Source organism: Pinus tabuliformis, chromosome 1_1 (genome assembly GCF_031772625.1).
Source record: "Pinus tabuliformis cultivar Carrire ecotype Pingquan chromosome 1_1, CPIR1, whole genome shotgun sequence".
NCBI lineage: Eukaryota > Viridiplantae > Streptophyta > Pinopsida > Pinales > Pinaceae > Pinus > Pinus tabuliformis.
Window position 1 is genome coordinate 620,869,102 of NC_142297.1, and position 61,520 is coordinate 620,930,621.

The window sequence follows — 61,520 nt, forward strand, 5'->3', positions numbered from 1 at the left end:
TTTTTCCGTTTTGACTGTGATTGGTGTGTTCCTTTTCGCTTTAATTGTAATTCCTTGTTCTTTCTTTTGCCCTGGGTGTTTACCTCGATTGTCAGGGTGATTTTATTTTGTTGTTGTTATGTAAAGCGGGAGAATCGCTAGAGATGAAAGCCGTGTTAGCAAATGGAGTGGACGGGCAGGTATGCTCTTGTTTTTCAATATATATTCATTCAGGTAGTTTTTACTAATAAATTTGCACAGTGAGAAGCCTTCTCAGAATTTGCACTTGTTTTCTGGTTTTAGCTGCATAGAACCCTAGTCATTAACCATTTTGCGTGATTATTTCTACTTCACGACGAAGCTATGGGAATTGCAAGGGTTTCACGAGGAAGCTATGGGAATTGCAAAGGTTTTAACGATAGAGATAATACTTTTATTTTAATTGGCAGCTTTTGCTTATCGATTTTCATCTGGTTTGTAATTTTGTAACAGGTGAAAGGGAGGGTTATGAGATAAGAAGCTTCGGTTTCTATGCCTGCCTTATGTTTATCCGGCTCAATCCACCTCGGTCCGCCTCCGACCCCGTGTTCAAAATTTTCTAAAACGGTGTTTTATATGGTTTTCGGTGAATTTGGCAAGCCGAGATTGACAGGCGGAACAGGACAGGAACGTGACAAAGGATGCTGGTACACCTTTTGGTTTCTGTAAGATAAAGCGACGATCCTTTAATTCTCTGTTTCCAAGACAGATAAAACATTCACGTTTAATAATATTGTAACAGGTGGAGAGGAGAATCCAATAGCGAAATTTTCTTTTCTCCTTTTCCCTTCGTTCATTGCAATTTCAATTACTCCTGCAATGCTGCCTTCTTACGCAGCAGTTCCTCGTCGTGTTACCTTGCAGACGGCCCGCTATCGACTCTGAAATTGACTACGAACCAGACATACAAGGCCTAGGCCTATATCAAGGTTCTCGGTAAGTTGCCTCCTAATGTGACCTCCGACTCTAGTAATTAGCCAGGATCACGTTGAGCTCGGCGGCCGTGGCTCTGTTACTCTGCCTGGTAACGATCCTATTCGTGCGCAGGAGCCGAGCGAAGGTCGTAGTCATGGATGAAGGGATCGATCCGGAAGAAATGAAGGAGGAGGCCTTCTTGAAGAGGCTTCCTGGGCTGCCGCCGAGTCCCGCCAGAGGCTCCTGTTTTACGGTTCTTTGGATAAATGGGCTATTCTCGTGTCCGGACGGCAACAGAGGGTGTTTGACGTGGGAACAGCGTTGCAACGTGGCAGTGAAAGCCTCAGAACATCTTGCGGTCAGGTAAAAAAACCAACCTCTTTAGTAGGACAGAATATAAACGTGCTAAATCATGTCCGAATACCTTTTCCTTTGTTTCATTATAACGAGTAAGGTACTGACTCTTCCAATCTTGTTTTCACAAAATCATTCACTGCTCTCTGTATCTCATGGTCCCTGCAGGTACATGTAATGTTAATCTATGTAGCCAGGCCTTCGGTCGGGTAAACAAGATTAGTGTTAACATTAATTCCTTCAGTATTTCTCTTTATATTCGCATTCTTTTTTCAGGTAATTTTATTTTGTTGAGGGGTTTTCCCCGTTAAAGAATGGCCTGCATTAATATATGTGGAGCGATAAACGTACTATTATCTGTTCGAGCTTTTGGAAGGAGTCACGGATACAAGTCTGTTGAAGAATATCGCTAGCCCTCCGTCATGTAGGTACCATCCTCTTAGATGATGAGTGTTCACATTAATTTCTTCAATGTTTCCCTCTGTGTTCGCATTCTTTTTCCAGGTAGTTTTATTTTGTTATAGGGTGTACAACAGAGGATATATCGCTGAAAAGTACTATTATCTGTTCGAGATTTTGGAATGAGTCATGGATAAAAGTCTGTTGAAGAATATGGCTAGCCTCCATCACGTAGGCACACATTGTTTTGGTTGGGTGCTTTTTGTTGGCTATTTCTTTTTCATTTTATCAATTGGCTACGCGATTGACTTTGTATGTACATAATGGATAATGGGATTTTGCCTTTGGTATACAATGGCATAGAGCCCTAAGAATTATTAATTCATAGGAGAGGTTAAACACTTTTCATTATTAAATCGATTTTAGACTGAAATTGTGGGAATTTTCAAGAGTTTGGCATGTTGTGGGAAACTCGTTTACGTTTAATTTCTTTGTTTGCTTATTGGTTTTGGCTGGAAAGGAACTTTGATTTGCAATAGGCGAAAAGGAGAGTTCCATTGAGAATGAAGATGAGATGATAATATACCATTTTTGTTTCCAGGTAAGAGCTTTATAAGTTTGTTTGGCTTGATTAGATTATTTCTGTCTGTGTGTCTTGCCTAGCTGTTAAAGGGAAATTTGCTTTTTAAGGAGGTGTTTAAATAAATTGCAGATGAGATGACATGTTGGAGAAGGAGAAAGGATGAAGAATATGATCTAGTGTTTTTTTTTTTAAATAAATTGCAGATGAGATGACATGTTGGAGAAGGAGAAAGGATGAAGAATATGATCTAGTGTTTTTTTTTTGGGCTTATTTTGTGTGAAGCATGTTGTGAATGGTGATTGGTACAAACCTTCCACTCTTGCTTGGATACACAGGTACATGTTTTGTTTGTCATAATCTCGATTCTCTATTAATAGATAGAAATGTAATCATTTTTTTTCCCTCCAAAAAAAATAAGACATTCACTAATTTAAAATTGTGAACTAATCTAGAATCATATAACTTCAAGTTTTGCTTCTAATTAAGTTCACATGTTCATTAATTTTATATGCACGAATTTTAATATGTTAATAAACATAAACTAGGTTGAAACACTTTAATATTTTAATAAAGTTTATAAATTTTATTTATCTCTAGAAGATCAAAATGGTATGAAAACCAAAAAAAATCAAAGACGGTTTGTTAGAAGATCAAAATAGTACGAAAACCAAAAAAAATTCCAAATAGTACGAAAACCAAAAAAAAAATCAAAGACGGAGATTATTAGAAGATTAAAATAGTACGAAAACTAAAAAAAATTCAAAAACTGATTATTTTTTTTTTTTCTCGGTAAAACTATTCTATTATATTATATTATGTACATGAAAGCATTACAAACAAAAGAGTCAAGTTGTCCAAGGCCCACTGTGGCTCGTTGGGTTAGCAATTCACATCTCAGTATTGGCCCTCGCAAGGGCATCGTTTCCAGACAGAGCCTCTTCCATATCATGACATGACGAAACATTGTTCTCAATCCAAACAAAAATCGCTCGCGCAGGGGCTTCGGAACAAAAATCCAACCCTCGCAGGGGCGTTAGAAGACTGACAGCACCCTTACAGAACCTACTGACATAACCGGAGCGAACATAGACATGAATATAAACTAGAGAGACACAAACAGAGACATATGACCTATACCCGACACAGACAGGAACGAAAGACCCATACCAGACCTGAACAAAAGTGGAGAGCGCCAGAGTGTGCCTTTGGACGCTAGTCCTCCGGCTTTTCCTCGATAATTCGGCACCATCCATAGTGTTCGGGGAAGCCGTCCCATTCTTCCCCTGCGTCCCTCTTTGAAGTCGACGCCTCCTGCTCCTGAGGTCGTTTGGGAGTCTGCTCAGGTACCCCCACTGGGTCTTTCTCGACTTTTCCCGGCTGTTCGCCTGGGAGCTCCTCCTTGCTGCCCGAACCGCCTTCATCTTCCTGAAAATCCTCAGTGAATAGAACTGAGATGTGTGCATTGATGCGGGAATTGTCCCTCGAGCTGCCAAGCGTGAAGATGGTAGACCCGAACGCTGGAAGAGAGTGCGGTCCAGCACTGGTATTACCCATCTCCATGTGTTGACTAGCCTGGATAGGAGTGGCCCCTGCGCTTCTGTGGCAATAACAACAACAACAGTGGTGGTGGGATTCCTCACCAGGGTGGCGAGAAGAACCTCCTCGAGCGGACCCTCTTCTACTGAGCAACCGTTGCCTGGGTCTGACCATGTTTGCAGGGAAGCCGGTGGTTTGAAGCTGAGCGGCGAATGGACTCTTTCCCGAATTGAGTCGCCCCCCAACAAAAATAAGTCCTCTCGCCACAATTATGAGACGAAGCTCACCAGAACAGAAACAACAGACAACAGAATATACCAGCTCGCGACTTCCCTCGGCCTCTTGAAAGCTGGCTGGATCCACAAGAACTGCCGCGTGAATGATAAGATTGCCCACGGGAGCCTGAGCTGCGTGATCCTTGCTCTGAGCAGGGACCTGCAGCATACCCTCCTCCTCAAACCTCTTGACATTCTCTCGAAACCCGAACTCCTTAACTGCTCTCTGCATCCTCCCCATTTCACCTTACGCAGCATTGAATGCTCTGCGCTCGCGTCTCCTCCCTTAACTGTTAAATTGTAATTTCAACAGCGCAGGACAGCGGTTTTGGAAAACCGGCCCGGTCTCCCCGCACCACCATTCGCAGAAGGCGGTATCCGTGAAGGGGGACCCGACACAATCAAATGGCGCCACGCGTCCCCTGTACAGCAGCCGAAACAGCTTTCCCCGGACGCTAAAGTCCGTTTGTTTTGCCCGAGGTTGGTGTGCGAACCTCGTTGGATCAGCCAAGTGATCAGGGCGCCCGATCTCAGCCGTTGATTTCCGAAGTTGCCCTCCGCCCGCATCAAATCAGATTTTGCGTGGAAGTCTTTTGCGTTGACTGCCGTAGGTGATGAAGTTAATGGTTTTTAATGTGCCTACGTAGAATTGGGTGGCGACCTTTATTATGGTTATGGGCATATGTTTAATATGGTGATGGGCACACGTCCCATTTTTATATGCTTTTATATATCACCATGTAAGCCTGCGTATGATAATAGTTATGCAGTTTTTTATATGTGCAGTAGTTTAGAGTGTAGTCCCGGTGTGCGGTAGTTTTAGTGCGTGAGTGTGGTGGCTGCGCTCGGTGCGCATGTAATTTTTTTTGTATTGTGATGTATGGTGTGCATTGAGGCTGCGCACGGTATTACATACAGAACAGAGGCATAGTAATGGTGTTGAGCCCGTGCACATTTTTTTGTTGTTCATGGAGTTGTATTTGAACGCACAGCAGTGCGAGATATTAGAGAGAGGGCTGTAATGTTTTGACTTGGCCATTGAAAAACAGAGAGCATTAAAACAGGGGATGTAATGTTGTTTTTGCCCCCATTGTAAAACAGATGACTGTGTAAATTTCCACAGCAGTGGAGTAACCAGTGAGAGAGACATAGGTTTCCCAGTGAATCCCTCTCTGCGCAGAGGATGAAAGTTGTAACAGTTTTTATTTTTAATCAATGAAAATGTTTTTATGGCTGTGTAATGGACTCTTGTGAGTCATTTTGGTTTCAAGAGAATTTCTGCAAAAGATCCTGGACAGAGGAAACAGAGCATTGACTCTGTGGTGGTATTTGCTTGATTGGTTTTGGTATTTCTCCATTAAAAATACCCAACAGTGGTATCAGAGCTAGTCCAGGCTCTTTGAAGACTCAAAGAAGCTGAAGGAAGGTGTGGTTGCAGCAGTCAAACTTGTCCAGCAGTGAAGGCTCTCCAGCAGTGTGAAGCCTCAGCCAAAGGGATTCAGGTATTCCTCAAAGTTTTTGAGTTACTGTTATAGAGACAGTCAGTTGTTTTAAAAAAAACACAGTCAAGTATTTTGGAGTATAGTTAAGAATGGCAAGGTCAAAGAAGAAAGCCTCCAAGCCTGCTAAAAATGTGTCTCCCTCCTCTACTAAACTAGAAGGAAATCTATTTGAATACATTCTATTTGAAACCCCAAAGTTTGATGGAAACTTTGATGTATGGGAAATAATGATGAGGGCTTTCCTAATGTCTGAGGGCATTGAAGTCTGGGAGTCAGTGATTGATGACAGCCAGATGGATAAAGAATCCATGGAGTATGATGCACAAGCAGCAAAACTAATCTTGGATGGACTCCCTGATTCAGTGAAGAAGAATCTTGGAAAATACACATCAGCAAAGGATATTTGGGACAGACTGCATGACCTTCATGCAAAGGGAGCACTGACCATGACAATGGGTCAAGATGAACCCATAATAGAAGCTGAGAATGAGAAGCTTGACCTCATCAAGCTTCAAGTAAAAGAAAGGGATGAAGAGCTTGCCAAGCTTAAGAAGGAACTTGAAGAAAGCAAGAGGAAACATTATGAAGAAGTCATATCCATGACAAATCAGCTGAATGAAGCAAGGAAGCAAGCAGATGCCTTGTCAAGTCAACTTGAACAAAGGCACATGAGGGTGAACAAACTTGTGGAAGAGATTGGACAGTATGAGGTAGAGGTCTCCTCCCTTAAGTCCGAACTACAAGAAGCCAGGAAGCAGGTACAAGGAGCTGAAAAGAAAATGAAGAGCAGTCAAGCAAAAGATGAAGAAATCTCCAAAATGAAGACTGATATTATCTCCTTCAAAGTAGTAGCAGCTGAAGCTACTCGTAGCAAGGAAGAAACTGAGGGACAACTGGCAAAGAAAAATAATGTATGTGAAAAGTTGGAAGAAGAGATTGTCCTCCTCAGGAAGAAGGTTGAAGGGATGAACAAAATCATGAAGAGCTCTCAAGCTTTGGATGACATGCTCAGCTATCACAGATCTCCATTTGATAAATCAGGACTTGGGTATGTAGGTGAACCCTCAAACAAGGATGAGGATGCTTTAAGCAAAGGAGATGTGAAGAAGCCAGAAAGAAGTTGTGATGCTCCTAGTTCCAGCAAAGGCAAGGAGAAAAATGAAGGCAGCAATAGAAGGAATCCTGCTCCAAGAAGAAAACCAGCTCCAAGAAGAAATGTAGCTGATGGCAAGAAGGCAAGAGGCAACGGTGATCATCAAAGGATCTCAAGGCAGCAAGAATTCAGAAGTACATCAATGAAACCTCCGTCTCCCAGGTACCAAAGTTCATTTTATGGTTATTGTTATGCTTGCTCAAACTTTGGTCATATGGCAAAACACTGTAGAGCATTTCATAAAGATAAATGTTGTGGTCTTCGACAACCTCCAAGAAACAGTTTTAGAAGAAATCATGAAATGTCATTCATGAAAAATGTAGAATGTTTTAAGTGCCATAACATTGGGCATATGGCACGAGAATGTAACTTAACATGGGCTCCTATGCAAGCTAGACCCATGCAAAAGAAGAAAGTCACACAAGTATGGAGAAGGAAGGAAAGGCAACCTGAAAACCCCTTGAACTCCCCAGTGGATCTAAATTTGTTTTGAGAAGAGTCTGCCAAAAGAAGACAAGCATACACTAAAGGGGAGCTTGTAAATTTGTTTGCTGAACTGTATTAACAATCACCTTTTGATGAAGACCTTTTTATAAAGGAAAAATATGAAGTTAAATCTGCCATAAGAGCAGAGAAGAAAAGGAGGCAGCGCTCAAATGTGAAGAGCAGCAGCGCAATAAGAAGTATGCAAAGCAAGAAGAACCTCACAGCAGTGGGAAGATAAAACACAAAACAGCAGTTTGGAAATTTGTTGTGAAGCACATGCATTGAAATGCATAGCAATGGAAGGTAGTTTCCTTCTATGTAATATGAGAGAACATACTCACAGCAGAGTGAGTATAATACACAGCAGATGGAAAATGTTTTGTATTGGGAATGAAAATGCAAAGCAGTGATAAGAAAATGAGAAGAAGGCAAAACGCAGCAGAGCGTAAATGGCCAGTGGCTGAGAATGCAATGAAATTTTTCACACAGCAGTGAAAAATGTAATCTTTTTGTATACAATGCAACATGCACAGAAATGTCTAAAGAAAAACATGGACAGCAGATTTTTAATGCACATGGATGAATGAGAATGTGTGAGGCAGCAGAAAATTGAAAGGGATTGCACAGCAGTGCATTGTGTAAAAAAAAATGAATGAAGACTAAGATTGTGTGAAGCAAGGGTGCATAAGAAAGGGGAGCAGCCCGTGTTAATTTTTTTTCGTGGAGAATGAAGTGCCAAGTGTATGTGCACACAGCAGTATGATGAAACAAAAGGCAGCCATAGTGCAAATTGCAGCAGCAACACAACAGCAAGTGTATGGACAGCAGCAGCTTGAAGAAAAGTTTTCCCATCGTGAAGAAGAAGAAGTATACAGCAAGGCAAATAAGAAAATGCAGCAGCATGAAGCTTTGTTGAAGAAATGTGTTTTTACACAGCAATGCAAATGTGAAAAATGCAGCAGCAAGAAGTTATGGACAGCAGCACAGGTAAAAGAATTTTTTTTACAGCAGTAAATGTAAGTGCAGTGAGTGTGTTGTTTGCATATGAAATGCAAGTAAGACACAGCAAAAGTATGATTGTAATTAATGAAGGGGAGCACGCAGCAGCGCGAAGAAAAGCTTTCCCATGGTGAAGAAGGGAAGCACGCATTAGTGCACAAGTAAAGAATTCTCACACAACAGTGTGAATGTGAGAGAGGAAAGGCATAGCAACACACATGTGATTTTTTTTATTGACGCACAACAATGCAGAGTTTGTAAAGAAATGTAAGAGCAGTGCAGGTGTAGACGCAGTAGCGTGGAGCAGACACAACAGTGTGGGGTAGATGCAGCAAAGAAGATGGCACAACAGTGTAGCAGAGAATATGCAGCAGCATAAAAGAACATTGTAATGAACTTGCACACACAGCAGTGCAATGATTGTTTGTTTTGGAACTGCATTTGAAGCAGTCATTTGGTGAAACCCTCTGTTAAAGAGGAAGGTGCTTTTCAGCACATTGTCAAGGTAAATCCCTCTATCAAGAGGATGATGCTTTTAAGCATAGTCATTAGTGAATCCCTCTGTTGAGAGGAAGATGCTTTTTAGCATTGTTTGGTAAATCCCTCTGTTAAGAGGAAGATGTTTTTATAACAGGTGAATCCCTCTATCATGAGGAAGGTGCTCTTCAGCACATTGTGATGGTGAACCCCTCTGTCATGAGGAAGGTGCTCTTAAGCACAGTCACATGGTGAATCCCTCTGTCATGAGGAAGGTGCTCTTAAGCACAGTTTCAGGTTAATCCCTCTATTAAGAGGAAGACAACTTTGATTGTTTGTGAACTGCATCAGAAGCAGTTGGTGAATCCCTCTATGTGAGGATGATATTTTGTAACAGCAGTGTTGAGGAATCCCTCTATGAGAGGAAGTGTTTGGGTATGTCCTAATGCCCAGAAGTTGAAATTAAAGGGGAGTGTTAAATTGTAATTTCAACAGCGCAGGACAGCGGTTTTGGAAAACCGGCCCGGTCTCCCCGCACCACCATTCGCAGAAGGCGGTATCCGTGAAGGGGGACCCGACACAATCAAATGGCGCCACGCGTCCCCTGTACAGCAGCCGAAACAGCTTTCCCCGGACGCTAAAGTCCGTTTGTTTTGCCCGAGGTTGGTGTGCGAACCTCGTTGGATCAGCCAAGTGATCAGGGCGCCCGATCTCAGCCGTTGATTTCCGAAGTTGCCCTCCGCCCGCATCAAATCAGATTTTGCGTGGAAGTCTTTTGCGTTGACTGCCGTAGGTGATGAAGTTAATGGTTTTTAATGTGCCTACGTAGAATTGGGTGGCGACCTTTATTATGGTTATGGGCATATGTTTAATATGGTGATGGGCACACGTCCCATTTTTATATGCTTTTATATATCACCATGTAAGCCTGCGTATGATAATAGTTATGCAGTTTTTTATATGTGCAGTAGTTTAGAGTGTAGTCCCGGTGTGCGGTAGTTTTAGTGCGTGAGTGTGGTGGCTGCGCTCGGTGCGCATGTAATTTTTTTTGTATTGTGATGTATGGTGTGCATTGAGGCTGCGCACGGTATTACATACAGAACAGAGGCATAGTAATGGTGTTGAGCCCGTGCACATTTTTTTTGTTGTTCATGGAGTTGTATTTGAACGCACAGCAGTGCGAGATATTAGAGAGAGGGCTGTAATGTTTTGACTTGGCCATTGAAAAACAGAGAGCATTAAAACAGGGGATGTAATGTTGTTTTTGCCCCCATTGTAAAACAGATGACTGTGTAAATTTCCACAGCAGTGGAGTAACCAGTGAGAGAGACATAGGTTTCCCAGTGAATCCCTCTCTGCGCAGAGGATGAAAGTTGTAACAGTTTTTATTTTTAATCAATGAAAATGTTTTTATGGCTGTGTAATGGACTCTTGTGAGTCATTTTGGTTTCAAGAGAATTTCTGCAAAAGATCCTGGACAGAGGAAACAGAGCATTGACTCTGTGGTGGTATTTGCTTGATTGGTTTTGGTATTTCTCCATTAAAAATACCCAACATTAACTCCTCGGCGATGAGAGATATTGGAATTCTGGATGAACACGAGGCAGCACATGTCATACATGTGGCTCCTCGCTGCCACTCGTACAAACACCCGCATCCGGGATCAAAGACTGATTATTACCAACTTGTTAAAATCACATTATAATTTTAGAAAGAACAATCACCATGTTTTTGAAAAAAGAAACGCTACCTTACTATGCATAGACATGGGTAACGCTACCTTTGGCATGGGTAACGCTACCTTCACCTGTGGCTTTTATTTTATTTGGCAGTTCTTGCTTATGTATTTTGATCTGGTTAATAATTTTGCAAATTCACAGCAAATCATATCCGTCTCAATCTACATAGACGCTATCTGTTCAAATCTTTTGATTGTATGATTTGCTGTGAATTTGGGGAAATGGGATTGACACGCGGGACAGTATTCGAATGTGCCAAATGATAGTACATTTTGCCTCATCATTAGTTAAGATAAGCGACGATCTTTTAATTCTCAGTTTCCAAGAGAGATAAAAATGGACGTAACATATTTACTGGGCAGATTTCTTGCTTAAATTTGGTAAAACAAGTTTCAAAAAATCCAAAAGTCATGGGTACTCAAAATTATGAATTCTTAAGTTTGATAGTTGTTTGAAGATTTTAATTTTTTTTTGAAATTTATATTATTTTTAAACTTAATTTGTGTTTCTGCTGGATTTTCTCATAATTTTATTTAGAATTTGAATTTCCATTATTTTCAAGTTAATTTGTGAGCCCCTCATAAAACATTCACTAATGTAGTTAAAGTAAAGCGACCATCCTTTAATTCTCAGTTTCTGCTGGATTTTTTCATAATTTTATTTGGAATTCATTTACTAGCTAATTTGTGGGCTTTTTAAACTACTCATAAAACATTTACTATTGTAGTTAAGGCAAGTGACCTTTAATTCTCAGTTTCCAAAAGAGATAAAACATTCACTAATCTCGTTTAATAATATTGTTACAGGTGGAGACTCTAGTCTCCACCTGTTATAGTACGAGACATTTCCGCTTCTCCTCTGGCCGTTTGCTTTCCCAATCCATTTCGATAAAGTTGTTTACAATTAATTTTAGACACGCGAAAAGAGATAGGACAGATTATAAACGTGCGAGAGGATGTTCGTACACCCTTCCTTTTCGTAATGAATAGTTGTTTCTATAACAGCCCATGAACTTAGGACGCGCGGAAGGCACTGAGTCCCGACTTTTCTACTCTCGCTATCCTGAAGCAACAAAAACATTCACTGATCTCTGTATCTCATGGTCTCTGCACTTACAGGTAGACATCGTTTAGCTTCGGCAAGGTAAACGACCAACCTATTTAGTAGGACAGAATATAAACATGCTAAAGGTTCCGTACACCTTTTACTTTGTTCATTATAAGAAGTAAGAAAGTCACGGACTCTTCCAATTTGCTTTCCCAAAGACACAAAAACATTCACTCATCTCTGTATTTCATGGTCTCTGCAGGTACATATAATATCAATCTATGTAGCTAGACGTTCTGTTAGTTAAACAACCAACCTCTTAGATGACGAGTGTTGGCATTAATTTCTTCAGTATTTCCCTAGTTCGGATTCTTTTTCTAGGTAGTTTTACTTTCTTGTTGGATGTACATCAAAAGATAGATCGCTTGATAATGGCCTGCATTAAAATGTATGGAGCGCTAAAAGTACTATTATGCGTTCCCGCTGTTGAAAGGAGTCATGGATACTGCTGAAGAAAATCACGACCCTGGTCATGTAGGTACACATTATTTTGGTTGGGTGCCTTTCGTTCGCTGTTATTTTCCTTTTCATTTTTATCCACTGGCTACGCTATTTACTCTGTATGTTGTTATTTTTAATTTTTTTATTTATTATATATTTCAGTTGAGTTTGAAACTTTTAGCTAAGCATGTCTACAGAATGGATAATGCGATTCAGCCTTGGTAGAGAATGACATATAGCCGTAAGAGTTGTTCTTCATAAGAGAAGTTAAACACTTTTAATTATTGAATTGATTTTAGACTGAAATTGTGGGAATTCACACGAGTTGGCATATTGTGGGAAAGCTCGTTTACATTTTATTTTTTTGTTTGCTGGTTTTGGCTTAGTGTTGAAAGGAACTCTGATTTGCAATAGGTGAAAAGGAGGGTTCCATTGAGGATGAAGCTGAGATGATAATTTACCATTTTTGTTTCAGGGTAAGAGCCTAATGTCTTCCAAGCTTGTTTGCTTAGATCATTTCTATATGCCATATCATACCTGGTTTTAAACGTATGTGAGGTTATTTATTCTCTTTTAATAAAATTTGGGCTGTAATTCTCATTCTCATTAGTTTCTATATTTGTCTCTGAGGTGTCTTGCTTCACTATAAGAGGGAGATTTCTTTCTTAAACTTTCTAAGGAGGTGTTTAAATGATATGCAGATGAGTTGACGCATTGGAGGAGAAAGGATAAAGAATATGATCAAGATTTTCTTGCTTATTTTTGTGTGAAGTATGTTGTGAATGGTGATTGGTAGAGACCTTCCACTCTTTCATTCCTTGCTTGGATAAACAAGTACATAGTTTGTTTGTCATACTCTCTATAGGTAGGTACAAATTTAATCATTTTCTTATTCTCAAAAAAAGAAGACATTCACTAAATTGGAATTGTGAACTAATCTAGAATCATATAACTTTGTTGGACACCTAATCCTCTATGGGTTGGTGTAGAATGTGAACAACCATGAGAGTCCAAGAGACCTTGGGATGTGGAACCCAACGGTCACACGAATGTATTATAAATGTATATCATTGTAATTAATACATGTAATCTCATGTCTATCCTTCCTATTTTGTCTCTGCCATGTGTGTGTTTAACATGGTATCAGAGTGGGCGATCTCCTGCCCTGCTCACATTTGAGCCACTGTTTTCGTGGCCATTCTTTGTGTGCTTGTTTCCAGACCTTGGCGTTATCGAGACTCTCAGAAATATACACCTATCAGAACGCAGGACCTAAATTTGGGTCTTTGCGCTGCTAAATCCTGGTATATACGTTGGCTATTGTTAGATCTCATCATTGGTTGAGTTGGGTGACGCAAAGGAGATGTTTTCAGAGCAGAGGATGAGCTTGATGATGATGAAGATGAAGGAGTAGGTTTACCACGCTTTCGGATTTGCTTGGTGCCGCTGAATTTGCCATCTCTGGCAGCGTGAAACGAGGCGACTGCACATGGCTGCGGGATACTTCCACTCAAACGCTTCAAGTACAGTAGGTATTTCTGCAAATGGCTTGCAGCTTTCTCTCGTGGAAGTCCTGGAACGTTCATGATTTCTAGAATCCTCTTCGGAGCTGCGTAGGATTTGATCAAACAGCCATGGAATTCATAAATTTGAATAAAATACATTTAACGTTTATTGCATCTTGTTTCGTCCTTTGATTCTTGGTCAGAAATGGGAGATTCCACCCACAAGTTCTTGTTTAGAATTTTTCTTGCTTCAGCAAAATAATAACTGTCAATTAAAGATTCTAGTGAAGAAATTGCAGATGCAACTCCGCTCTCCACTATACCGTAATACCTCCTCGGGCTAGTTTTACAGTCTATCAACAACGGTATCATTGCAGTTACAGTATCATAACACTAGTCGTAACTCCATAAGTTGCTGATACCACCAGTCATTAAACCACTATCCAGTACACTTCCACACCATTGCAGCGTTACATATTCCACCATGGAGTTGGTGCCATTTGCTCCTCTGCTCGACTCTGAATGAGGCAAAATTGAGGCAAAGGAATAACTGCTTGGGACAGAAAACAGGATAGAGAAATTTGTGTGTTAGTTTTAGATGAGAGTTTCCCTATATTCACAAGTGTTTATCTATATTTCCCAATGCATGTTAGCTGCTCCAAGTGTGTCAGACTGAATTGCTTGGTAAAATGAAAGATGGAACTTGCTGATGTATAGGTCTAAAGATAAAATCTTCTGGCTTTGAGGATGACAATGTGCTTCCTTGAAGCACACTTTCAGGTGGTGGAGGCAAAGGGATCTTCTTTAGCTCTTTGCGCTCTTCAATGAAGGGATCTCCTACATCGAGGTTATCCACTGTCATAGACGTGTGATATGGTAGTTCATTTGAATTGAAAAGGAGCATCTTCGTCACTGAATCTATATTTGATGGCATATTTCCAAGACCAACCTTTCTAAATTTATCATTAGAGAGATACTCATGGCTTGTTTCTGAAGAAAAAAACGAAAAAGTTCCAGAGTTCCATCTTCACTAGATTCCCGACTAAGTCCTCCATTCAACGACAAGGTTACCAAAGGAAAGTCAGTGTGAACTCCTCCAAATTTATCACCAAAAAATGCATGAAAATATTCTACATCAGAGGACATTGAAGGATATCTTGAATTGGATTCACACGCTTTGTGCCTAAAATAGCATCAACTTGGACCTTGGCAGTATCGATTCTGCTGGAAAAAACCCTTGAGGCACTGGTACTCAGCTATAACCTTGTGTGAAATAGTGTTGAAAATTTTATCTGCAGTGTCTTGCAGGACGAATAAGGCCTTGCACAGTTGACCATATTTAGGAGGAGGAGCTGATGCCACCGCTGAGTAGTAGGACCCATGAGGATTCCTCCTCCCAACTTCAAATACGCGAAGCATTTTAACAACTAGCTCTGTCAACTTATGCCTGTTGGATGATCTGTTTGTGGGTGTCCACTCCAAACAAATCGAGTGCATAAGTTAGATTTTCATCATAACTAGACATGAAAGCATACAAAATTGGTACATTGGTATGCAAATCAAGTGGATAGAGATACAGTCTGATACACGCCCATTGCAGAATTATGGTTTGGGTTTAAGCATACAAGAAAGGTTGACCTGCTACCTCCGTCGATGATAAAGAAAATGAATATTGAAGCATACACTAAAGGCTGACGAGTTGAAGCTTGAAGTCGTCCCATTTGATTCAGAAGAAATAGGTTGTGATTTGCTTATTTGAACAACACCCAACTATCTGCTTGGGCCCCACGACATTTTTGCACCATTGAAGTTGTTGGATCTTTAGCTTTAACAGTGAGATTGTGATTGTTAGACATAAAATGCTCGTTGAAATTTGAAGAAATTGAAGAGAAAACAGAACCCGGGTAGATGACAGTGATGTGGATGGTGTAGTTTATTCACATGAGAGCTTGGATGTACTTTTAAAATTTGTTGAATATTACCAGCAACCAGAAAGCAGTATAGCTTCAAGGATTTCCCTATTATAATTAGGCACATTTAATTTTGAAAAATATTGCATTTCTAGCTATCTTCCTTTACAATTACATTTGTGGTCATTTATTGACTTGAATTGTTTGAATAATGACAAAAATTCATGGATTATTGGAGTTATTAGGAACTCTAATCATGTCCACCAATGACAACACAATCGAAATCAACAAAACCACTCTTGTTGATATTCAAACTTGTCTGCAACATACACAGGAAAAGGTAGAATTTTTGGAACTTGAATCTCAGCTTCAGCAAGAAGAATTACAGCAGTGGAGTCAACATTCTGAACCTGTTTTTGTTCAGAACATTGAAACAGACTCCCATAAGAAACAAATTGATTCAGATCCAGTACCCAATGAAGCATCACAATTACATGCAGATGCAGAAATTCAATCTGCACTTCTCAAGCCTATCATCAAACCTTGGGAAGAGCTTGTCCATAACAAACACAGAACAGGGCTTGAATATGATAAGGAGGTTTCCTTTCATATTCCAAATTACTCAAAGCCCATTCAGTTTAAGAGTGTCGGATTTCTTCATGAATGTTCACCTTCAGTTGTTCCAAATTCTACTCCTCTTCCACAACAACAACAAAAGATTATGAAATGCCAACACTGCGACCGAGTTGGCCATATGAAAGATCAGTGTTTTGATCTTCATCCATGTGAACACTGTCATAAAACCACCCATTCTTCACACAGATGCTTCAAAAACAAGCCTATTGCAAGAACAAAGATTCATCTTGGATGGATCGCTTCTTGGCAATGGGCATCAATAGCCAAGAAGATATTTTAGTCATACGTCCGAACTTGTTCTAGAGTATTGAACAGTGTTGCAGTTGAGTTTTCTCCATCATCTCACCTTGTATTTGACAAGGGAGAAAATGATGGTCATCTACAAGCTTCAAAGCCACATCAAGCGAGCCTGAGCCACAACCTGCCATACCAGATTTTGAGTTGTAGCCAGAGACAAAGATGCCCCTGAGCATGCCTTCAGTCTATGATATCTCTTCAAAGAATTGGGGACACTTCCTCTAGCAGAAGACTTCAGCTTCTTGCCAGTTTCAGAAGAGTTCCAGGAATTGCATTAAGCATTCGAGAGTTGTTGGACATCCTTAAACCATCACAGGTTGAGACCTCCCTTTTCAGGTTGAGGTTCTCCCTTTTATGCGGGGTGAGACCTCCCTTTAATGGTTGAAAATTTCCCTCTTCAAAACATCAGGAGCACTTCCTCTAGCAGAAGACTTGAGTTTCATGCCAGGCTTGGAAGAGTTCTCGGAACTGCACTAAGCATTCCAGTGTTGGTGGTCATCCTTAAACCACCACCATTTATACCAACATTTCAGAGAGCACATTCAGCCTAGTGCTTCCATGCATTTTTGCACATTTTGTATTACAACTCTCTTCTTGGACTCATACATAACCCTTCGGATTAAGGGGGGGAATGTTGGACACCTAATCCTCTATGGGTTGGTGTAGAATGTGAATAGCCATGAGAGTCCAAGAGACCTTGGGATGTGGAACCCAACGGTCACACGAATGTACTATAAATGTATATCATTGTCAATAATAAATGTAATCTCATGTTTATCCTTCCTATTTTGTCTCTGCCATGTGTGTGTTTGACAAACTTCAACTTTTTCTTCTAATTAAGTCCATATGTTCATTAATTTTATGTAAAGATATATTAATACATGGTTAAAATTCAAACATAAACTAGGTTGAAACATTTTAATATATTAATACATCTTATGAATTTTATTTATCTCTAGAAGATCAAAATAAAAGGAAAACCAAGAAAAAATCAAAGACTCCGGTTACTACCAACTTTTTAAAATCACATTATAATTTTAGAAGGAACAATGACCATGGGTTTGAAGAAGGAAACACTACCTTACTATGCATAGGCATGGTAAGGGCTTCTTGTAGGTCATAAGTGGGGTGGTGCCTAATCTTGGTATGGCTAGTTGTTACTAGGTTGATCTGCTTGGTCATAAATAGCTTCTTGTCCTCCACCTCTCTATACTCTACCGAGATAAATCTTGAGAGCCTATAGTCTCTATGTCATATTGAGGATTTTTATATTAAAATTTTCTTGTTTTGTCAAAATTTCACTAAAAGAACTGATGGTTCTAGAGGAAAGGTTATACTGAAATCAAATAATAGTTGGTATTTATGTCAATGATTGTAGTTGTGAGATACAGATAAATTTAGTTTCTTCATTTTTAGCCCTCACCAAATTTTGGATGAATTATGGTTACTTACATAAACTTTTCTTTTTTCTTTTAATGTGAGGGAGATTACTTAATCTAACCTTCAATGACTGGGTGAACGTAATACATAGTCTTTAGTGAACTACCCAGCTAGCATCATGAGTCCAACGAATGTCCTTCTCAGTCACAAAGGATCCCCTAGAAAACTGTGTAAGCTATGCATCATGTCTTCTTTCTTGTGATTTTTTAAGAGAAAGTGTGAGATAGAATTGGGGTTAAAGCATGGCATGTAGAGGTTTCTGCCCTTAATGGGGAAGCATTTTGTTTGGTGGAGAATATGAATGCTACCCAAAATAGAGAGGCATTGTTACATAGTGTCCATTGGACACCGTATGTAGAAATGCTACCTGAAACATTTTGATCTCTTGCTTTGTTTTCATATTATTATAGTAAAGGCTATGTGAATGTCAAAACCATACAGATCCTAGATAGTATATTCTGGGCATACTCAAACTCATCTTAAAAATGGAGACAAATAGAAGTGCCTATCACTTCATTGTACTAGAAGAAAAATTCAAAAGTTTGCAAATGGAGTCCATAAATCAGATTTGAGCCTGCATATTCTAGTGATCAATCCAATTCCATTGGATTTGGAGGAAAGGTTTCTTCCAATCATAAAAGAGTTCAAATTTTACAACTTCCATTAGGTGATTTCAAATCTTGGCATAGCTGTTGCTTGAAATCTTATGAATAATTGAAACACATCGTATTCTCTCCCATATTAACAACATCAATCATAACCTCCTCCAATCCATACAAAGGATATTGTATGACAATATGAGTATGACACCCTCCATCCACCTCTTAGTAGATTGTCTATGAAGGAGGATGAGTTTATAATGTTGAATTTTCTATGAGGATGCACAGCGGAAACCAATTTTCTGAACTGATAATTACTTCCTGATGATCTTTAATAATTTTTTCTTAAAGCCGCTAATATCATTGAGCAATTATACACAGAAAATCTCAACAATAATGTGGTGAAAATAGTAAGATCATAAAGAGACAACCATCCACAATAGAGACAACAAATTTTCTCCGGGAAACCCAACTTTGGCAAATTTGGGAAAAAACCCAACAACTTTTTCCTCCCAAGTAAAGAAGGCACCGACTCTTCCAATCTTGCTTTCCCAAAGACACAACCATTCACTGATCTCTGTATCTCATGGTCTCTACAGGTACATGCAATGTTAACCTATGTAGCCAGGCCTTTGGTCAGGTAAACAACCAACCTCTTAGATGATGAGTGTTAACATTAATTTCATCAGTATTTCCCCTTGTGTTGGCATTCTTTTTCCAGTTAATTTTATTTTGTTGTAGGGTGTACAGCAGAGGATAGATCGCTGGATATGGTTTTTCCCATTAGAGAATGGCCTGCATAAAAAGTACTATTATGTGTTCGAGCTTTTTGAAGGAGCCATGGATAAAAATCTGTTGAAGAATATCGCTAGCCTCCATCACGTAGGTACACATTGTTTTGGTTGGGTGCTTTTTGTTGGCTATTTATTTTTCATTTTTATCAACTGGCTACGCGATTAACTTTGTATGTGGTTATTTTTCTTTTCTAATTTATATGTTTCAGTTGAGTTTTATGCTTTTATCTAAGCATATGTACATAACGGATAATGGGATTCCGCGTTGGTATAGAATGACATAGAGCCCTACGAGTTGTTATTCATAGGAGAGGTTAAACACTTTTCATTATTAAATTGATTTTAGACTGAAATTGTGGGAATTCTCAAGAGTTGGCATGTTGTAGGAAAGCTCGTTTACGTTTAATTTCTTTGTTTGCTTATTCGTTTTGGCTTAGTGTTGAAAGGAACTTTGATTTGCAATAGGTGAAAAGGAGAGTTCCATTGAGGATGAAGATGAGATGATAATATACCATTTTTGTTTCAAGGTAAGAGCCTAATGTCTTCCACAGGTTTGTTTGGTTTGCTTAGATCATTTCTGTATGCCAGAACAAAGTATTTGCAGTTCTTTATTCTATTGATAGAGTTTGAGCTGTATTCTCATTCTCATTCGCTTCTATATTTGTTTGTGTGTGTCTTGCCTCACTGCTAGAGGAAGATTTCTTTTTCAGGCTTGCTAATGAGGTGTTTAAATTTTTTGCAGATGAGATGACATGTTGGAGAAGGAGAAAGGATGAAGAATATGATCAAGCTTTTCTTGCTTATTTTGTGTGAAGTATGTTGTGAATGGTGATTCGTGCAGACCTTCCACTCTCTCACTGTTTGCTTGGATACACAGGTACATATTTTGTTTGTCATAGTCTTTATAGCTAGGTACAAATGTAATCATTTTCAGTTTCCCAAAGAAAGAGAAGACATTTACTAATTTAGAATTGTGAACTAATCTGGAATCATATAACTTCAAGTTTTGCTTCTAATTAAGTCCACATTATTCATTAATTTTATGTACACAGATATTAAACATAAACTAGGTTGAAACATTTTAATATTAATACATTTTATGAATTTTATTTATCTCTAGAAGATCAAAATAGAATGAAAACCAAGAAAAATTCAAAGACTCTGATTATTACCAACTTGTTAAAATCACATTATAATTTTAGAAGGAACAATGACCATGGGTTTGAAGAAGGAAACGCTACCTTACTATGCATAGACATGGGTAGGGGCATCTTGTAGGTCATAAGTGGTGTGGTTATATGCCTAATCTTGGTATGGCTAGTTTTTATTAGGTTGATCTGTTGGGTCATCAACAGCTTCTTGTCCTCCACCTCTCTATACTCTACCGAGATACAATGTTGAGGGCCTATAGTCTCTATGTCATGTTGAGGATTTCTGTATTAAAATTTTCTTGTTCTCTCAAAATTTCACTAAATGAACTAGAAGGTTCTAGAGGAAAGGTTATCCTGAAGTCAAATGATGATGATTATGTCAATGATTGTAGCTGTGGGTTGTATTAACATCATACGCTTTAAAGTTCATATGTTACATTTCATTTAGTTCTTTCAGTTATGATGGATAAATTTAGTTTCTTCATTTTTAACCCTCACCAAATTTCGGATGAATTATAGTTACTTACATAACCCTTTTCTTTTTAAAGTGAGGGAGATTACTTAATCTAACCCTCAATGACTAGGTGAACCTATTACATAGTCCTTAGTGCAAATGTCCTTCTTAGCCACAAAGGATCCCCTTGGAAACTCTGTAAGGTATACATCATTTCTTCTTTCTTTTGATTTTTTAAGAGAAAATGTGAGATAGAATTGGGGTTAAAGCATGGCATGTAGAGGTTGCTGCCCTTAATAGGGAATCATTTTGTTTGGTGGAGAAGATGAATGCTACCCAAAACAGAGAGACATTGTCACATAATGTCCATTGGACACCAAATGTAGAAATGCTACCTGAAACTTCTTCTTTCTTGTGATTTTTAAGAGAAAGGGTGAGATAGAATTGGGGTTAAGCATGGCATGTAGAGGTTGCTGCGCTTAATAGGGAATCATTTTGTTTGGTGGAGAAGATGAATGCTACCCAAAACAGAGAGACATTGTCACATAATGTCCATTGGACACCAAATGTAGAAATGCTACCTGAAACATTTTGATTTGTTGGTTTGTTTTCATATTATTATAGTAAAGGCTATGTGAATTTTGAAACCATACAGATTCTTTTCATGGTAACATGAGCATAGATACTATATTCCAAGCATACTCAAACCCATCTTAAGAGTGGAGACAAATAGAAGTAGTGCCTATCACTTCATAGTACTAGAAGAAAAATTCAAAATTTTGCCAATGGAGTCCATAAATCAGATTTCAGTCCGCATATCCTAGTGATCAATCCAATACTGTTAAGTTTTGTAGATGTTCTATGCTAAGAGCAATTTCACTTTTCTCACAACAATCATACAAGTAGATAAGCAAAATGCAGATAGAACATATAAGCAGATCTTACAGAAGACAAATCAGAAACAAGAAAAATGTATGTGATCGTTTCGGCGGTCAACAGGATGCTTCAACCAGCAAAGTCTCCTTTGGTCAGTCAGCCCAGCATGTGTCACAACAACCCTAAGATGTGAGTTTTTGTTGTGTTGAAATTCTCTCCAACTTTTCCTGTATATATATCCATCAATGAGGGTGTGTGACACATCTGTTGGGCATGTGAGCCTACATTACAAAACTGGCTGACCTTGCACATATAATTTATTAAGAATAATAAATTCAAAATATAAGTTCTGCTCATCGGATTAAGACTATTTTTATATGGATTTTACACCTCTCAGAAAGAGGAATCCAACAAAAATATTAGCCTCTTAATCTGAGCATCAGAACATGGAGTTTGGACCTAGTTGTCCAAATTTAACACTCCCTCTCAACTAGGGAGAACTCCATCTATTAGTGCAATTAACATCGTGAGTCATCCCGCCGAAACTTGCTTTGCTGGCTTCTTTATTTCAGAACAGAAGTGGGTCAGTCACAAAGACATCATTCCCCGACTGACATAATCAGTCCAGAGGTCCCAGACCTCACAAATCTTGATCCCAGATCAAGTGGTTGGACCATGCCATCCTAGATAGAGAGTACGGCAATCTCTGATGCGTCCATCAGTCTTTGCTAATAGTCTCTAGCTTTTCCACACCTCATTGGCCAAATGAGAGGTACTTCCCATGAGCCCTGAACTCAATGGGTAGGATGCATACGGGGCACAGATTAAATGAGTGGCGAACCAGCTCAATAATCACAAGGGTGGGGCAGAAGCATTATGAGTGCTTATAGCTCTGAGAAGCTATCCCCAAAGCCCCCCAGAGCTCCCAGAGCTCATCGTCCAACAGGACCCACATCATAGGGTCTTTCCACGACACCAAGACTCTCACGGAAGGTTAGGAACTTGACCTTCCCCAGGGGCTTAGTGAGAATATCCGCGACCTGCTCATCAGTTCCTATATGATCGAGCCTTACGGCGCCTCGCTGTACCATATCCCGGATAAAGTGGTACCTGATATCAATATGCTTGGATCGGTCGTGGAACACAGGATTCTCAGTCATACGAATCCCACTCTGATTATCACAGAGTATTACAGTGGTATCTAGCACATGTTGGAACAGCTCACTAAAGAGCTTCCTCAACCAAACTGCTTCACAACAGGCCATACTAGCAGCAATGTATTCGGCCTCCGCGGTGCTCAAAGCCACCGACTTCTGCTTCCTGCTCATCCATGAGATCGAAGCAGAACCAAGATTGAAACAGCATCCAGATGTGCTCTTACGATCCACCACACTGCCAGCCCAATCGGCATCAGTATATCCCCGGAGTATCACACTCCCGGCAGTGTATCTCAGCCCATGGTTTATCGTGCCCCGAAGATATCTCAAAAGATTCTTGGCACCAACCCAGTGAAAATGATGAGGCTCAACCATCTGTTGACTCAAAGTATTCACTGCAAAACATATGTCCGGACGGGTGTTTACTAAGAACATCAAAGCTCCTATGAGTTGACGATACTCAGTAGGATTGGCCAAGATAGGCCCTGCAGCGCTGCCACTCAACTTCTTAAAGTTGAGTTCCATTGGTGTCGACACGGACTTACAGTCCACCATCCCAAATCTTTCCAGAAGCTTCACAATATACTTTCCTTGAGAAAGGAAAATCTCTCCAGGTCTCTGCCAGACCTCCAGGCCTAGGAAATAGTGCATCAGTCCTAGGTCTTTCATCTCGAACTCAGCAGCAAGCTCCCTCTTACATTGATGAATGAGAGGGTCATCACCTGTCAGGAAGAGGTCGTCCACATACAGCACTAGAATGAGAGGCTTTCCTTCCACAACCTTAAAGTAAAGGTTTGGATCAGCATTGCTTCGAGTGAAGCCCAGCTTCATCAAGTAACTATCCATCCTCTCATACCAAGCTCTGGGTGCTTGCTTTAACCCATAGAGGGCTTTCTTCAACCTGCAGACATAAGTGTCTCGATCTTGAACTTCAAATCCCAGAGGTTGTTCTACATATACCTCTTCCTTTATTGCATCATGCAGAAAAGCGGTCTTGACATCCATCTGATGAAGACTCCATCCTTGCGTAGCAGCAAGGGCTATGATGGATCGGATGGTGGTATATCGAGCCACAGGTGCAAATATATCGTCATAGTCAATTTCTTCCTTTTGAGGGAAGCCACGGGCAACAAATCTTGCCTTAAACTTTTCAGCACTCCCATCAGATCCATGTTTAATCTTGTAGAGCCATTTAGCGGTGACAACAGATTTGTCCTTCGGTCTCGGGACCACATCCCAGACATCATTCTTCATAATAGCCTCATATTCTTCATGCATAGCATCCTTCCAGACTTGATGCTTGATGGCTTCCTCAAAAGATCCAGGTTCAGATTGTATAATAGTACTCATGGCAGCTAGATACCCTTGGTATCTACACGGCTTCTTGCTTTCTCGGAATGTTCCCCTTGGGGCAGCATGACCCTCAGCATCTTCGAGGGTGACCCTGAGCCATGATGGCCTCTTTCCTAGAGAAGGGGAAGGATCAATAGGATCCATTGGCCCTTCAACATCAGGCATAGTCTCATCCTGGGGTTCTTCCAGATTTCCAGGTCTTTCTTCATGGTTTTCTTCAGATCTAGGAAGATCTACTACTTTCTTCAGGGAAGCATCTTCGTCAAAAGTGACATCATGGCTTATCTCTACTTCCCTTTGACCAGGTACATAGACTCTATATGCCTTAGAAGTCTCACTGTAGCCCACAAACATTCCTTTCTTCCCAGTAGCATCCAGCTTACTTCTCTTTTCTTTCAGCACATGAAAATAGATAGGACATCCAAAAATTCTAAAATGTGAGACATCAGGTTTCTTACCAGAGAAAACCTCTTCGGGAGTTTTTGGAGTCCGAAGCGGAATGAGGGCATCGGTTTTGAATGTACACAGCAGTATTTGCAGCTTCTCCCCACAGAAACTTTGGAAGACCCTGGTCACATAGCATGGCACGGGCAGCTTCCACAATAGTCCTATTCTTGCGTTCAGCAACACCATTCTGCTCAGGAGTATATGCAGTGGTAGTCTCCCTCTTAATGCCAGCTTCTCTGCAAAAGTCTTTGAACTTATTTCTTTTATCAACAACATTAGACTCCTCATACCTGGTATTTCTGGTCCTGGTATTAATAACCATGACAAGTGTATATATATAATCATGACTGCCTGGTGTATATACATGTCCAGCATATATATATAACTTATGTACTATAGCGTATATTGTCCAGCGATTACTGCCCATCGTCAGTACAGTCTACCGTATATATAAAGACCATACACATCAAGACCAGATACATATTAAGACCCTATATACTGCTGGAGCAAGATCATATATATCGAGACCCTGTCATATAACGCTGATGCCATACATCTTGTATCAATTTTCACACCAGAGCAATATCACATATCATCACAGTATCGCGATCATATCATTTGCCATTATAACCAGGGATATTATGCGAATGTCATACCACATCAAAGAGACGAATGTGAGACCATATACCAATGCAATTGTATGAAACCTCCGCAGCCTCGGCGAATATACATAAGGGACATTTGCATACTCTGTTTGTATATATAAGTCTTTGGCATCTTCTGCATGTATATATAACCTCAGCGATGTGTACAGGAACATTGTATAAAACCTCCGCAGCTAATATCACTCCCCTGCGATGCATACAAGACTTCTGCGACGTGTACAGGACCTCTGTGACCTATATAATATTGTATAAAACTTCTGCGGCTGATATAACTCCTCTGCAATGCGTACAAGACTTCTGCGACGTGTACAGGATCTCTGCGTGCATATATATATCCTCATGTGATGTGTACAGGACTGTCCAGCGAATGTATATAACCATAACTGCAATGTATGACATGACTGCCCAGCGTATAATTGCACAGCGTATACATAACTCCAGCTACACCTCAGGACTGTGGAATTTAGATTGCGGTTGACTGTGTCCTTTTATTACTGCGTCCACTATATCATGTCACTAGGGAGACTACCCTGTCATGGATACTATGTTTGCCATGTCATATATATATATATATATATATATATTGTTAGCCATACCAAAATCCTGTCAGCCATACCGTGTATATATATGTTGTTCACTGTCTGCCATGTCAAAGCACTGTTTGCCATATCATGTTTCAACATGATGTTTGCCATACCATGAAAGAACTGTCTGCCATATCATGTTTCAGCATGATGTTTGCCATACCATGAAAGAACTGTCTGCCATATCATGTTTCAGCATGATGTTTTCCATACCATGACATTGTCTGCCATGTCAAAGAACTGTTTGCCATATCATGTTTCAACATGATGTTTGCCATACCATGAAAGAACTGTCTGCCATATCATGTTTCAACATGATGTTTTCCATACCATGACATTGTCTGCCATGTCAAAGAACTGTCTGCCATATCATGTTTCAACATGATGTTTTCCATACCATGACATTGTCTGCCATGTCAAAGAACTGTTTGCCATATCATGTTTCAACATGATGTTTTCCATACCATGACATTGTCTGCCATGTCAAAGAAACATTGTCTGCCATACGTTGTTTGCCATACCCTGCCATACACAATGTGGTGATAATATATAATGCAATTTGATAACGTGACTGTGTTTTTCAGCGAGTCATCGGTTATTCCATATGCGGGCCAGAGATTGTGACATACACGGGTATACCTTATGCGAAAAGGGATTGCGGTCATATCATATGTGAGACAGTCTTGCGAACTTATATATTCCACGAACAAGTAGATATGCAAACCAATCAACGGAACATTAGACCTGTGTTTAGGTCACTCCCTTGCTGCGCTATGAAACCTTCCTCCCTGACCACGTATTAGTTAGGGCATCCTTTAGGATAGCGTATCCCTTTTGATCTCTCACACCACCAAAACCCAAAGACAAGTGGAGAGAGATCACAAGAGATGATTGTTATAGATAGAGTTTGTCTTCAACTTGGCTCTGATACCATGTTAAGTTTTGTAGATGTTCTATGCTAAGAGCAATTTCACTTTTCTCACAACAATCATACAAGTAGATAAGCAAAATGCAGATAGAACATATAAGCAGATCTTACAGAAGACAAATCAGAAACAAGAAAAATGTATGTGATCGTTTCGGCGGTCAACAGGATGCTTCAACCAGCAAAGTCTCCTTTGGTCAGTCAGCCCAGCATGTGTCACAACAACCCTAAGATGTGAGTTTTTGTTGTGTTGAAATTCTCTCCAACTTTTCCTGTATATATATCCATCAATGAGGGTGTGTGACACATCTGTTGGGCATGTGAGCCTACATTACAAAACTGGCTGACCTTGCACATATAATTTATTAAGAATAATAAATTCAAAATATAAGTTCTGCTCATCGGATTAAGACTATTTTTATATGGATTTTACACCTCTCAGAAAGAGGAATCCAACAAAAATATTAGCCTCTTAATCTGAGCATCAGAACATGGAGTTTGGACCTAGTTGTCCAAATTTAACAAATACCATTGGATTTGGAGGTAAAGGTTTCTTCCAATCATAAAAGAGTTGAAATTTAACAACTTCTATAAGGTGATTTCAAATCTTGGCATAGTTGTTGCTTGAAATCTTATGAATTGTTGAAACACATGGTATTCTCTCCCATATTAACATCAATCATAACCTCCTCCAATCCATAGGAAGGATATTGCATGACAATACGAGTGTGACACCATCCAGATTCTTTTCATGGTAACATGAGCATAGATACTATATTACAGGAATACTCAAACCCGTCTTAAGAGTGGAGACAAATAGAAGTAGTGCCTATCACTTCATAGTACTAGAAGAAAAATTCAAAATTTTGCCTGTGGAGTCCATAAATCAGATTTCAGCCTGCATATTTTAGTGATCAGTCCAATTCCATTGGATTTGGAGGTAAAGGTTTCTTCCAATCATAAAAGAGTTGAAATTTTACGACTTCTATAAGGTGATTTCAAATCTTGGCATAGTTGTTGCTTGAAATCTTATGAATTGTTGAAACACATAGTATTCTCTCCCATATTAACATCAATCATAACCTCCTCCAATCCATAGAAAGGATATTGCATGATAATATGAGTATGACACCATCCATCCACCTCTTTGTAGATTGTCAATGAAGGAGGATTAGTTGTTTATAAATTTTCAAGGAGGGGTTGTGCCAGATTCTATATTCATACTAAAGTTCCTTTACAATAATTAGAGTAAGCTTGTCAGCTTGGATGCTTCATGACGTGCAATAATCATAGTTTTGATAGTCTTTTAAATATCAAAATATCTACGAGAGGGAGAGTAATTTCATCGTTAAGAAAAAAACCCAAAAAATCTTGTGGATGGGTGTTAACTAAAGGGATTTACAAAGTGCTATACTTAAATACTTGATGCTATATACTATTTCTGTTAGAATTCTACACCCCAAGTCTGGTCTATGTTTTGGCAGTTTCACAAAACAGAAAACATAAACACATTGAATTGCCTTTAATAAGAATCCTAGGGCTTTTGTACCAAGGAAAATGGCCTTTTACAATCCCTGGAATATATGCCCAAATACAAGACAAGACCCTTGTCAATTTCCTTGGGCTGAGGGTTAGTCCTTCAAGCCCTCATTGCCCTGCAAACAATGCTTCTATGGCTGTCATTTACCACAAAACCCCTACAATAGTTCACCACCTTGTTGCTACCACTTAAGGATATTGCTGTAGCACCAAGGGGGTTACCCATCCTTCTCAAATCCTTGGACCACCTGCAAACTTTCTTCTATGTTGATTTGTCCTATTGAGGCTACCTCCTATAGCTCATGACCTCACATAGGGCTCCTACAGGCCTCAACAACCCTCCCTGTAGCTGTGGATAGTATTCCACATGCTTGCAACCTTTCTTTTGTTGGAAATATGTTGTCATCGATGGCAAAGGCAAAGTTAAAGGCAATGGCAAAGATTGGCAAAGGCAAGCAATGGAAACTGCAATGCATTTATAATGGTGTTGTCATTGTTGGCAAAGGAAATGCATGACAATTGCAAAGCACTGGTGATGGTGTTTGTCAATGGATGGCAACAGTTGGCAGAGAATGACATAAGGTGACTGCAAGAGGAGTAGAAGATTGGTGAGGCAATAAGTTGGTGCAGAGTCTTTGGAGCCAGTTTTGGTGCAGCAAATCCCTTCAAACATAGGTCAAACCCACATAGATGGAAAGAGCTTTTGAGTGATGTGTGGAAGCTCGAAAATGGCCTCCCGGATCATAAAATAGAGCCTGTCAAAACTAGAGACCCCAAAAATCAAACCAGCGGAGTTAGAAGGTGGTTAAATGAGCTTTGACGCATAGCCAAAGTTGGAAGAAGTGCCAAAACTGACAACATGGTGGCAGAGCGGTCAAACTATAGGACTAGGCTGACATAGATGGACAACGCAACAACGAGGAGCGTTCTTATTGGCTTTGGTGGAGCCCACCCGGTGGAAATATCCCGACGGTTTGCAACAAATGCACAAGTTTAAGCGCCAGGATGTATGGAGTGGGATGATGCCATCGCGGTGGAGGTGAGCCCAACAATATAACCCTGACTCAATCTTTTGGCGCACAAAGGGTCAAGCGCTAGCAAAAGCATTCAATGAGAAGCGAGCGGAGTTCCCCCACTCTGACAACTCAACCTACTGAGGGCGGGCCCGGAGAGGAAAGCCCAGAGGATTTTGTGGGAAAAACAAAGGGAAATGGCTAGAACCCGGTGGTTTTGTCAAATTTGTTATAATGGAAATCGCTTGCAAAAGAGGCCTCGAAACCCTTTCTTTCTTCTCCAACAGGATAGGTGGCAGCGTACTAGTGGTCCGGACAACGCAAGTGATGCCTTCAACACTTCCAATCAGAGGAGGACACATCACATGAAGTTTTCGTGTTTTCAGGTACCCAAAAGGACCATATTTGAGTGACATGTGTCACCTATTACAAGCCAACATGTAGCACAGGTGAAGTTATCCCAATGGACATAGCCCGAAAGACTTAAGGAACTCCACAGGGGATGCGCCAAGCAAGAAGTGTCAGGCAAACGTGGAAGCTGACGCAAATCGACTGTGTTTTTTATTGGCTCTTGGATGTAGTGGGTAGACCCTACCGGACAGTTCATCCTGGAGGCATGGAGCCCGGTGGTTTTGTTAATGGTGTGCAATGGAAGCGTCGGGCAGCAAGTGCCAGGACACAGAGGATTGACTTGTGGAAGAGCGATGACAAATAAGAGTGAGGTTGGGCAGTCCCCACGGGACACGTCGACCCAACGGATAGACCCCGATGGTTTATAAAGAGGGTGCAAAGAGAATGCGCTGGGAGGCAATGCATCGGGATAGAAAGGGCTATAGGCTAAGCCCTGACCCTTGGTCATTTTGCGTAGAAATAGACCAAGGGTGCGGCAGAATGACAAAGGCGACACAAATAAATAGTGTCAGGCTTGGGAGCTCTGGGCTTAGTGCCTGGACACTGCCCTTGTGTTGTTTCGTGTAGAAATAAGACCAATGGTGTGGAGCCATTAACAAAGGAAATTGGCCTGCGAAGTTCTTAAATAGGCTTAACACCCAAGGGCTTGGCTAGTGGTTGCAGAGACTTGGTCTTATGGCAAAAAACAAGTAAAGGGCCAGAACAAAAGGTGTTAAAATCCAAATTCGGCAGAATTGGCAACAACCGTTTATAGAAAAAAGGGGGTCGTGGAGTTTTATTTGGCAGCGCACTTATATTTGGCAACAGTTTAGATAGAAAGCCCGTGGGTTGTGACATGAAAAAGTCGACAACTATTTTTGGAATAATCAGTGATGCAATATATTTGCATGGACAAGTTGGCAGCTTGATTTGGCATAAAAGGAAGACTTGGAGTTATAATAGCAGAACTGATAGTTAAGAGAGCCAGATTTAGCAATGTTGACAAATCTGGAAGTTAACCAAAATTGGAAAGTCCCAGCTAAAAATTGTAACTCACCAAAATTGAGGAAAACAACAATTTAAATCAAAAGTTCCTAAAGTTACAGGTGAGGAGCAAAAGAAGACTTGAAGAGTAGAATTAGGAAAATCAATTGAATAAGACAAAGGCAAAAATAAGGAATTCATGTAGCAAATCTAAAGGCAAGTTAACCAAAGTTCAAATCCAAAAATATCAGTCTAGAATTCTTTAAAAGTAGAATTCGAGTAGCAAAGTTCATGGATTGTGGGAGTTGGTGTGTGGATGAGAGAGTTGTTGGTGCAACACGATGCATAATAGTATGGGTATGCATCAAGGGTGAATCAGAGACCAATCTTGGTATCTAAAAGGTGTTTTAGAGATGCAAAGAAGTGCATTGGTGATTGATGTTGATGTTGCCAGTGCATGAAGTTTGGTGATTTGTTCAGTAATGATAAATTGTTGAAGGCGATGGTATTTTTATTAGTAATCAAAGATTGTTGAAGGTGTTTGTATGGTGGCTTTGGTGAGAAGCTGTAATGGGCAGAGTTATTTTTTTATGACATAAGTGGGCTATTGGTTCTAGTTTGAAAATGGATGAAAGATGGATCGACAGGGCCAGTAAGTGGTAGCTTGCATATCAAGGGTTGTAGCTCCTTCCAGTGGGTACTGGTAAATGTTTGGGGGTAAGAGTTCCTTTCAGCAGAGACTGATAAACGAGCAGGGGCAAGAGTACCTTCTAGTGAGTGCTGGTAAACGAGCATGGGAAACAATACTTTTTAGTTGTAGTTGAAAAACGAACAGGGATAGAAGTTCTTTTTAGTAGCAGTTGGTAAGCCTACAAGCGGTAGCTTTTGGGGCATTTATGTAATCAAGTTGAAGCGTGTAATAAAAAGAAGATTGGTGTCTTGTGTATATGTTGCTCATGTGCTTATGATGTTATGTTTTACATCATTGAGTTGTGTTGTTGATCCATGAAAATTGTATAATTTGGCCACACTACTGACTCACCCCCCTCTCAGTAGTGTCCTGGTTTCCATTGTTTCTAACAATTGGTATCAGAGCTAGTGTCCTTCAAAATTAGTTTAACAACTGGAAGGAAGATCAGGGATCATGGAGATAAAGAATGATAAAGATGTGGGACCACAAAGGAGCCTTGGAAGGTCCAAGTTTAACCTAGGGTTTATAATTTTTATCTTGCTTTCAATGGTCAGGCAAGGTCAAACAAGGAGGATGAGCAGGGCCTCAAGAATGATGAACTTCCTTTGAGTATTTCTAATAATGAGGCCCTTTAACCTAGGAGGAACCTAGACAAGTATGGACTTATGGGTAGGGCTTGGTGTATCTCCCAATCTGACTGTGGGAATAACCTCACACTTGGAGGGCCCCTAGAGGACACACCAGCGCAAATGGCTGCCAACTCACACCAAAATTGGATGGCTACAAAGAAATTTGCTTGATGCCCTAGAAGACCCACCAAGGCTAAGGTAGAATTCACAAAAAAGGTAAGAGAAGAAAGTTTTGGGGTGATCAAGAATGGCTTATGGACCAATGCCTAGCCTTTTGGGGAGAAATGGAGTCAAATGATCTTGACTAAACCAACTTCGATGCTTCAAGGAGACCTTGAGTGACTTTGCTATCCAAAAAGAAGGTGGCAAACAAAAACCCTTATTAATTTTATACTTCCAACACAATGTCAAAATGGAGTTTCAAGGACTTAATCATACAATTATTCCCCTAGGAACATTCACTCTATCTTTGTTGAATGAGTAACACATGAAAAAATCCCAACAATTTTCAATGCTCCAAGCACTTTGCATTAATTAGGGCACATCCAATTACAACAAGAGAAAATTCCATGCGTTAGACATTTGTTATGGAAGAAATCAGCATCATAAAGCACTTACAAAACAAAGAGAGAGTATATCCATCCATCCAACATGCAAAAATAAGCTCCAAGAAGAAGTGCGAAGTTAATCCATACATCAAAATTCATTTACAAGCTCCAAATTCGTCCAAATTGCAAGTTTGAGTTCTCTTTTAGAGACAAGTTCCAAACCCAAGTGATGATGAGTTACAAATGAGGCCTCACTTGTATTTATATGAGCCTATAACAATTCAAATTGGTCTAATTTGCCTAACAAACCCCTAAAAATGACTCTAATGTGCAAAATAACACCCTAATTGGTGACAAGCCCACCAAATAGCTCCAAAAGATGAAGAATAAGTCTCTCAAGAGGGCTGAAATGATAGAAAAGTAGCTAGAAGGGTCGTTGGAAGGCCAAATGAAGTCCTTCATGCGCCATAATGAATAGGAGGGCTCCAATAACAATAATAAAGGGGGTGGCCCCTTGATCTCCAAGAAAATGACCTATGGTGCTCCCAAGTGGCTGTGGGGGCACAAAGAACATCCTAATGGGTCTTCGACTGAATCGAACAAGTATGTGCTCCATCTATAAGGGATGGGACAATGATGCGGTGTCTCCCTTGTCTCCCTATGTGAGACAAAACCCCATATGGGCCCTGGATCAACTTCTTAGTGTGTGGTGCACGTGTGTAGCTGACTGCGCAATGTGGTCCAGGTGCATCATCATCATCATCAAATAGATGGGACATGATCAAGCAATGAATGGTGTTGAAGGATCCCATGGCGCGACTATCTACTCTCTGTTATAGTGGAGGGCCATGGCTCTCAACACTCACCCTACAAGTGCCATTGAGGCCCTCTGGAGGGCTTGGATGTCGTATAGGGAGACCAAACCCCAAGATGAAGACCCACCTGCAATCTTGTGTAAGATCCAATTCGTCTCCTCACCTTCCATCACAACAGTTCATTAATGCAATTGAGTAAATGAGCTTACAAAGCATGGAATCAAGTGTACACTTGATCCAAGTGGATATTGGTGGCCACCCACCTATTCCACTTGGACCCCCAACATTGTCTCTTTCAATTTTTCAGTTTCCTTAATTGTAGCACAATTTACTATTTTTGGCATTTTTTTCGGGCCTTGAACTTTCGGAGCCGTTTTGAGGCCCTAAGCGACATTTTTAGGGAAAGTGAAGAGACCAGAAAAGTCCAAATTTGGGTAACTTGTTTGTTTCCAGCCTACTCTTCGAAATCTTCGAAACGAGGTATTATGATAGCCAAATGAAGATCGTATGCCAAAGTTACGACCCAGGGATATTGATGTGCCAATTTACTCAAATGGAGCCCATAGTTTTGGCGCTTCATCTCTTAGGGTTAGGCATCTGGATGTTTAGGGTTTTCCATTGTTTCTCAATAATAAATAGGCCTTGGAGCCTCATTGTAACACAATTCAAAGGCATGTAGCCACCACATCTCTTCTTAGAGATAAGCTACCATCGCCCGAGCTAGTCTTATTTCCATTCTGTTTGTAAGTATATTTCAGTATTTTATATTAATGAAATGAAGTGTTATTTCTGCCGCATCTTTGTATTTATGGTTATATCTGTAATTTGTTGCGTTCTTGTTTAAATTCAGACCAGTGGTATCAGAGCGGTTTGCTCTTTCTCTGTTTTTCTTTGCATGTTCCCAACGAGTTCGTGATATAAGGAGTTAGGGATTGAACTGGTCGAACCTTTGCAAGACCAGCCTCGCAAATCCCGACGACCTCCCATGGGGGAAGAAAAGAAAGACGAGGGGGTAGGAGATCCTTTCAAAATCTTGCTTGAAGAAGCCCTCGAGCAACAGAGGAACGCGATGATGGACAACTTTGCCCAGATCCTTTAGCGGCTACCCAAGGGCGACACATCTACTTCTAGCAGCTACTCTGGAAGCGCCACACCCTTTAAGGTACAAGTTAACTTTGACATTCCCATATTTGAGGGTCAGATAGATGCAGACGTCGTAGATAAATTGTTAAATCTGCTAGAAGGATAATTTTCTGTTCATGATTTTTCCAGCCGAGAAAAAATTACTTTTTCTCTTCTTAAAGCTGCCCCCCACTTCAAGGACTAGTGGGAAACCTATTGTGAGTAGAAGTATTAAAGTACGCCCTCACTATTTTCGGTCGCACCGACTTGGGATTTGTTCCGGGACGCCATCAAGGAACAATCCTACCCTGTCGGGAGCTATGAGGACAAATACATAAAGTGGATCACATTGCGACAAGGAATGGACCAAGACATGCCAAAGTTTACCAATGTTTTTCATACTCAAGTATCGTGGCTGCCTACACAGGTACATCCAGGATGAGATGGAGTTCTTGGACATCTCGCTCAGCACGACATACCAATACACTGTCAAGATCGAGCAAAAGCTTAAACAGAAAAAGCGAGACTTTGAATCTGCGAATTCGAAGCAAGGGAAAGGTGCCCCCAAACCGTAGAGCAAAGGGCAAGGCCAAGGTAGGGCGACCTAGGAGAACTCGCTGAAGCCACAAGCAAAGAACAACACCACGAAGACAAAGAAGGACACAGGAAAGTGAGTGGGTTCCATAAGAGCTCCACTCACAACACAAGTGAGTGTTGGGTCAAGCAGTCATTGGTGGCCGAGTTGAAGGCTTTTGAGTCCGACGCATGTTTCGACTCTGAGTCAAAACCCGATAAAGGGAATGAAAAAGGGAAGCAGATCATTGATGCAGAGCCCAGTGCCACTATGGCCACCACCAAGATCCAGAATATTGAGCCTGAAGATCCAGAAGAGGGGGAGCGCCTATTCCACTCACAGATGTGGGTGAAGGGTTCTCCACTGCAGTTCATTATCGACAACGAGAACCAAAAAAACCTCATTTCAGTAGAGGTCATGAAGCAGCTGGACCTATCGACTACAACACATCCGCAACCGTATACCATCGGGTGGCTTCACCAAGGACAAGATCTCCGCGTCAGCGAGTAGTGTTGCCTTCCCTACAACATCAAGCCCTTCATGGATGAGGTACTGTGTGATGTTGCTCCTCTTGAAGTTTGTGATGTATTATGGAAGTGGTATGCTCTATATGAGCCTAGACCTTGCTCTATTATTATTTCTTTGGGTACTAAGTTACACAGGATACCGAAGGTAGCCCCACCTACCGCCATCTCTTTGATCTCTGCTAAGCAATGCAGTAAGGTCATCTCTCAGACTGGGAAATTTGTTTTCTTTCTTATTCACTCTCAAAGTAAGGGGATGGTCATAGCCACATCCATGGCCCCCAAGAAGGGTTCCTTTAAGCAGCAAAAGCAGGTGGATACGGTCGTGGAAGAATACAGGGACATCTTCTCCTCACCCATTGGGGTACCCTTGCATTGTCAGGTCAAGCATTCAACCGATCTAACTCTCGGAGCACCTCTACCCAATGGGCCGATATATCGTCTTTCCATTCTAGAAAATGAAGAGATCAAGTGGCAAATCTAGGAGTTGTTGTAGAAAGGGCACATCCGACCAAGTTCCTCACCTTGTGGGAGCACGATTGTACTTGTACAGAAGAAGGATGGGACCTAGAGGCTCTACATTGATTATCAGGCACTAAACAAAATCAATGTCAGGAACAGGTATGCAATCCCATGTATTGATGACCTGCTGGACCAGCTCAAGGGAGCCAAGTATTTCAACAAGATCTATATGAAATATGGTTATCACCAGGTTCTAATAGAGCCCACAGATGTATGGAAGACTACCTTTAAATCTAAGGAAGGCCTTTTTGAATGGTTGGTTATGTCCTTAGGGTTGACAAATGCCCTTGCTACTTTTATGAGGCTAAAGGATGACATCTTGCGGCCCTTCACCGACTTGTTCGTGGTGGTTTATCTAGGTGACATCCTCATCTTCAGCAAGAGTTGGGAAGAACATTTGCAACACATTCGACAGGTCCGTTAAAACCTTCGGCAGCACAAACTGTCTGCCAACTTGGAGAAATGCACCTTTGGCATGAGCCAAGTCCAATACTTGGGTTACATCATAGATGAGTATGGCGTGCATGTGGACCTGACCAAGATCCAAGTCATTCGGGATTAGCCAGCCCCGACCACCGTAACTAAGCTTCGTAGCTTTTTGGGCCTTACAAATTTCTATTGGAGGTTCGTGTTGGGATTCTCCCATATCACTTGGCCTTTGAGTCAGATTACTAAGGGCGGGGCGAAAACAAAGTTTTCCTGGTCTGAGTCCCAACAGAAGGTGTTTGTTGAGTTGAAGCACCGCCTCTGCTCTGCATCGATACTCACACTGCCAGACCTGCAACAACCATTTGAAATCGAGACAAATGCCTCGAGACAAACACCTCACCCAACACAGGCATCCAGTGGCCTATCATAGTGAGACACTTGCCGATACAATTTGGAAGTACCCCACTTATGATAAAGAAATGCATTCCATCGTGCAGGCTTGTCGACAATGGAAGCACTACATTCTGGGGAAGGAGACGATCATCCACACCGATCACCGACCTCTTCAGTTTATATAAACACAAGGGAAGTTGCAGAATGATCGCCATTAGAAGTGGTCTACATATCTACAGCAATTCCACTTGAACATTAAATATAAAAAGGGTAGCACCAATCATGTTGCAGACTGCTTTAGCCGGCTGCTAGTTGCAGCAATGAATGCTGTTCTCAACTCTTGTGGTCACGAGACCTTTGGGTGCCCACAATTATACAAAAATGATCTAGAGTTCGCGTTGACATACCAGATGCTAGTAGTTGGCAAGCAAGTTCTTGATTTCCACCTCCAAGACGCATTATTATGCTACCTATGCCACCTTTGTGTTCCTTCAAGCGAGTGTGCCAAGATGATTTGGGAGGCGCACTACAGTCAGGTCGCAAGACACTTTGGTGTGGAGAAAACTGTGGCTATACTACAAAAGTACTTTTATTGGCCCAAACTCCGACTAGATGTTGGGAAATATATTAGATCCTGCACTTCTTGCGCCATCGCCAAGCCAACCATCAAGAAGCAAGGCCTGTACACTCCTCTGCCTACTCCCAGCTAGCTGTGGGAATCCATCTCCATGGACTATATGTCTGGCCTCCCTTCTACCAAGCATGGTAATGACTGTGTATTTGTGGTCATGGACAGATTTTCTAAGATGGCTATATTGGCGGCCTGCAAGAAGAGTATCACAGTAGAGGACATTGCCAAACTCTTCTTTGAACGAGTATGGTTACATTTTGGAATCTCGCAGAGCATTATATTAGATCGGGATAGCAAGTTCCTGAGCGCATTTTGGTCAAGCCTCTAGACACTATTGGACACCAAGCTCACCAAATCAACTGCCTTCCATCCCCAGACTGTTGGCCATACGGAGGTCTTCAATAGGATGATAGTGCACATACTCTTCATGTACAATTCCAAGCATCCTCGAACTTGGGATGAGAGTCTTCCATATGTGCAACACAGTTATACTAGAGCTCTCCATAGCTCGACTGGTCGTAGTCCCTTTCAAGTGGTTCTAGGATTTCAAGGATTTCAACCATTGTGTCCAATTGATGTTGCCATGCCTCATGCGACTACGAGGACAAAATCCACACGTACTGTCTGAGGCTGATAAAGCGACCAGATTTATTGAATGCATCTAACACATCTGCCAGCAGGTTTACGACATCCTGGAGAAGTCAAATGCCAACTACAAGCAACGACATGATCAACAGCGGGTGCAACACAAGTTTCAGGTGGGCGACAAAGTCTGGTTACATTTGTAGAAAGAATGCCTTACCAGAGCCCATCGGAAGCTCATACCACTCTGATATGGTCCTTACACCATTACCAAGGCTGTGGGAGACAATGCTTTTGAGCTCAACATTTCCCCATTCCTTTGCCTGCACCTAGTGTTCAATGTGAACTGCATTTGACCATACTTACCACCATAGCTGGACACATCAGACATTGTAGAACAGCTCACACCAACAGAGTTAAACCCAGACTGCATGGAACAAACCACAACTGATCGGATTATGGACACATAGTTCAAGAACACTGACCAACAAAATATCCAACTGTATCGGGTTGTCAAAGCTAGCCAACTCCTGCACCAAGGCAAATGGCTCACCAGGGACCAAGTTCAGCAGAAGTTTTCCCATCTCATGGAGGCACTCAACGCAATGGGGACCATTGCTTCTTAAGGGGGAGGTACTAATCCAGGTGGATATTGGTGGCCACCCTCCCATTCCACTTAGACCCCCAACACTATCTCTTTCAATTTTTTATTTTCCTTAGTTGTAGCACAGTTTACTATTTTTGGCAGTTTTTTGGGTCCTGAACTTCCAGAGCTGTTTTGAGGCCCTAAACGACGTTTTTGGGGAATACAGAGAGACAAGAAAAGTCCCAAATGAAGTGATTGATTTTTTTTCCGACCTACTCTTCGAAATCTTCGAAACGAGGTATTATGGTAGCCAAACAGAGATCGTATGCCAAAGTTACGACCCCGGGAAATTGATGTACCAATTTACCCAAATAGGGCCCACAATTTTGGTGCTTCATCTCCTAGATTTAGGTTTCTGGATGTTTAGGGTTTTCCGTTGTTTCACAATAATAAATAGGCCTTGGAACCTCATTGTAACACAATTCAGAGGCATGTAGCCGCCACACCTCTTCTAAGAGATAAGCTACCATCGCCCGAGCTAGTCTTATTTCTATTCTCTTTGTAAGCATATTTTAGTATTTTATATTAATGAAATGAAGTGTTATTTCTGCTGCATCTTTGTATTTATGGTTATATGAGTAATTTATTGCGTTCCTGTTTAAATTCAGATCAACACTTCATAGTGGCATACCCTTCCATAATGGGCTTTAGAATGTACAAGTGTCCCCAGGTGCAAGAAAGAGGTTAATCAAGGACCCTATTAGGTGGTTTCAGCCTCCAAGGGAGTGACAGGTCCATGGTACATCCCTCAAATGGGAGGTGTCATGTGACATAATGATGGAATGGATTGGGGGCATCAGGGGAGGCTCCAAGCCACATGCCATGGTACAAGGGTAGCAAAAATGGGGGGAAGCCCACACATGCATGTATAGATGGAGGGAGAAATCGTGGTACGTGAGTTACCATGGCCTTTGTTTTTCCACTCTTCTTCATATGCCTTTTGCCTTTTATAGATTTTTCTTTTCATAACTACTTGGGGCTCCAGGGAATGAGAGCATGATGTGTAAGATATAACATTGATTACCCCCTTAATATTGGGCAGTTCATCACCCACCAGGGGTTGGGACAATCAGGAGTTCCTTAATGATGTAGGGCGCTCATATAGGGGCCCTAGGAACCGGAGTGATGGCCATAATGGTAAGGAGTAGGGCTCATGTTGGCTTTTGCCCACATGCTACATTTGTATGTCTCGACCATGTTTTGCATTTTATGGTACATTTCCTGTTGAGAGTGGCCAAATTATTCTTTTTATTTTGTTTTTAGCTGCATTAACCTTCGGGACATCATTCTAGGCCCGACCCAAAGTGTGGACAAAGGGAGGGGGAGGCTAACTCCTTGTGGACCCAAGGGACAAATGTGGACCTAGATGGGAAATATATGGAAAGGGGCTATAATGAGTGGAGGAGTGTGATGTATGTGGTGTCTGGAAGCGGTATCACGCTGCCAAAATCGGGGTTTCCCATGTAGTGCTACTCCTAAAGCTAGTGTGCAATAGAGGAGATCCCATGGGATTAAGATACGAGGCTGTGAAAATTCCTTGAAATGCAGCAATTAGAATTAATTCTCCTAACTGATTAACAATTTATTAATTTTTTTATTAATATCAAATTTATCACACTACAATTCCTTCACCAAATAAAAAATAATTGTGGAAGGAAAAATAGGAACTGAGAAATATGCTAGCACACATGCATAAAAATTGACACAATTATTTTTGGACAAATGTCCCCGGAAAAACCCAATGTGGGAAAATCAGTGCAACGGTTTAGGGTTTTATTATTATGCAACGACAAAAATGCTGAGTACAATAAAATGAACACCAAAGTGACGTTTCTATCTGAGAGATATTGGCAAAAATATGTGAGGGAGTTTACCCTCCTCCACAAGCAATCCTGGCTCAATCTAACAACTCCAAGTCAGTTGTCCAAGCCCCTTCCATAGGCTTCTGCATCACCTCTGTGCAACCTGTAAATCCCTCAACTTGAAACTTTTGCTACTCAAGTCGTTATGCCTGTTTCTGCTATGGAAATGATCTTCTTGCCCTTCTAGAAATTTTCCCAACTTATAGAAACAGAATCCACCTCTAGCTCAGCTAAATCGAACTACCTCCTGAGGATTCTGCGCAGCCTCCTGGAGAAATAATACGACCTCCTCTCATGACTCTCCGGAACTGTAAACTCCTCCGGAAATATGCTACTCTGCCCCTCTGCCACCTGCAACTTGATTATTGGATCGATCTCACTGTTGAATCACTGGCAACTAGAAAATCGCACTGCGTTGATCATTGAGTATCTGCACTGGTGTGTCCTCCATCTACCCATTGACCTCTTCTTATAATTTCGAGTTGGGACTCCAGCAACCATGATTGAAACTTAATTGATGGTTGAGATCATCTCCAAGTCAATTTGTGTGAGTTTTGAAAGAATTCTCACCATTCTCAATTAATTACTATTAATTAACCAGTTTTCCTAAGTTAGAGTTAGGAAAAATATAAATGACGGTCAATTAATTTAATTGAGCTATCTCTAGGTGGAATTTTTAGAAACGATTTCTGGTTTTGGAGAACTCATGTGTTTTAGCCTTTGCACTAAGTTCGAGACTAGAACACCATCCGATGCTACAAAAACTAACACTTCGTCTTAGCGAGGAAGGTGTTCTCTAGTGCTGCAATGCTACTACAACACTATCTCTGCATCATCCTCCCATACATGTTGTTGTTGTATGAGAACTGTAGTTGCCTGCAATTTCCCATCAACCACTGCGCTAACTCTGATTCATTTCCTATTGACTGTAGTTGAAACATGTTGCATTTGAGATGCTGATGACATTGCATTGTACAACCAGTACTGTTTCCAACTCTACATTTGCACTGCAACCCAACTAGCGATCCTTCTCACTGGTGTTGCTATTGCTGCAATTGAGAAGTATCCAAAATAGTGAATCAACAATGTTTCCGTGCTACAACTATCTCTTGTATCTTTCACTACTACTAGCCTCTGCACTGTATACTAGAAAATCTGCTCTGTTGTTGATTCTGCATTGTGTCTCCTACACTGGTATCAACACCGCTCTGTGCTCCTCAACACTTGACTGCAACTAGTTTGCAACTGTCGCTCTGGAACTGACTGCATCAACTGAAACTGATCCTGCTGCTACTGAATAATGTGGGCCTCCGTAGCAAGGGTAATGATGTGGGCCCCTATTGCAGCAACTAGAATTATTTCTTCTAACTGTCAATTAAATTAGCAGTTTATTGCTACGACAACAATGAAATAATCACACTTCAATCTTCACAAAAATATTCTGGAAAATAAAAGCGCTAGAAACTGAGAAATACTGGCACACACATAAAAATATGACACTTATTTTTGGACTAAAGTCCCCGGAAAAACCCAACTTGGGAAAACCGGTGCAACAACTGAGGGTTTAAATTATTAAGTAGTAATGAAATAATCTGACTACAATTTGGATGTCGAAAACTGGCAATTCCGCAAAGAAAATACTGGCAAAAATCTAGTGAGGAATTTTTCCTCACCCCACAAGCAATCCGGGTTCTAACTACTACTGAATAACTAGCCATCCAACCAATGTTGTGCAAGCCTGCATCACCCTAGTGCAATCCCTTCCATGCTTTGCCTGAATCAATTGCCAAACAAGCCATCCTACCCGCTGCTGACTGGGAAATTGTCTCTCCGACAATCTGGAAAATCTTCCCAGCCTCTGGAACTGAAAACCATATTCTCTCCATCAATATCGAATTGCCTCTTAGAGGCTTCTGCACAACTCTTGCACGACCCCTCTGTGGCTATCTCTGCCTCTATGCAAAGTACTCATCGAATCTGGAAAACCTTCCTCCGACATCACTGTCTCTGCCCCTCTGTCTCTGCTTCCCTTCTCTGGCTCGAGCTCTTCTGATAATTGTTGTTGCTCTCTGGAAAATCGATCTCTCCAAGGAAATTGATCTCAAGTGTGTGCTCTCCATCTATCCATTGACTTCTTATAATGTTCTGTTGGAACTCCAACGACCAAGATTAAAACTTAATTAAGGGCTAATATCATTTCCCAGTTGATCCATGTGAGTTTCTAGTCGATTCATACCTTTCTCAATTAATTCTGATTAATTAACCCCTTTTCCTAAGTTTAGACTTACGAAATATTTAAAAATAGGCTAATAATCTAAGTGAGACACTTCTAGGTGGAATTTCTTGAAACGATTTATGGGTTATGGAGAACCCCTATGTTTTAGCTTGTCCACAAAGTTTTGTGACTAGAACACCTCTGATGCTTTAAAAAATAACACTCCCTATTAGCGAGGAAGGTGTTTTAGTGTTGTACAACTGCTACAACACCTCGTCTCTATATCACCCTTTGTCACGCTGTTGATGTCTAGCCACTATCACTGCCTGCCACTGCGCAATTTTGATGTTGCATCTGTGTTGCTTCTAACACTGCAATATTGTTGCCGACTTTGCATCTGCACTGCAACTCCCTCTCAATTGTTACTGCAACTATTGCAACTGAGAAACATCCAAAATACTGGATCATCTGTCTTTTCGCTGACTTTGCTCCTGAGCCTCCTGCTTTGCTGTCAACACTGCGCTGCCCTCCTCAACATCTGACCTCAACTAGTCTGCAACTATTACTCCAAAATTTGACTGCATCAACTGACACAGATCCATCTTGCTATTGAATATTGTGGGCTCTTGTAGCAAGGTAATGATCCATGAGGAGGACACCTCAATGGATCCTGCCCAAATCGGAAGAGAAAGACACACACAGGGAGAATTTCTCTAAGAGGGTTTTTAGTTTAGAAATCTGATTTCCCAGTTGCAGTTGGCAGTAGTTGCAAGCAGAGTTTCATACTCCTCCTGGATCTAGTGCCCCACAATCTCCTTTAAAGCCTAGTCCCTAGCTGAGACCCTTATTCCTCATACTTTCTCCGCCACCTGTCTCTGACAACTGGAAATTGATCTATTTCCCAGATTTGTATTCTAGTAAACTTGTACAACCTCCTCTGGCAATCTCGTACGTCCATCTCTAGAAAGCTGCAAAATTTGCGAAACTTGAAAACTAGGACATAAATCAGGAAGCTCTCTCTCCTCCTTGTGACCTTGTTGCTGTTGCTTGCACTCCTTGAGTAATGCACAAATCTGCTCCTGTTTTTCCTTCGGATGTCCTTCTTTGACCAATTTCCCATCTTCAACTACTCACTAAGACTACTCGCTCAACTATTTGGATGTCCTTCTCTGGGAATTGGTACACGATCTTCAATCTCTGCAACTCGAACTGGCTACTCTAGCAAAACCGCACGACCTGCTGCAATTGGAAACCTATAATTTCCTCTTGAAAACTAGATCTGGAAACCCTTTGAGAAAACTAGAAGTTCCCCCTTATGTGTGCTCTCTCTTCCACCCAACGTTGATTTTGCAACTGCAAAACTGTTGCAAAAACAACTGCGCCCCGAGCAAGAATCTGCTCTGCGAAAAATACTAAGTTGCTCACCTGCTACCTGCTGGAATCACTTCCAAACAAATCAAACTCTTCATGCCACCTGCAACTGGAAATTCGCCCCCCTGTTCAGTAATTCGCATTACTTGGTCAACCTCTGCGCAGACCCTGAAGAAATTTTGCTGCTACTCCCTCTAAGTAGTGAATTTCTCCCTCTTCGTCTCTGAGCCTCTGATCTTTCAAATATGCTTTGATACCATGTGAAAATTCCTTGAAATGCAGATATTGGAATTAATTCTCCTCACTGATTAGCTGTTTATTATTTTTCTGATTAATATCGAATTAATCACACTGCAATTTCTTCACCAAATAAAAAATAATTGCGGAAGCAAAAATATGAACTAAGAAATATGCTAGCACACATACATAAAAATTGACGCAATTATTTTTGGACAAATGTCCCCGGAAAAACCCAATATGGTAAAATCGGTACAATAGTTGAGGGTTTTATTATTATGCAACAACAAAAATTTTGAGTACAATAAAATGAATGTCAAACTGCCGTTTCTATCTGAGAGAAATACTGGCAAAAATATCGGAGGGAATTTACCCTCCTCCTGACCTCCATAAGCAATCCCAAGTGAATTTGACAACTCCAATTCAATTGTCTAAGCCCCCTGTGCAGGCTTCTGCGTCACCTCTGCGCAAATTATAACTCACTCAACCTGAAACTTCTGTTACTTAAGTCGTTCCGCCTGCTGCTTCTCTGGAAATGATCCTCCCAGCCTTCTGGAAATTTCCCCGACCTTTCGCAATTGAATTCACCTCCAGCTCAGCTAAATTGCACCGCCTCTTGAAGCTCTTGCGTTGCCCTTGCACAACCTCCTAGAGAAATAATAACGATTCCTCTCCTGACTCTCTGGAACTGGAAACTCCTTCGGAAATCCGCTACTCTGCCCCTCTGCCACCTGCAACTCGATCACTAGCTTGATCTCACTGTTGAATCACCTGCTACTGGAAAATCGAATTTCCTTGATTATTCAGTATCTGCACTGATATGTCCTCCATCTACCCATCGACCTCTTCTTATAATCTCTAGTTGGGACTTCAACAACCATGATTAAAGCTTAATCGATGGTTGAGATCATCTCCAAGTTGATCTGTGTGAGTTTCTAGAGAATGCTCACCTTTCTCAATCAATTACTATTAATTAGCCATTTTTCCTAAGTTAGACTTAAGAAAAATTTAAATGGTGGTCAATTAATTTAATTGATCTATCTCTAGGTGGAATTTACAGAATCGATTCTTGAGTTTTGGAGAACTCGTGTTTTAGCCTCTACACAAAGTTTGAGACTAGAACACCATCTGATGCAAAAAAAATAACAAAGACTAACTACCAAATTGGACAAGGGGACAAGAGGACAGACCAAGCCCATTCTTTCCATCGAATCCCCCCACTAATCCATGTCCAAATGTGTCCATAATAAATAAGCAAAAATACCCAATTACATAAGAAAAGCCATACCTTAGGGATTGGAAGGCAAACCTTCAAACATATGATCTGGAAAAATGGGCGAGGGCACATAATGGTTGGCTCAGATGGTAGAGATGGTGGCACATCGAATTTTCAAGGGGATGCGAGCTCCTCCCTGGGTCCTCCTTATCACACGTGTTCTGAAAATTATCTTCATCATCTTTTTCGTCATGTGGACCTAGGGAGGACGCTCATTCCTGCTCATCTTCTAGATTCCGAAGGTCATCATGATGCTTAATGAAGGCATCCTCTTGAATGTTTAGTGCATGGCATACATGAAAATGTCTAAGAAATCCAATTCATCAATGGATGAGAGGCTCCTAGGTTCATGATTATGCAACCATGAATTATGACCATGGAGGGATCTCATGAACAACAATATAAGGACATCCTGTTGGACCACTTTCATCTTTGAAGTACACGCAATAAATCTTTCTACATAATCAATTGCAGAGAGTGGATCACCATCAAACATGGGCACCCAATGTACCATCCTCCTTGTGACATGATTAGGGTGCCCAGGGATGCTAGTGATGTCCAAAGCAGGAATATCATCAAATAAATACATCCTGTTGAGATACACATATAAATTATGTAGGAGTCACCAAGGTGAATGTAGAGATGCCTAGAGAAATGCTTGCTCCACTCTACAAGCATTGACCTTAAAGTTCAATGAAGAACTAGGGCTTTCGTTCTTACAATGGAGTTGCCAAGAATGATATATCAATGATGTTGTAAGGGAAACAAGAGACACGTCTCGTGTCCCCAACAACGACGCCAAAAATGTTACCGCTTAATTTAGTAGGGGTCCTAGGAGGTGTTCCTAAGGGATTACTACTAGATCAAGTGGAAACAATGGGACAAGGACCCACTGTCAACTCATTCGATGTCCCCTAATCTTTATAGACTTTCACCGATGGGAGGACTCTCGTTATAAGGAAAACACTAGGAATGATGAATCAATGATAGGATAGGTAGTGATTTCTAGAGCCCATTCACAAGAAAGACTCAAATGATAGGGTTTGCTTGCTTTAAAATCAAGGTGTGGGGCTCTCTATGAATGGCTCAAAAGAGGCTTATAACTTGGGATTAAAGCTATTCCTTCATGAGGGATACCCTAGACCTAAGATTCCTAAATAAATAAGGTTTCTAAGTGGCCTTTTGAGATAAATAATGATAAAGATACGAGACCACAAAGGAGGCTTGGGAAGGTCAAAGTTTGACCTAGGGTTTATAATTTTTATCTTGCTTTCAATGGTCATGCAAGGCTAAACAAGGAGGATGAGAAGGGCCTCGGGAATGATGAACTTCTTTTGAGCTTTTCTAATAATGAGGCTCTTGAAATCTACCTTAACCTAGGAGGAACCTAGATAAGTATGGTCTTATGGCTAAGGCTTGGTGTATCTCCCAATCTGATCATGGGAATTAACTCAAACTTGGAGGACCCCTAGAGGACACACTAGTGTAGATAGCTACCAACTTGCTCCAAGCCCATTCTTTTCGCCAAATCCCCCCACTAATCCATGTCCAAATGAGTCCATAATAAATAAGCAAAAGTACCCAATTACATAATGAAAAGTCATACCTTTGGGATTGGAAAGCCCACCTTCAAACATATGATAATGATAGCATGGGTGAGAGCACATAATGGCTGGCTCAGGTGGTAGAGATGGTGGCACATCAAGTTATCAAGGGGCTGCTGGCTCCTCCCTATGTCCTCCCTATCGCACATGTTCTGAAAATTATCTTCATCATCTTTTCCGTCATGTGGACCCAGGGAGGACCCTTATTCCTGCTCAGCTTCTATATTCCGAAGGTCATCATGATGCTTAATGAAGGCTTCCTCTTGAATGTTTAGTGAGGGGCATACATGAAAATGTCGAAGAAAGCCAACAAAGAATTCGTCAATAGATGACAGGCTCCTAGGTTCATGATTATGAAACCATGAATTATGACCATGGAGGGATCTCATGAACAATAGTATAATGACATCCTGGTGGACCACTTTCATCTTTGAAGTACGTGCAATAAATCTTTCTAGCTTCTATTCTTGTGGCAGGCACTATTGGGGTATGCTTGCCTGTTGTGGGCAGGACTTTCCCTGCTTTAAGTCCTGATAGGAATATATTTTTTGTCATTAAGGCTTTTGCTGTTGGTGTGATTCTTGCTACTGGTTTCGTTCATGTTCTTCCTGATGCCTTCGAATTTCTTACTAGTGAATGCTTAAATCCGAATCCATGGGGCAACTTCCCCTTTGCTGGGTTTATAGCAATGATGGCCGCAGTTTGTACTCTCATGGTGGATGCTCTAGCCACTGGTTACTACGAGCGTTCCCATTTTAGAAATCAAAACAAAGGTAATCAAGTTAATGAGGGTACAGATCTTGGTAATGGCAATGGCTTAGAGCATGAGAATCATGTTCATACACACTCACATGCTACACATGGGCACGCCCATGGATCCAATGCTATAGAAGAAGATTCCACTATTCGGCATCGCGTCATTGCTCAGGTAAAAACCTAAACTTCAAGCTCAAGTATAGATTTCAATAACTATATTATTAAATTTAACACCATGAATGGAACATGGTTAATATCAGGTGTTAGAGTTGGCATTGTTGCTCAATCCGTTATTATTGGTATCTCATTGGGTGCTTCTGAAAGTCCATGCACAATTAGGCCTTTAGTGGCAGCCTTATCATTTCACCAGTTTTTTGAAGGAATGGGTCTTGGTGGATGCATCGTTCAGGTAATTTTTATCCCTTAAATCTTCAAAAATTGAATAGTATAAGGCAGGAATATTTACACTGATATAAGGTTGATTGATTGAAATTTGTGTCTTTTGAGTGGGGCAGGCGGGTTTCAAGAATAAGTCGGCAGCAGTTATCCTGATGACGTTCTTCTTTGCTGTGATAACGCCCTTTGGTATTGCACTGGGAATTGGGATCTCATCGGCTTACAACGAGAACAGCCCCACGGCACTGATCGTTGAAGGAGTATTTAATGCGGCGTCTTCTGGAATTCTGATATACATGGCTCTGGTGGATCTTCTTGCTGCAGATTTTATCAATTCCTCTCGGATGAAACAAAATAAAGCACTCCAGCTGTGCTCATACGTCGCTCTCTTGTTAGGTATAGGGTCCATGTCTTTGATCGCCAAATGGGCTTGAAATTTTACCATATCTCTTCCCTACAGAATCTCCTATATCTCTTTGTTGGTTGTATCGACGTTTATGTACATACACATATCCTTCGATTTGTGACAATGACAATTGATTGAATTTTCTCTTGGATGTACATTGTCAATGGATTCAGTTTCTATGTACATCCAAGAGAAAATTCAATCAATTGTCATTGTCACAAATCGAAGGATATGTGTATGTACATAAACGTCGATACAACCAACAAAGAGATATAGGAGATTCTGTAGGGAAGAGATATGGTAAAATTTCAAGCCCATTTGGCGATCAAAGACATGGACCCTATACCTAACAAGAGAGCGACGTATGAGCACAGCTGGAGTGTTTTATTTTGTTTCATCCGAGAGGAATTGATAAAATCTGCAGCAAGAAGATCCACCAGAGCCATGTATATCAGAATTCCAGAAGACGTCGCATTAAATACTCCTTCAACGATCAGTGCCGTGGGGCTGTTCTCGTTGTAAGCCGATGAGATCCTAATTCCCAATGCAATACCAAAGGGCGTTGTCACAGCAAAGAAGAACGTCATCAGGATAACTGCTGCCAACTTATTCTTGAAACCTGCCTACCCCACTCAAAAGACACAAATTTCAATCAATCAACCTTATATCAGTGTAAATATTCCTGCCTTATACTATTCAATTTTTGAAGATTTAAGGGATAAAAATTACCTGAACGATGCATCCACCAAGACCCATTCCTTCAAAAAACTGTAGAAATGATAACGCTGCCACTAAAGGCCTAATTGTGCATGGACTTTCAGAAGCACCCAATGAGATACCAATAATAACGGAGTGAGCAACAATGCCCAATTCTAACACCTGATATTAACCATGTTCCATTCATGGTGTTAAATTTAATAATATAGTTATTGAAATCTATACTTGAGCTTGAAGTTTAGGTTTTTACCTGAGCAATGACGCGATGCCGAATAGTGGAATCTTCTTCTATAGCATTGGATCCATGGGCGTGCCCATGTGTAGCATGTGAGTGTGTATGAACATGATTCTCATGCTCTAATCCATTGCCATTACCAAGATATGTACCCTCATTAACTTGATTACCTTTGTTTTGATTTCTAAAATGGGAACGCTCGTAGTAACCAGTGGCTAGAGCATCCACCATGAGAGTACAAACTGCGGCCATCATTGCTATAAACCCAACAAAGGGGAAGTTGCCCCATGGATTCGGATTTAAGCATTCACTAGTAAGAAATGCGAAGGCATCAGGAAGAACATGAACGAAACCAGTAGCAAGAATCACACCAGCAGCAAAAGCCTTAATGACAAAAAATATATTCCTATCAGGACTTAAAGCAGGGAAAGTCCTGCCCACAACAGGCAAGCATACCCCAATAGTGCCTGCTCATATACACATTTGCTCGTATACTAAGTAATAATAAAGCTAAAACGAAATCATAAATGTGGGCACATGACTTTTGTGGCCCATGGTCTTAGAGCCTGTCGATTATATGTGATGAAGTTGTTAAAATCTTAAGGATTCTCTATTGTAATATCCCTGAATTGATTGGAGGGCTCACTTTGGCTAGTTTGGATTCTTTTAAGCCATGGAAAATAGTAGATATATTATTCAATTTTCTCGTAAGGGATTCTAGGGTAAAATATGGTGTTCATGTATTTTTAATTGTTTATGTGTTTTTTTTTTTTTGGACAGAAACGGTTATGGAGTATTTATATTCATCTTGGCCTGAATGCCGAAAGTTTGATTACATTGAGGATGTCTGTATCCTGTTGCATTTCCCTGCTAAGAATGAGAATGCAGCTAAAACTTGAAGACTTCTTCCTTGATAAGGAATCTATAGTTTCAATTTCAGAAATTTTTCCCCACTTGAAGATACAAACAAATTTATTTAAGAGCAAGCAGTAAAACATGGCAGTAATCAGCTTAAGGGATGGGTTCCCATGATTCTTCTTCGTCTTTCATCTTGACCCCGGCGGAGAGGAGGGCAACTTTGTTGGCTTCAATGTCCGCCTCTTTATTATGAGTTCTCAGCACATGGTAGTAATTCAACTTCTGAAAAGTGTTTTCCAAGCCCTTGATTCTGGATATCAGCCTTGCTAGTTTAAGATCCAAAGCTGGGGAGTTGGAAATCATTGCGTTTATAATGATCTGGGAGTCACCTAAAACATTAGCTTCACTTATATTTAAATCTTTGAGGATCTTGAGGCCTTGAAAGAGGGCCAAAGCCTCAACTTGAATGCTGGATGAATGTCCAAGCCCCCAAGCATAGGAATGAATTTTTTCCCCAAATGGATATACAACAACACCTCCTGCACCAACTTTACCCGGATTGCCCTTTGCTGCCCCATCAAAAAAGAGAGAGTGCCTTGAGTGCGATTTGAGCCAGTCTTGAAAGTCCATTTCAGATTTCCTTATTTGCCAGTCTTTAAGAGAAGGGACATTTCTAACTGCTGGTTGAAAGTGCAAGTCAAGGAATGATCCCCAAGCGATGTCTTGTTGGCTGAGATTAGAATCATCTTTTATATCAGTCAAGCACTCCTTTAAATGACATTTAATCTTGATTTCTAAGGCCTTGTGATTCTGATTAGTATTTCTAAAAATTCTTCTGTTTCGTTCTAGCCATATCTGCCAACAAATAACCTTTGGAAGAACAACCCATGCAGTTTTGATTACCTGATTTTTAGGAGTTGGGCCAGGATATCTGATTGCCCAATTAGAAAAAAGATCAGCAGTGGAACAAGGAAGCGAAAAGTTGGGATCCAAATTGTGAATAAAGGAGAACCAGATCTACTTAGAGAAGTTGCATTCAAGGATTAAATGGATTGTTGTCTCTGCATTTTCTTTGCACAGCGAGCAGATGGAGGGACCGTGGAACCCTTTCCTCTGCAACATGTCATACGTTAGGATTTTGCCATGGCAGAGAAGCCAAGCAAAGAAGTCGACTTTGGGCCATGAGGGAAAACGCCAGACACCCTGCCATGGTGTTGGATCGGGGGGGATGTATGGCCTCTCATTCAGCTTGGCATATCCCATGGAGACAGCGTAGCCTCTGTCATTCGGCCCCCAGCCTTTCGAATCTCTTTTCCTCATGTGCATGGGCGCCAAGTCGTGAAGGAGATCAAGCAACATGGTCCATTCGTTGAGCAGATGAGCCGGCACCTCAATACGTTTCCAACCTGCCCAAACAGAATCGCACCAAAGCGAAATATCCCACAGCGAACTCAGCCCCTCTCTATCCATCCAGCATCGCAGCGCTCTAATGGAGGCTCTGTCTTCAATTGGGTCCATATTCATGATTTTATTAGTCCAGATGTTGATCTTTTTGCCATTTCTTGGGATCCAGTAGGAGTGCGCATTGATTAAGGGAGCAACTTTAACATACAGTTTAAGGAAAGACGAGTTAGGCAAATGAATCACATTGTCTAAACAGCTTGAATGAGGACCTCTGAAATACTTTTTCCAGAGAGCCAGTTGGGCCCAGCCCGGCTTCGGCGCAATGATCCTCCAGATAGTCTTAGCTACCATAGCCACATTATGCTGACAGAGGTTTTTGAAATTCAAACCACCCTCCCACAGTGGCTTGGAGATGGTTTCCCAGCTGATAAGAGGAAGCTTGTTTTCGTTCTGTTTTCCGCCCTTCCAAAAGAACCTCCACATGAACTCTTCCATTTTTTTTAATATGATTGCCAGAGCAAGAAGCCCAACAAATTGAAATAGAGGGAGGCTGGTGAGCACATATTTTATTAGGACAGATTTGCCAGCAGTGTTGAGCCAGGAGTAACCCCAGGCTTGGATCCTAGTCTTAAATTTTTCAAGCTAAGCGAGCCAGTCTTTGCTTGTAAGTCTCTTATGAAAAACAGGAAGGCCCAAGTATTTGAAAGAGGTCCAAGAAGAGGAGGCTGCAAAACCCAAACATCTAGAAATAGCAGAGAGCAATCTGGGCGAAGTGTTCCAGCTGAAGATGTGACATTTGTTCTTATTTACAACGCTGCCTGAGGCCTCACTGAATTCATCCAGAACTGCTTTAAATTTAGAGGCAAAGGAAAGAGAGGCAGTACCCAAAAGTAGAGTGTCGTCCGCAAATAAGGAGTGATTTATGTTTTTGACCCCTCTTGCAATACACAGTCCATTAATATCTTGATCTTGCATCTTTTTGTCTAATAGGAAGCTGAGAACAGAGGCTTGGATGACAAATAACAGAGGGGAAAGAGGACACCCCTGTCTAAGTCCTCTCGAAGTTTTGAAAAAATCAGTGGCTCTTCCATTTACAAGAGGAGCAATCCATGGCTCCAAGATGCATGCCCGGATCCATTTGATGAAGTTTTCTCCAAAACCAAACTTGCTCACGACTTTTAAAAGAAAACTATGATTTACTTCATCAAAGGCATTTGCTAAATCAAGTTTAATCACCATACCTTGTTCTTTTCGAAAAGACTTGAATGGATTGCCTCTTGAACGAGGGTGAGGTTGTCCACGATCTGCCTTCCTTGGATGAAGCCTCCTTGATTCTCCGGAATTATTTTGGGAAGAATGAGCTTCAGTCTATTTGCAATTACTTTGGTGATTAACTTGTACCCAGTATTGCATAAGGAAATCAGACGGAATCTGCTGAAGTTGTTGGCGCCTTTTTCCTTGGGTATGAGGGCCAAAAAAGCGGAGTTTGTGCTGCCTCCTATTTTCTGTGTATTTTGAGACTTTTGAACCATTTTGAGAAGATCCTTTTCAACAATCGGCCAACAAACTTGGAGAAACCTGACAGAGAAGCCATCTGGCCCAGGGGCCTTATCCGGATCCATATCAAAAAGGGCCTTTTTAACTTCATCTTTAGTGACTTTGGCCTCAAGGATCTTGTTCATACGAGGGGAAATTGCTAAAGGAATAATGTCTAACAGATCTGAGTATTGGAGCGGATCCTTATCATCACTATACAAGTTTTGGAAGTGAGAAAAGGTTGCTTTCTTAATATCTGCAAAATCCTTGTGAGTGTCATTATCCTTCTTAATCTCAGAAATAGTGTTGAAGCATTTCCTGGCCTAGGCTTGTTTGTGGAAAAAAGCAGTGTTCTTGTCCCCTGCTTTGAGCCAGAGATTTCGAGATTTTAATCTCCAGTATTCTTCTTCAGCTAAGCAGGCCTTATGAAAGCATTGTTACAGATGAGCCTCTTGATCTAACAGCTCCTCAGTGACTAAAGCGTTCTCCATATGAATTTGATGAGAGGCAAGAGAGGCTTTGATGGCTTTCCTTTCTATAACAGGGTTGGATAGGGTTTTGCCCAACATTTTAGAACTCCTTTTACCCTTCGCAGCTTTTCCTCCCAGATGAAGAAAGGAGATCCTTTGACAGGCCGGCTCCAACAATCCTTGACTGATTGCATGAAGTTTGGCTCCTTGACCCAGAGAGGACTAAATCTAAAGGGAATAGGACCTAGATCTAGATGGGCTAGGAGCTCTAGCTTTAAGGGCTTATGGTCCGAGACGCTGCTAGTAAGAATGTGCATTCTGGGTTCTAAACCTAGTAATAGAAAGGAGCTTTGAATGAAAACTCTATCTAATCTGGCAGCAATATGACTTGGGCCCACTCTTTTGTTAGACCAAGAGTAATTACTGGAAGAAGGTTTGATATCCAGCAAGTCCCAGTCCTGCATAAGATCCTCTGCCCATTCCCTTGCCGGATCTCGGACTGCGCTGCCTCCCCTTTTTTAGACGAATGAAGAGTGAGGTTGAGATCTCCAACAATAATTATATTTTCCAGGTTTATCAAGTTTGCTTGGTGCCTTATAGAATCCCAGCAATCCTTTTTTTCCTCGACATTGACTGGAGAGTATACATTGAAAAGACAAAAGATTTCCTTGGTATCCAAATTCTGCATTTTCAGCAGCAACCAATGAGTATTACTAGCCTCAAAGATGACTGCAAATTTGCTGGCGTTCCATAGAGTGCCAATCCCTCCCGAGGCGCCTCGGGCAGAGATTGCTCTTGCTTCACTTTTAAACCAAAGTTTCTTGCTTGCTTGCAGGAAGACTATGTCTTCCAGCTTAGTCTCCTGGACGAGAAGTATGTCTGGAGTTTCTGTTCTTATTAAGCTTCTCATGGCTTCTTCCTTAACTTTACTCCCCATACCTCTACAATTCCAAGAGATGACCTTCATTATTTATGTTTCTGGTGGGCTCCCTTGGAGCCTTGGGGCTGATTTTTCAACATCTTAGGCTTTGAGGCAAGCCGTTTTTCCAAAGTTGGCTAGCTGCCTTGTAGCTTGTCTTTGTAAGTCTCCTGCTCTCCTTTTTCCCTGTCAGTTTTGCGGCCTCTTGTTGATCTTCTTACCGAGGTTTGGGACTCTCCTATTTCTCCTTCCTCCTCTGACTCGTCTGTTTCTTGCTCTTCTTCCTCATCTTCTAAAGTCATACCTTTGGGATCTTCAACACTTGTTCCTTTGAGGGAGGCTGAGGGAGTACCTTTGCTTGGAGAAACTGGTTTTTGGGTCTCGATCTCCATAGTATCTTCTGTCTGCTGGCTTAGTGGATCAAATTTGTTTTCTTGCGCCTTTTTCGGTGGGGGACGTTGAACATTAGCCTGAAGAGAGCCTTTTCCAGAGGGTCCTCCCTGTTTTTGCCCTTTGTGGTTGATTTTTGCTCACTTGACTTGATTCCAACCCTCTTCATTCCCTTTCTCTGGCTCTGCATTGGATGGATAGTTTCTAGCAAAGTGTCCATGAACATGGCATTTCCTACATTTGAATGGCAGTTGCTCATAATCCAAGATCTACACATGAGACCAGCTGCCGACTTTGATTTTGATTGCCTTTGGGAGACCCACCTCTAGATCTACTTCTACGCAGATCCTAGCACAGTCATACTGATCCTTGTTATTTGCCCGATCTATGAATTTCCCGAGAGAGTTGCCAATGTGTTTCAAGGAGTCCCAGTTCCAGCAGTGAACTGGCAGATTTGGAAGACGAACCCACACCGGGACGGCCTTGGGAACATCGACAGCCGGATCAAAGTCTGGAGTCCATTTGTTCAGATAGAGGCCCTAAGGGCCCATGAAGTACGACCCATTTTGGAAGATCAGATCTTTGTCTTCTTTGGAGGAGAATTCGAAGAGGAAGTACCCTCGCCCAAGAAAGTAAGAGGTAACAATTTGCTTGATCAGAGGAGCCCAGTTCCTGTTAACCCATTGCTCAGTAGTTTTCGGAGAAGGCCAAAGTCCTGTGAATTGGCCAATGAGACCATGATCAGCCAGAGATAAAGCTACTTGAATGGGGGTCTCTGGAGGCAAAGAGATCTCAGGAATTTCATCGAGCTTCTTAACGAATTTTGTTGCTTCGCTTCTTTTCTTCTGGGGCAAACCGGCAAGAAGCTGGTTGAAAGCGTCAATGGCAGGAGCGGAAGGTGGATCCTTAGAAGGACCCTGCGTCTCCATAGGTTCAGGCCTGAGGCCGGCTGCCACAGGGGCAACCACATAGCAGAAACCCAACCCTAACCTAAAATCCTAATGCCTCGACGGATCAGGGATCAGATGCCACAGGGATCAGATAGGGTAAAAACTCTTGTAATTAGATCATGTTGTTGCCACCTTTTATGTGTTATCATGTATTATAAAACGTATTTATTTCTATCTCATATTTTACGACAAGTGGTTTCAAAGCCAAGAGATTGTGGCTTGTAGAAGGAGATATGGTTGCAAATGACAACATGTTGAGTGTAAAACTAACATAGAGAAGCCTCATTGGGATTTTATGTACATACATGATTATTGTATGAGAGGAAAGAGGTCTAGTAGGGTGATAAGCAACTAAATATTTAGATATAGGAAATAGATCTAACAAACTAATAACACCTTACTAAGATTATTTGCAACCAAATAAAATAAAAAATAAAAAATAAAAAATTATTAGAATTATTCTTTCATTAATAATAAAACTAGCTATTCAATTATACAAAATTCCTTCTATAATGATATAAAAATAATCTAATTATTTTATTACTCTTAAAATTAAAATATATATATAATATATGATAAAATAATCTAATTATTTTATTACTCTTAAAGTTAAAAGAATTGACTAAATAAACAAAAATATATAGTTCATAAACCAAATCCATATTAAAAGCATTTATAAATTGCACCACAAATACCAAAGGGCCAAAACTCTTAATATGTATAATTTAAAAACCAAATTCATATTAAAAACATTTATAGAATTGCAATACAGATACCAAAAGGTCAGATTTCTTACTATAGAAATCTCTTATAGCCAGAATGAGAAACAATGTACACTATGGATTCCAACAATCTAATATGAAGTTCTTTTAAATATTTTAGAAAAAATAATAAAAAAATTGAGACGAAAAAATAATAAATAGCAATGTGCATTATAATTTATGAAAAGAAAAAATAATAAATAAAAATATGTAATATAATTTATTGCAATTTAATTTAGAAATTTCTTAGACATGAACTAAAAAAACAATATGTCTGCACAGGGGATAGTACTCTCACAAGATTCCCTGCCATTACCCTTGTCATGTTTGAGACCTCATTGCTGGCTTCTAATATATGTATTTTTCTTGGCCCATAGTTCCTTCCCTGCAGAACTCCAGTATTAATGGCAATATCATTTGAAATGCTCATGTGGTTATAGCAAAGGGAATGTGGAACCCTGGGAATTTAGGGATCCAAGTTGAGAAACATGATAGCTACAACAAGGCCATCTCAGGGATTCAAATATGATGCTGGAAGCTATGCTCTGAACTTTGATGATGGGTGCTGGCAGGAACTGCATGAGCATTACTTGGCCTGCAAATATCATGCCTTAACCCTGGGAAATTAGGGAGCCAAGTTGAGAAACATGATAGCTACAACAAGGCCATCTCAGGGATTCAAATATGATGCTGGAAGCTATGCTCTGAACTTTGATGATGGGTGCTGGCAGGAACTGCATGAGCATTGTTTGGCCTGCAAATATCATGCAAATGCAGTGCACCCAATAGTACTTGACACATGTAAACCCAACTCTTAGGTTTGAACGTACTGTGAAATAACAGTTGGTGGATGTCTGAAACAAAATAGCAATGGGTTTGGATTATTTTGTAGAGTCTTGGATTAGTTTCTCCCTGCTATTTGAATTTGATTACTTGTTGAAAAGGGACAAAGCACATCCAAATCCGGAGGGGATGAAATTCACTGTTATACTGTTATCTATTTCCACTTTAGTAATCTACTCCCTTTCCTTACTGTCATGACCAAATACGACATCATATCCTCATTAATTGTCATGAATAATTCATTACTCAAGTTGTCAACTCTCCATAAGGGATTGGTAGATTGCATTAAACTGGATATCATCACCCTTGTATGCCAAACCAATGCCATCCCTTTGGGTGTGGAAGTTCCAAGAATGCATGTCGTCCCACTAGAAGAGGCCATCAAATTGACCTTGGGTTGAATTAAATCTGTTAGTACAATTTTTTTTTACAGCTACGCCAGCCACTATAACCATACAACAACATTAACCATACAGTAACTATATCTATATGCATATAATTAATATGATTTTTAGGGAGCAGCTTGTAAGCAGAGGTTGCCAAAAGCTCAAGAGCTCATGAAGTTTAGCTTCATAATGAGAGGAATTTCACAATCTAGTATGTTAAAATTAGTTTATACTGTCTCACCACTTTTCTCAAACTTACGTTCCTATTTTCACAGGAGTATGGTATGGAATTGAACTTTTTGCTAAGAAATGTCTTCATGCCCACACTATTTTGTTATAAATGTGGGACGAAATGAATGTTGTTTGGGAGTAATAGATTTTGGTTATCAGAGATTGGGACTGCTTCTCTCTTTCATTGTATTTAGAAATGCCTTTATTGAAGGAGTGGTGGGGAATCTGATCCATGTTGTAGTTGTTGATTGCATACTTGGTTGCATGGTTGGCATGGCTATCCGCTATTGCCTTGGCACAATTTGAGGTCGGTGAAGCTGAAGTTGTAAAAGCAACAAGTAGCAATATTCCTGATGTAGGAATTGCTTGGGTAGGAAATATAGCAATTTTTGTTACAAGCCTGTTAAGAGGTAGGTTCGATCTGGAGATTGGTGCCAAAGATGTTCTGCCTACCAATAGAGGTCCTAAGCTGAAGGAAATTAATGGGTTTGGACTGACCACATGTACAAGGAAATCTGAAGATGAAAAGGAATATGGTAATGTTGTTGTTATAATGTTGTCAGGTCACATGCCCAGTTCCTCTATGAAGCAATTCATGAAGTATATCCACCATTCCCATGGTGTGGATTCCATATGCTTGAATTTCCTTCCTTTAGGGTCTGCACCAGTCCATGCAGAGGTTTTCTTATGTCAATGCATTGCATTCCAGACAGTCTCTGTTGCAGAGGAGCAGAGATGTCAATGCATTGCATTCTGGATAGTAGAAGAGATCACAACCATGCTTTCTCTTTGGATGCCTCATACATTAAAAAGACTATCATTCCTGGTGCCTATTGCCATGTTCAAATTTCCTAACAAATGGCTGCCATGGGTATAAACAGGACCTGTTGCATGTCACTGAGAATGGGGAAGAATCCCTTGCTGCATTCTGTGAAATGCTTCATCATATTTCTTCGATATCGGAAGAAAACAGTTTCATCTGCATTCTAGTGCATCCAGTGGGCAGTGATGACTGGACCAAGCAAACACTTCAAGCACCAATTCATAATGAAAATGCAAGTGGAAATCCCTATACTAACGAATATCTAGATGCTCTTGAAATGACAAGCATTGTGAAAAAAAAGACACTAAAGCATACTGAAGCTGCATCCAAAGGTCTAACTGGTGAATTAGCGGACATCACGAGTATCTCCAGCATTGACATGTTTTCTGGTTTGAATATCCCAACTGCCAAAGTGCAGAATAATGCACATCAAACTCCAGGTCATAGTGAAAATGTTAGTGAGTAAGAGGATCAATGGACAAAGATTTTATGGCTTGGATCACCAAGTTAGTGATATAATTAATAGGATTTTTAGGGAGCCGTTTGTAAGCAGAAGTTGCCAAGAGCTCATGAAGCTTAGCTACATAATCGGAGGAATTTCACAATCTAGTATGTTAAAATTAGTTTATATTGTCTCATCACTTTGCTCAAACTTAAGTTCTCGTTTTCACACGAGTATGGTATGGAATTTAACTTTTTGTTAAGAAAATGCCATCATGCCCTCACTATTTTGTTATAAATGTGGGACGGCATGAACGTTGTTTGGGAGTGATAGATTTTAGCTATCAGAGATTAGGACTACTTCTCTCTTTCATTGTATTTAGAAATGGCTTTATTGAAGAAGTGGAAGGGAATCTGATCCATGTTGCAGCTGTTGATCGCATACTTGGTTCCATGGTTGGCACGATATTGCCTTGGCACAATTTGAGGTCAGCGAAGCTGAAGTTGTAAAAGCAAGTAGCAATATTCCTGATGTAGGACTTGCTTGGGTAGGAAATTTAGAAATTTTTGTTACAAGCCTGTTAAGAGGTAGGCTCGATCTGGAGATTAGTGCCAGAAATGTTCTGGCTACAAATAGAGGTCCTGAGATGAAGGAAATTAATCACCATCAAACATGGGTACCCCACGTACCATCCTCTATGTGACATGGTTAGGGTACCCAGGGATGCTAGTGATGTCCAAAGCAAGAAAATCATCAAAGAAAGACATCCTATTGAGATATACATATAAATTATGTGTGAGGCGCCTGGGTGAATTTAGAGATGCCTAGAGAAATGCTTGCTCCACCCTACAAGCATTAACCCTAAAGTTCAATGAAGAACTAGGGCTTTGTTCTTCCAATGGAGTTGCCAAGAATGATATATCAATGATGTTGTAAGGGAAACAAGAGACATGTCTCGTGTCCCCAACAACGACCCCAAAAATGTTACTGCTCAATTTAGCAGGGGTCCTGGGAGGTGTCCCTAAGGGACCACTACTAGATCAAGTGGTAACAATGGGACAAGGACTCACTGTTACCTCAATTGATGTTCTTTTTTCTTTACAGACTTTCACTAATGGGAGGAGTCGTGGTTAAGGAAATCACTAGGAATGATGAGTCAATGATAGGATAGGTAGTGATTTCTAGAGCCCATTCACAAGGAAGACTCAAATGATAGGGTTTGCTTCCTTTAAAAGCAAGGTGTGGGGCTTTGTAGGAAAGGCGCAAAAGAGGTTTATACCTAGGGATTGAAGATATTCCTTAATGAGGGATGCCCTAGACCAAGGATTCCTAAAGAAAGAAGGTTTCTAAGTGGCCTGGTGAGATAAAGAATGATAAAAATGTGGGACCACAAAGGAACCTTGGGAAGGTCAAAGTTTGACCTAGGTTTTATAATTTTTATCTTGCTTTCAATGTCATGGGAAGGTCAAACAAGGAGGATGAGAAGGGCGTCGGGAATGATGAACTTCCTTTGAGTTTTTCTAATAATGAGGCCCTTGAAATCTACCTTAACCTAGGAGGAACCTAGATAAGTATGGTCTTATGGCTAAGGCTTGGTGTATCTCCCAATGTGTATCTCCCAAT

The 61,520-nt window shown here is 40.8% G+C and overlaps 1 protein-coding gene and 1 pseudogene across 1 annotated transcript; one reads left to right on the plus strand and one right to left on the minus strand.

Moving 5' to 3' along the window:
• The first annotated feature begins 47,438 nt into the window (after positions 1–47,438).
• LOC149214849 (zinc transporter 8 pseudogene) lies at positions 47,439–48,960 on the plus strand (annotated as a pseudogene).
• Positions 48,961–49,154: 194 nt separating this feature from the next.
• Positions 49,155–56,390, minus strand: LOC149214850 (zinc transporter 3-like). Its single transcript, XM_089389523.1, has 6 exons — positions 56,080–56,390; positions 51,132–51,673; positions 50,037–50,351; positions 49,900–50,006; positions 49,662–49,811; positions 49,155–49,555 (listed from the first exon to the last, which is right to left on the minus strand). Exons 1-6 carry the CDS (start codon positions 56,388–56,390, stop codon positions 49,241–49,243), a joined length of 1,740 nt encoding a protein of 579 aa, XP_089245649.1. The 3' UTR covers positions 49,155–49,240.
• Between the last annotated feature and the right edge of the window lie 5,130 nt (positions 56,391–61,520).

Bases quoted from the DNA above. Each gene is read 5' to 3' on its own strand.
- LOC149214850 (XM_089389523.1), bottom strand. From the start codon at position 56,390: ATGGAGACGCAGGGTCCTTCTAAGGATCCACCTTCCGCTCCTGCCATT. The intron at 50,352-51,131 runs GTGACTCCCAGA...GTATATGAGCAG, and splicing joins AAGTGAAGCTAATGTTTTAG to GCACTATTGGGGTATGCTTG. The intron at 50,007-50,036 runs GTACATATCTTG...GCAATGGATTAG, and splicing joins AGGTAATCAAGTTAATGAGG to AGCATGAGAATCATGTTCAT.